Below are 72,089 nucleotides of genomic sequence, written 5' to 3'. Positions count from 1 at the left end.
TGACAACCCAGGGTCTGCAGCAGACGCCTGTGGTTGTCATGATCTTGTCGCTATGAGCGCCACCTAGTGGTCGGCGCTCATAGCACAGGACCATTTCTGCTGCATGCAGGGGACCTGCTCGTCCCCTGTATGCAGCAGAGGCGATCGGATAGTTGCTGCTTCTAGTCTCCTATGGAGACTATAGAAGCATGCAAAAAGTAAAAAAAAAAAGTTTTTAAAAATATAAAAAAAAATAAAAAAATATAAAAGTTTAAATCACCCCCCTTTCGCCCCATTCAAAATAAAATATATAAAAAAAAAAACCCACATACACATATTTGGTATCGCCGCGTTCAGAATCGCCCGATCTATCAACATAAAAAAAGAATTAATCCGATCGGTAAACGGCGTAACGAGAAAAAAATTCTAAACGCCAGAATTACGTTTTTTGGTCGCCGCAAAATTGCAATAAAATGCAATAACGGGCGATCAAAACATCGGATCTACCCCAAATGTTATCAATAAAAATTTCAGCCCGGCGCGCAAAAAATAAGCCATCAACCAGCCCCAGATCACGAAAAATGGAGACGTTACAGGTCTCTGAAAATGGCGCTATTTTTTTTTTTTTTACCAAACTTTGGAATTTTTTTTCACCACTTAAATATAAAAGAACCTATACATGTTTGGTGTCTATGAACTCGTAATGACCTGTAGAATAAGAAGGGCTGGTCAGTTTTAGCATTCAGTGAACGTGGTAAAAAAAATAAATAAAAAACAACTGTGGTATTGCACTTTTTTTGCAATTTTACCGCACTTGGAATTTTTTTCCCGTTTTCCCGTACAGGATATGGTAAAACTAGTAATGGCGTTGAAAAGTACAACTCGTCCCGCAAAAAATAAGCCCTCACATGGCCATATTGACCAAAAAATAAAAACGCTATGGCTCTGGGAACAAGGGGAGCAAAAACGAAAATGCAAAAACGAAAAATGCTCCGGGGCTTAAGGGGTTAAAGCCCATTGGAGGAAACGTGGAGGTCACAGAAGCTTAACAAGACAGTTTTAATGCCCCTTGGAAGAGAGGTGGAGGTCACAGTGGAATAAAAAGACAATATCAATGCCCCTTGGAAGAGTGGTGGAGGTCACAGTAGCTTAACAAAACAGTTTTAATGCCCCTTGGAAGAGTGGTGGAGGTCGCAGTGGAATAAAAAGACAATATGAATGCCCCTTGGAAGAGTGGTGGATGTCACAGTAGCTTTGCAAGATGGTTTTAATGCCCCTTGGAGGAGACGTGGAGGTCACAGTAGCTTAACAAGACAGTTTTAATGCCCTTGGAAGAGTGGTGGAGGTCGCAGTGGAATAAAAAGACAATATCAATGCCCCTTGGAAGAGTGGTGGATGTCACAGTAGCTTAACAAGATGGTTTTAATGCCCTTTGGAAGAGCTGTGGAGTTCAGAGTAGTTTAACAAGACGGTTTTAATGCCCCTTAGAAGAGTGGTGGAGGTCACAGTAGCTTAACAAGACAGTTTTCATGCCTCTTGGAAGAGACGTGGAGGTCACAGTAGCTTAATAAGTCAGTTATAATGACCCTTGGAAGAGACGTGGAGGTCACAGCAGCTTAACAAGACGGTTTTAATGCCCCTTGGAATAGAGACGTGGAGGTCACAGTAGCTTAACAATATGGTTTTAATGCCCCTTGGAGGAGACGTGGAGGTCACAGTAGCTTAACAAGACAGTTTTAATGCCCTTGGAAGAGTGGTGGAGGTCGCAGTGTAATAAAAAGGCAATATCAATGCCCCTTGGAAGAGTGGTGGAGGTCACAGTAGCTTAACAAGACGGTTTTAAAGCCCCTTGGAGGAGACGTGGAGGTCACAGTAGCTTAACAAGACAGTTTTAATACCCCTTGGAAGAGAAGTGGAGGTCGCAGTGGAATAAAAAGACAATATCAATGCCCCTTGGAAGAGTGGTGGAGGTCACAGTAGCTTAACAAGACGGTTTTAATGCCCCTTGGAAGAGCTGTGGAGTTCAGAGTGGTTTAACAAGATGGTTTTAATGCCGCTTGGAAGACTGGTGCAGGTCACAGTAGCTTAACAAGATGGTTTTAATTCCCCTTGGAAGAGTGGAGGAGGTTGCAGTGGAATAAAAATACAATATCAATGCCCCTTAGAAGAGTGGTGGAGGTCACAGTAGCTTAACAAGACAGTTTTAATGCCCTTTGGAAGAGTGGTGGAGGTCGCAGTGGAATAAAAAGACAATATCAATGCCCCTTGGAAGAGTGGTGGAGGTCACAGTAGCTAAACAAGACGGTTTTAATGCCCCTTGGAAGAGTGGAGGAGGTTGCAGTGGAATAAAAAGACAATATCAATGCCCCTTAGAAGAGTGGTGGAGGTCACAGTAGCTTAACAAGATGGTTTTAATGCCCCTTGGAAGAGACGTGGAGGTCACAGTAGCTTAACAATACAGTTTTAATGCCTCTTGGAAGAGTGGTGGAGGTCGCAGTGGAATAAATAGACAATATCAATGCCCCTAGGAAGAGTGGTGGAGGTCACAGTAGCTTAACATGACGGTTTTAATACCGCTTGGAAGAGTAGCGGAGGTCACAGTAGCTTAACAAGATGGTTCTAATGCCCCTTGGAAGAGTGGTGGAGGTCAAAGTTGCTTAACAAGATGGTTTTAATGCCCCTTGGAAAAGATATGGAGGTCACAGTAGCTTAACAAGACAGTTTTAATGCCTCTTTGAAGAAACGTGGAGGTCACAGTAGCTTAAGAAGTCAGTTTTAATGCCCATTGGAAGAGACGTGGAGGTCACAGTAGCTTAACAAGACGGTTTTAATGCCACTTGGAAGAGAGACGTGGAGGTCACAGTAGCTTAACAAAACAGTTTTAATGCCCCTTGGAAGAGTGCTGGAGGTCGCAGTGGAATAAAAAGACAATTTGAATGCCCCTTGGAAGAGTGGTGGAGGTCACAGTAGCTTTACAAGACGGTTTTAATGCCCCTTGGAGGAGACGTATAGGTCACAGTAGCTTAACAAGACAGTTTTAATGCCCTTGGAAGAGTGGTGGAGGTCGCAGTGGAATAAAAAGACAATATCAATGCCCATTAGAAGAGTGGTGGAGGTAACAGTAGCTTAACAAAATGGTTTTAATGCCCCTTGGAAGAGCTGTGGAGTTCAGAGTAGTTTAGCACGACGGTTTTAATGCCCCTTGGAAGAGTTGTGTAGGTCACAGTAGCTTAACAGGACAGTTTTAATGCCCCTTGGAAGAGACGTGGAGGTCATAGTAGCTTAACAATACAGTTTAAATGCCCCTTGGAAGACTGGTGGAGGTCGCAGTGGAATAAATAGACAATATAAATGCCCCTTGGAAGAGTGGTGGAGGTCACTGTAGCTTAACATGACGGTTTTAAGACCGCTTGGAAGAGTAGCGGAGGTCACAGTACCTTAACAAGATGGTTTTAATGCCCCTTGGAAGAGTGGTGGAGGTCACAGTAGCTTAACAAGACGGTTTTAATGCCCCTTGGAAGAGATATGGAGGTCACAGTAGCTTAACAAGACAGTTTTAATGCCTCTTGGAAGAGACGTGGAGGTCACAGTAGCTTAACAAGTCAGTTTTAATGCCCCTTGGAAGAGACGCGGAGGTCACAGTAGCTTAACAAGATGGTTTTAATGCCCCTTGGAAGAGAGACGTGGAGGTCACAGTAGCTTAACAAAACAGTTTTAATGCCCCTTGGAAGAGTGGTGGAGGTCGCAGTGGAATAAAAAGACAATATGAATGCCCCTTGGATGAGTGGTGGAGGTCACAGTAGCTTTAGAGGACGGTTTTAATGCCCCTTGGAGGAGACGTGGAGGTCACAGTAGCTTAACAAGACAGTTTTAATGCCCTTGGAAGAGTGGTGGAGGTCGCAGTGGAATAAAAAGACAATATCAATGCCCCTTGGAAGAGTGGTGGAGGTCACAGTAGCTTAACAAGGCAGTTTTAATGCCCTTTGGAAGAGCTGTGGAGTTCAGAGTGGTTTAGCAAGACGGTTTTAATGCCCCTTGGAAGAGTGGTGGAGGTCACAGTAGCTTAACAAGACGGTTTAAATGCCCCTTGGAAGAGACGTGGAGGTCATAGTAGCTTAACAAGACAGTTTTAATGCCCCATGGAAGAGTGGTGGAGGTCGCAGTGGAATAAAAAGACAATATCAATGCCCCTTGGAAGAGTGGTGGAGGTCACAGTAGCGTAACAAGATGGTTTTAATGCCCCTTGAAGAGATGTGGAGGTCACAGTAGCTTAACAAAACAGTTTTAATGCCCCTTGGAAGAGTGGTGGAGGTCGCAGTGGGATAAAAAGACAATATCAATGCCCCTTGGAAGAGTGGTGGAGGTCACAGTAGCTTAAGAAGATGGTGGGTTGTAATGCCACTTGGAAGAGTAGTGGAGGTCACAGTAGCTTAAAAAGATGATTTTAATGCCCCTTGGAAGAGTGGTGGAGGTCACAGTAGCTTAACAAGACAGTTTTAATGCCCCATGGAAGAGATGTGGAGGTCACAGTAGCTTAACATGAAAGTTTTCATGCCTCTTGGAAGAGATGTGGAGGTCACAGTATCTTAGCAAGTCAGTTTTAATGCCCCTTGGAAGAGACATGGAGGTCACAGCAGCTTAACAAGATGGTTTTAATGCCCCTTGGAAGAGAGACGTGGATGTCACAGTAGCTTAACAAGATGGTTTTAATGCCCCCTGGAGGAGATGTGGAGGTCACAGTAGCTTTTCAAGACAGTTTTAATGCCCTTGGAAGAGTGGTGGAGGTCGCAGTGTAATAAAAAGACAATATCAATGCCCCTTGGAAGAGTGGTGGAGGTCACAGTAGCTTAACAAGATGGTTTTAATGTCCCTTGGAAGAGCTGTGGAGTTCAGAGTAGTTTAACAAGACGGTTTTAATGCCCCTTGGAAGAGTGGTGGAGGTCACAGTAGCTTAACAAGATGGTTTTAATGCCCCTTGGAAGTGACGTGGAGGTCACAGTAGCTTAATAAGACAATTTGAATGCCCCTTGGGAGAGTGGTGGAGGTTGCCGTGGAATAAAAAGACAATATCAATGCCCCTTGGAAGAGTGGTGGAGGTCACAGTAACTTAACAAGACGGTTTTAATGCCCCTTGGAAGAGTGGTGGAGGTTGCCGTGGAATAAAAAGACAATATCAATGCCCCTTAGAAGAGTGGTGGAGGTCACAGTAGCTTAACAAGATGGTTTTATTGCCCCTTGGAAGAGTGGTGGAGGTTGCAGTGGAATAAAAAGACAATATCAATGCCCCTTAGAAGAGTGGTGGAGGTCACAGTAGCTTACCAAGATGGTTTTAATGCCCCTTGGAAGAGCTGTGGAGTTCAGAGTAGATTAACAAGACGGTTTTAATGCCCCTTGGAAGAGTGGTGGAGGTCACAGTAGCTTAATAAGATGGTTTTAATGCCCCTTGGAAGAGCTGTGGAGTTCAGAGTAGATTAACAAGACGGTTTTAATGCCCCTTGGAAGAGTGGTGGAGGTCATAGTAGCTTAATAAGATGGTTTTAATGACTCTTGGAAGAGCTGTGGAGTTCAGAGTGGTTTAACAAGACGGTTTTCATGCCCCTTACAAGAGCCATGCAGTACAGCATATTAAAAACATTATTCCCATTATTGGAGAGTGGTTCTCCCATAGTCTTTGCCTATGCCTTCCCAGGAAAAGCTGTCAAAAATGAGGACAGAGGAACTTGCAATGCTGTCAACATGGACCACGGTCACCCTGGTGGTATAGTGGTGGTGGAGGCTGAGGATAAGGAGAAGAGCAAAATACAACCGAAATGAGGAAGCATATACCCTTGTGTGGGTGTGAAGCGGTGCATGGGAATACACCTCCCGAAATAACGCAGTGGATTTGACTTTATGTTACTCTGCTGTCATTTGGTGGTGATGAGAAGTCTGGCCCAATCCAGCCCTTGTTCATTTTGATAAGGGTCAGCTTATCAGCATTGTCAGTTGACAGGGGAGTGCTCTTATCAGTTATAATTCCCCCAGCGGCACTAAAAACACGCTCCGATAACACGCTAGCGGCAGGGCAGGCCATGACCTCCAAGGCGTACAGAGCGAATCCATTCCAATTGTCCAGCTTGGATACCCAATAATTAAAAGGCACAGAGGAATCACAGAGGACGCTGGTACGGTCGGCAAGGTACTCCCTTACCATCTTTTGAAACTTTCCACTCCTTGTGAGATTACCCCGCGCCTCAGGGCCTGTAAGCTGGGCGGGTCTCAGAAAACTGTCCCAGAACGTTGACAGTGTTCCCCTGCCTCTGCTGGATTGGAGTTGCGTCTCACTCGCCTGTACACCTTGGCTGGGCAACGAACTGTGACCTCTGCCGCTAGAGTGTTCAGATGGGGATTGTTTTAACAGTTCTGCAGCAAGGGCCTTCTAGTACTGCCCCATTTTTGTAGACCTTTCCACCTCAGGAATAAGAGAGTGAAAGTTCTCCTTGTAGCGGGGGTCTAAAAGTGTCACCAACCAGTAATGACTGTCACCCAACGTTTTGACAACGCGAGGGTCACGGTTAAGGCAGCGTAACATAAAGTCAGCCATGCGTGCCAGGCTGGTAACGGGCAAGACTTCCGTGTCCTCACCAAGTTGACGACTGACCATGCTCTCCTCCTCTTCCCCCCTGTCCTCAGGCCACCCACGCTGAACCGACGGTATGACAGTTGTACAGGTACTACCGTCTATAGCGCATGATACCTGCTCCTGTTCTTCCTCCTCCTCCTCCTCTCCCTCATTGTCCCCCATTGCACGTTGGGATGAGATGAGGCTGGGCTGTGTGTAATCGCCTGATATGGCTTCTTGATCCATCTCATCATACTCTCTCAGCAATGCCTCCTCTTTAATTCTCTGCAGAGAGCGTTGCAAAAGACAGACAAGTGGGATTCTGACGCTAATGATGGCGTCATCGACACTCACCATCTTGGTGGACTCCTCAAAGTTTGTCAGGATGGTACATATGTCAGACATCCAGGTCCACTCCTGAGGTCTTATGTGTGAAGTCTGACCTGAACATCGACGGCCTTGATGCAGCTGGTACTCCACAACTGCTCTCTTCTGCTCACAAATCCTTTGCAACATGTGGAGGGTAGAGTTCCAACGTGTGGGGACATTACACACCAGTCAGTGTGCTGGAAGCTGCAAAAGATGCTGCAACACAGCAAGGGCGGCTGAAGCTGTAGCCGACTACCGAAATTGAGCTGACCGGCAACGTACTTTGACGAGCAGATCTGGCAACTTGGGGTACGATTTAAGAAACCGCTGAACCACGAGGTTAAGCACATGAGCCAGGCATGGTACGTGTGTGATCTCGCCTCGCCTCAGAGCCACCACCAGGTTACGGCCATTGTCACACACGGCCATGCCTGGATGTAGGTTCAGGGGTCTCAACCAAAGATCTGCCTGCTCTTTCACAGCTGTCCACAACTCACAAACAGTGTGAGGCTTATCACCTAAGCTTATGAGTTTCAGCACAGCCTGTTGCCGCTTGGCTGAGGCAGTACTGCAGTGCTTCCAGCTTGTAACTGATGTGGTGATATCTGAGATGGAGGCTGAACATGAGGAGGAGGATTATGCGCAGGAGCTGTACACTGTGGGGGCAACTCTGACTGACATAGGGCCCGCAATCCTCGGTGTGGGGAGGATGTGTTCCGTCCCAAGGTCCGACTGGGTCCCGGCTTCCACTATGTTTACCCAGTGTTCCGTCAGGGAGATGTACCGTCCCTGGCCACAAGCAATTGTGCACGTGTCCGTTGTCAGGTTGACTCTCCCAGTAACTGCGTTGTTGAAGGCACGGAAGATGTTTTGGGACACGTGCTTGTGTAGTGCAGGGATTGCACACCGGGCAAAATAGTGTTGGCTGGGGACCGAGTACCGAGGGACGGCCACCGCCATAAGGTTGTGGAAGGATCCCGTCTCCACGAGCCTAAAAGGCAGCATTTCCAACGCAAGCAGTCGTGAAATGTACGAATTTAGGACTGTGGCCTGTGGGGCGTTGGCTGTGAATTTGCGCTTTCGTTCAAAGCTCTGGGATATGGACAATTGAACGCTGCGGTGGGACGTGGATGTTGATGCTGTTTCTTGAGAAACTGCCATAACTAGTGAAGACTTAGAGGAGGGGGCATCTTTGCATGCGGTATGGACAGGGGATTGCCTTGCACGCACAACAGGGGGTTCTCTTACACGCACAACTGCGGAAGAAGCAGGGTGACACCCGCTGACACTGGTCGTGGACCCTGGGGTTCGCCCCACAAAGTCGGGTGCTTTGCTGACATGTGCCTGATCATGCTGGTGGGGGTCAGGCTGGTAGTTTTGTCACCCCTGCTGATGCTGGCATGGCAGGTGGTACAAATGGCCTTTTTGGGGTTATCAGCAGAGTCTTTAAAAAAATTCCAGACTCTGGAAGATCTACCGGTTGTACTGGCAACGTTCCTCGTGTTGGTGTTACGGGGAACTGTTGCCTGTCTTCTGTGTGCGGCCACCACACTGCTTCTTCCTGCCTGTTGGGGTACTCTGCCTCCCTCCCCCTGTGTGCTGCTGGCCTCGCTCTGCGTATCCTCCTGTCACGTTGGGTCAGTTACTAGATCATCCACCACCTCCTCCTCTTCCACTTGCGACCACGATCCTCCTCCTCACTTCTTGGCAATTGTGTCTCGTCATCGTCCACCTCTTGTGACAAATTGCCAGTGTCGACTTTCTGTGGCTGTGGCTGTTCAAATATTTTGGCATCACTACATGGGATCTCCTCTTCCACCACTTCAAGCGGAGCAGGCGAGGGGCACAAATATGGAAATGGACCAGTGAACAGCTCTTCAGAGTGTCCAAGTGCGGGATCAGTTTCTTGGCATGGTGGGAGGAAGGAGCATCAGGTTCAGGAGGAGTATGTGGTCGAGACTCACGGCTACTAAAACTTGACCATGTGGAAGACAGACCGGAGGTGGTGGTGCCCAGGTAACTGGAAGTATTATCTGCTATCCAATTAATAACCTGTTCACACTGATCAGTTCGCAATACTGGTGTTGTACTGTGCTTCCCTAGTAATTCGGTCAAGAAGTGGGAGCAAGAAGATGTGGCTATTGGTTGTGGCACACTTCCACCTTTGCCACGGCCCCGTCCTCTACACGCACCATCACCAGAACGTCCAGTTCCACGTCCCTTGCCACGCTCCTTGCCCATTGTAAATGAAGTAAAATAGCTTACACTCGCACTATCAATGGAAAAAGGGTAATGAAAAGGAGATTAGAACCGTGGAAGAGGAAAACCACAGTTCTATTTCTCTGGCCTACACACGAATCTTTTAAACAGATATATTTGTGTCTGAACAGTCAACGAGACACTATTACTGATTTTTTTTACGGAAAAAAGGCCAAAAGCTGTATAATACAGAGATTGGAACTGTGGAACTGCAAAACCACACTTATAGTTATGTGGTCTACACCAGAATCTTTTAAACAGATATATTGGTGTCTGAACAGTCACAGACACACTCAATATTTTTTTTTGGGGGGGGGGATACCAAAAGGTTAATAAGACGTGTATTTGTACAGTCTGACTGAGGGAGAAAAAAAATACAGGATTTAGATGAAAAAAAAAAGGATTTTTCCTGGCCCCTGAGACTGGGGGATAAGTTTAGCAATTTGACCAGCAGGAGCACACAGGACTGTAATGCACTGTTTGTTGGTATAACCACTGCGTCTCCTATACAGCCTGCCTGCCTGCCTGACTGCCTGATATCTGGGATGGATATTAGTCCTGAGAAGGACTGTTTGTTGATTTGGCAGGCTTTAGAGACCCTACACTACCTATTTCGCACTATATATCTCTCCCTAACTCAGCAGCACTGACCCTACACTGTCTGATCCCGGGCGACTGTGTCCAATATGGCGGCACCCAGTTTTAAATACTCGAGGTGACGCTGTGCGGCCAGCCAATCACTGTAATGCCCACAAACAACATGGCTGCGGCATTACAGTGACTGGCTGTCAATACTTGCATGTTCATTGGCTCTGTAAAGAGTGCCAAACGTGCAGGGCGGAGATCTGAGCTCCCGCCCGAGTAATCCGGAAATGCTCGGTGCTCGCCGAACATCCCGAGTAGTGAGATGCTCGGGCGAGTACCGAGCAGTGTCGAGCATGCTCGCTCAACACTACTATTACCCATTATAAAAATTAAAAATTTGGGGCTAAAACAACATTTTATCTGTAAAAATGTAATTATTCTTTCTTCACCGCCCAATGATATAAATGTCTGTGAGGCACATGTGTTGTCAACATGCTCACTGCACCCCTAAATGACTTTATTGAGGAGTGTAGTTTGTAAAATGATGTATCTTATGGGGGGTTTCTGATGTTCTGGCACCTCATGGGCTCTGCCAATGTGAAATGGCACCCTCAAACCATTCCAGCAAAATCTGAACTCTAATATGGTGCGCCTTCCCTTTTTCTGCCACATATGGAGTATCGGCAAAATCAGGAGAAATTGCACAACAAATTGTGCAATTTTTACTGCCACACCATTGAAAAAAAGTTGGTGCTAAAAGAACATTTTTGTAGGAAAAATATGATTTTGTGATTATCACAGCTCAACGTTATAAACTTCTGTGAAGCTCCTGGGTGCTCAAGGTGTCCACTACACATCTAGATAAGTTCCTTGTGGGGTCTCGTTTCCAAAATGGGGTCACTTGTGTGGGGTTTCCACTGTTTAGGTACATCATGGGCTCTTCAAACTCAACATGGCTCTCGATTCCAGCCAATTTTGCGTTCAAAAAGTCAAACGATGCTCCTTCCCTTCCGAGCCCTGCCATTCGCCCAAACAGTAGCTTTCCCCCAGATATGGGGTATCAGTGTATTCAGGAGAAATTGCACAACAATTTCAAAGGGGTCCATTTTTTCCTGTTACCCTTGTATATTTTTGTGAAAAAAAGTTTAAATGTTCATTTTTTCTTTCCACATTGCATTAATTCCTGTGAAGCACCTGAAAGGTTACTAAACTTCTTGAATGTGATTTTGAGCACCTTGAGGGGTGTAGTTTTTAGAAGGTTGGCAGTTTTGGGTATTTTCTGTCATATAGGCCCCTCAAAGTCACTTGAAATGTGATGTGGTCCCTAACAAAAATGTTTTTGTAAATTTAGTTGGAAAAATTAGAAATCACTGGTCAACTTGTAACCCTTCTAACTTCCTAACAGAAAAATTATGTTTCAAAAATTGTGCTGATGTAAATTAGACATGTGGGAAATGTTATTTATTAACTATTTTGTGTGACATAACTCTGGATTAAGGGCATAAAAATTTCAAGTTTGAAAATTGTAAAAGTTTAAAAATTTTCTCCAAATTTCCGATTTTGTTCACAAATCTACGCAGTCATATAGAACAATTTTACTAATATCATGAAGTACATTATGTCCCGAAGAAAGAATCTCAGAATCAGTGGGATCCATTGAAGCATTCCAGAGTTATTGCCACAAAAAGTGGCACTGGTTAGAATCGTACAATTTGGCCTGGTAATGAAGGTGAAAACAGGCTTGGAGTGAAGGGGTTAATATCTTTGGCACTAGTAAAAACTATGGTCCTGATACATCAGGACTGGCATTGTTCATCCCAGTCTTGATGAGAACATGTGCTGGAGTCAGATGTTCTTGATTCATGAAGGGGCACACGCCTCATCGTGAATCAAGAGTCCTGGATGAGTGGTTTACACCTCTATGTGCACTTCGCCACAAATCCTACCCTGTTCCTGCTGTTCATAGTGAATGCTGTCGCTCATTATGAATTTAGCAAGAGGCGACTACCATGCTCCCGTCCCTCCCTAGCTTCGCCTACTTTGTTGTAGCTGGCATGAGAACACCAAAAGCAACATCATTTTAGTGCAGCTGTCAGTTGCACCAAAAATATACGACTTTACGAAGCTTTTATGTTTGCAAAATCAAATTAACTAATTTCCCCCTGGTTAAAAATACACTCACTGAATCTGCAGAAGTCTAAAGGAAATTGTTGCCATCAGAATCTCTTATCAGACTTTTGGTCTGTGATTTTGAGTATACTGTAAAAAAATAACAACAGTTTTCCAACTTCACATTCACCTATACTGTACATACATATGCACCATATTTGTAGTGTGTTTTTTCCATCAATTCTTCCATTCTTAAAATTGACATTGTGGTCATGTGACCCACCAATACTTTTCTCTTTATTTCCTTTTACATACAGTAGTGTTCAAAATAATGGCAGTTCAATATGACTAACCAGATTAATCACTGTTTTTGGTATAAATTATACTACATGTCAAGCAATTTACCAGTTGGTGTAGTAGATTCTAGGAAAACCAACAGACTCAGCATTCATGATCTGCATGTTTTTGAGTCTGTGTATTTGAATAATTAATTGAAAGGGTTGTGTGTGACGCGCCCCCTGGGCCATGTTCAAGGGATACCCGGAGCCGGATCTGGATAGGGGTAGTAGTCCTTGTGGCGGTGACCCGGTCCGTGCCCAGGGTGGTCAAACTAAGTGTGTGGCAGTCTTGGCAGATGTTGTTTCAGTGTCGACTACGCCACCCGTTGATTTGCGGTCACAAGGCCGCCGCTGCAGAACAGTCCGCTGAGGCCGGTAGTATGTGTGCAGCAATGGTGGTATAACCCCCAACGGGAGAGGTATGGCCTCAGGGCAGCTGGTGCGGATGATGGAGGTAGTGATAGTGCAGAAAGGAGAGTCAGAGACGTGAGATGCAGTTTCAGGGTTTTTACTCACTGATGTTGCTTTAGTCACTTCGGCCGGGAGTGACCACCCGAGCCGTACTGCATTCACCAGGTGCGGGACTCGGCTAACCCCCAGGCAGTTCCGGAGCGTGGTCCTGAGCTTCCCTCTCACTCTCTTTCTCCTGGCCGTCCCCACCAGGGATCCACCTTTGTCCGGTTCCCTTGGGCCTTCTACGGTAAAACCTTCTCTGGCTTTCCTCACCCTACTCTTGGTGTACCTTCCTGGTGGATGTGGTGAGGGTCGTGGCAAAGCTTGCCCACGACCTCCGGTTCCTGGTTAAGGGTTACTTTTGCCTCCGCCAGCTTGGGATCCGGTGCCCTCTTCTGCCAACCCTTCACCCTTTTGGCTTAATTCTGGGATCTTAGGGTTCCCTCTTTTCTGCGTCTCTGGGCCTTCCTTCTTCCTCTCCACTACAAGCCTGGCCCTGGAGCTGGGCCCAGCCGGAGCCACAGCTCCTAGTCAGCCCTCCTGGCTGAACTCTCCTTCAGCTTCTCCTCAGACTGACTGACCCTGTCCTAAGATGGTGCCCACCATATATACTCCCTCTATGTGTGAGCCCAAGTGACCAGCACCCAATGGGCTCCTAGCTTTACCCAGAGTACTCCCCTATCTGCCCCTACACTACTGGGATGTTCCACCCCCCCTCCCACTCCAGCCAGGGACAGACGCTGTCGTACCTGCACATTTACTTGGTGGGAGTACCGTAGTTCTGTCCCCCGGAAATGGGATGTATGTAGTGCATGCAGCCTACTGAGCTCAGTCCCACACTCCATCCTTACCCGGGAGTGGAATACCACACCTCTGGAGTGAGGTGCAATACCCCTGTAGCAGCCGAGTCCTCAGGGTGCTACATGTGTTCAAAATAATAGTAGTGTGGAGCTCAATTAGTGAGGTCAACCATTCTGTGAAGAAACAGGTGTGAATCAGGTGGCCCTTATTTAAGGGTGAATCCAGCACATTTCTCCTTGAAAGCCTGAGGAATATGTGTCGTTCGAGACATTGTTGAGAAGAACAGCGTACTTTGATTAAAAAGTTGATTGGAGAGAGTAAAATTTATAAAGAAGTGCAGGCAATGATAGGCTGTTCAGCTAAAATAATCTCCAATGCTTTAAAATGGAAAGCAAAACCAGAGAGATGTGGAATAAAATGGAAGACTACCATTCAAATTTATCGAAGAATAGCCAGAATGGCAAAGGCTCAGCCAATGATCAGCTCCAGAATGATCAGACAGTCTCAAGTTACCTGTGAGTACTGTGACAGTTAGAAGACACTTGTGTGAAGCTAATTTCTTAGCAAGAAGTCCCCGCAAAGTCCCACTGTTATATTAAAGATCTGTACTGAAGTGGATACAATTTGCCAAAGTACACATCAACTGGCCTAAAGAGAAACAGAGAAACATTTTGTTGACTGTTGAAAGTAAAATTGTTCTTTTTGGGTCCAAGGGCCGCAGAAAGCTCATCAGACGACCCCCAAACTCTGCATTCAAGCCACAGTACACTCTGAAAACAGTGAAGCATGGTGGTGCAAACATCATGATATTGGTATATTTCTCTTACTATGGTGCTGGACCTATTTAACGCATACCAGGGATCATGGACCAGTTTGCGCATATTAAAATACATGAAGAGGTCATGTAGCTTTACACTGAAGAGTATATGCCCTTGAAATGGGTGTTTCAACAAGACAATGACCCTAAACACACCAGTAAACGAGCACAATCTTGGTTCCAGTTAAACAACAATTTAGGCTATTGCGTGGCCAGCCCCATCCCTGGACCTTAATCCGATAAAAAATTTGCGGGGTGACATCAAAAATGCAGTTTCTGAGGCAAAGCCAACAAATGCCAAAAAATTGTGGGATGTAGTCAAAGCATCCATCCTGGGCTGGAATAACAGGTGACAGGTGCCAGAAGTTGATTGATCCTATGCAACATAGATGTGGGTATACAGCTAAATATTAGGTTAGTGATTCACAGGAATGCTAAATCCTCAAAAAAAAGAGTACATATTGTGAGTTTGTAAAGACAAATGCAGACACTGCTATTTTTTAGAACAGCCCAGTGTTAATTTTTTGCTATTTTCTGTAAAGTAGTTAAAAATTATATACATTTCTCTTCATGTTTTGAATTAGAAAACAGTGGGCAATGTTCCAAATGCATGGAAATAAAAACTAGTATAAATATTTTGTGCTTAATAGTGATGAGCGAATACATTCGGCACTATACGTTACTCGCACGAATAGTACGCTATTTGGGCTATTCGTTATTCGGCAAGTAATTAGCTATTCACCTTGGTATATTTGAGTGACCCGTCCAGCATGTTTGCCGCTTTTTTTGCAGCCAATGAACATGCTGGGCTTGTTGGCCAATCACAGTAATGCCGTCGCCATCTTCATTATTGTATTACTATGATTGGCTGGCCTTGCGACGTCTTATGGGAATATTTAAGCCCTGTTGGTGCCATTTTGTGCACATTACATGCAGACACAGCGTAGTGAGAGTGTAGTGTGAGCGTAGGGAGAGTGAAATCAGCGTATAGGGAGAGTTTCTGAGTCCATAAAGCTCTTTTAAGAGCTACTTAGAGTGAAGAATACACTGCGTGCAGAATTATTAGGCAAATGCCTATTCTGATCACTTCGATACTTTTTATACATGTTGTCCTACTTCAAGCTGCATAGGCTTGAGAGCCAACTACCAATTAAGTAAATCTGGTGATGTGCATCTCTGTAATGAGGAGGGGTGTGGTCTAATGACATCAACCCCCTGTATAAGATGTGCTTAATTATTAGGCAACTTCCTTTCCTTTGGCAAAATGGGTCAGAAGAGAGATTTGACGGGCTCTGAAAAGTCCAAAATTGTGAGATGTCTTGCAGAGGGATGCAGCAGTCTTGAAATTTCCAAACTTTTGAAGCGTGATCACCGAACAATCAAGCGTTTCATGGCAAATAGCCAACAGGGTCGCAAGAAGCGTGTTGGCCAAAAAAGGCGCAAAATAACTGCCCATGAATTGAGGAAAATCAAGCGTGAAGCTGCCAAGATGCCATTCGCCACCAGTTTTGCCATATATCAAAGCTGCAACGTTACTGGAGTATCAAAAAGCACAAGGTATGCGATACTCAGGGACATGGCCAAGGTAAGGAAGGCTGAAAAACGACCACCTTTGAACAAGAAACATAAGATAAAACGTCAAGAATGGGCCAAGAAATATCTTAAGACTGAGTTTTGAAAGGTTTTATGGACTGATGAAATGAGGGTGACTCTTGATGGGCCAGATGGATGGGCCAGAGGCTGGACCAATAAAGGGCAGAGAGCTCCACTCCGACGAGGGAGAGGGAAAGGCAGGCACCTGGGTGTTAGCATTGCAAGTACATGCAGCAGATCTCTGCTAGGTTGCATTGTGTATAGCGTAGAGACAGAATGTGGGAATAGGGAGAGATGCAGAGTTTCATATCCAGTACCATAATATACAAAACAGCTCTTTTTAGAGCAAAATAATAATCCTGAATACCAGCATATACTAAACCACTTTTTTTTACAGTTAAATAATATTCCTCATTCCCAGCATATACTAAACATCTTTTTTTAGAGCTAAATAATGTTACTTTCCTATTGCGACTGGCGCAAAGCCTGCTGAGATATGCAAACGTCACTATTTACCAGCAATTTTCCTGAGTCTGCTGTTGGCGTAAGTCATAAAGGCGATATAACAAAAAAATTACTTTGATGTTGGTTAAGGAAATAGCGTATATTTATCTAGCAGTTGTGCGACTTGCGCAAAGCCTGCTGGGGTATGCAAACTGACACCAGATTGCTGTTCAAAATAGTTACCTACAGGCCAGGTATTTAAAACTGTGTTTTCTCTGTCACATGGATCACATACACGTTTTCAGAAAATACTACCATTTCTGACCTCCATTAAAAATTTGTTTCAGTGTGTCAGTGAAGCAATTGACACCAGATTGCTGTTCAAAATAGTTACCTACAGTCCAGATATTTAAAACTGTTTTCTCCATCACACGGATCACATATACGTTTTCAGAAAATACTGCCATTTTTGGCCTCCATTCAAATTTTTTTTTAATGTGTCAGCGAAGTTTTTGACACCTGTTTGCTGTTCAAAATAGTTACCTACAGGCCAGGTATTTAAAACCGTGTTTTCTCCGTCACATGGATCACATATACATTTTCAGAAAATACTGCCATTTCTGACCTCCATTAAAAATTTGTTTCAGTGTGTCAGTGAAGCAATTGACCCCAGATTGCTGTTCAAAATAGTTACCTACAGGCCAGCTATTTAAAACTGTGTTTTCTCCATCACACAGATCATATATACGTTTTCAGAAAATACTGACATTTCTGACCTCCATTAAAAATTTGTTTCAGTATGTCAGTGAAGCAATTAACTCCAGATTGCTGTTCAAAATAGTTACCTACAGGCCAGATATTTAAAACTGTGCTTTCTCCGTCACACGGATCACATATAAGTTCGCTCCAAATTCAGTCATTTGTAGTGAGCGTGGAAGATATTGTCCTCCATTTAAAATGGGCAAGGCACGTGGCAAGGGATGTGGAACTGGACGTGATGGTGCATGCAGAGGCCAAGGCCGTAGGCAAGCTGAAATTGTGCCACAACAAACACCCACATCTTCTCGCCCAAACTTCCTGTCCCAATTCCTAGGGGACTGCAGCACACCACTATTGAACACAGAGCAGTGTCAAAAGATTGTTGGTTGGATAGCGGATAATGATTCCAGTCACTTAGCCACCACCACCACCACCCTGTCTTCCACATGGTCAAGTCTCAGTAGCTGTGAGTCTGGACCGCATATTCCTCACCCTGATCCTCCTTCCTCCCACCATGCCGAGTGCCTGGAGTCAAATGATCCCACACTTGGACACTCTGAAGAGCTGTTCACTTTTCCATTTATAGATTTGGGCCTCTCGCCCGGTCCACTTGAAGCGAGGCAAGAGGAGATCGCATGTAGTGATGCCCAAATATTTGAAGAGCTACGGTCACACGAAGGCGACGGTGGGAAAGTGTCACAAGAGGTGGACGAAGATGAGACACAATTGCCAGAAAGTCAGGAGGAGGACCAGGGTGCAGAAGTGGAAGACAAAGTGATGGATGATATAGTAACTGACCAAACCTGGCAGGAGGACATGCAGAGCGAGGAGAGCAGCACACCGGGGAAGGGAGGCAGAGCACCCCAACAGGCAGGAAGAAGCAGTGTGGTGGCCGCAGACAGAAGGCAGGCAACTGTTCCCCGTAGCACCAACATGAAGGAAGTTGCCAGTACAACTGTTAGGTCTTCCTGAGTCTGGTTGTTTTTTAAAGACTCTGCCGATAACCCCAAAAAGGCCATTTGCACCACCTGCCAGGCCAGCATCAGCAGGGGTGGCAAAACGACCAGCCTGACCACCACTAGCATGAATAGGCACATGGCAGCAAAGCACCCGACTTTGTGGGCCGAGCACCAGGGTCCAGGAACAGTGTCTGCAGGTGGCACCATTGCTTCTTCCGCTGTTGTGCATGCAAGCCAATCCCATGGTGCATGCGAAGATGCCTCCTGCCCTGCACCTGTCATTGCACACTCTCAAGTAACAGCATCAGGAAGCATGGCCACGTCCTTGTCCCAACACAGCGTTCAGTTGTCTATACCCCAGTCCTTGGAACGCAAGCACAAATACGCAGCCAACGCCCCACAGGCCATACTACTAAATTCTCACATTTCACGTCAGCTTGTGCTCGAAATGTTGCCATTTAGGCTCGTGGAGACGGAAACATTCCACAACCTGATGGCGGAGGCCATCCCTCGGTACTCGGTCCCCAGCCACCACTATTTCTCCTGGTGTGCTGTCCCCGCATTACACAAGCACGTGTCCCAAAACATTACCCGTGCCCTCAACAATGCAGTTTCCGGGAAAGTCCACCTAACCACGGACAAGTGACAAGTGCTTGTGGGCTGGGACGGTACATCTCGCTGACGGCTCACTGGGTTAACCTAGTGGAAGCCGGGACCCAGTCGGACCTTGGGAGGGAAGACGTCCTCCCAACGCCAAGGATTGCGGGCCCTAGGTCAATCAGGGTTGCCCCCACGGTCTACAGCTGCTGCACCTCATCCTCCTCAGCCTCCTCCTCCTCTTCAGCCTCCATCTCCGAAATGACCACATCAATCACAAGCTGGAAGCACTACAGCACTGCTCGGCCAAGCGGTAAACAGGCTGTGCTGAAGCTAATATGCTTAGGTGACAAACCACACAATGCTGAAGAGTTGTGGACAGCTCTGATAGAGTAGGCCAATCTGTGGCTCACACCGCTGAACCTACAGTCAGGCATGGTCATGTGTGACAATGGCCGGAACCAGGTGGTGGCTCTGAGGCGAAGCGAGTTCACAAACGTACCATGCCTGGCCCATGTGCTTAACCTCGTGGTTCAGCGGTTTCTCAAATCCTACCCGGAGCTGCCGATTCTGCTTGTTAAACTATGCCGCCTGTGTGCACATTTTAGAAAGTCTCCTACAGCGTCCGCCGCCCTTGCCGTGTTTCAGCAGCGTTTGCAGCTTCTGGCTCACAGACTGGTGTGTGATGTCCCCACGCGTTGGAACTCTACACTGCAGATGTTGGGAAGGATTTGCGAGCAGAAAAGGGCAGTTGTTGAGTACCAGCATCAACAAGGCCATCGGTATGACCTCAGGAGTGGACATGGATGTCAGACATATGCACCATCCTCCTAAACTTTAAGTACTCCACCAAGATGGTGAGCAGCGATGACGCCATAATTAGCATCACCATCCCGCTTCTCTGTCTTCTGAAATGCTCTCTGCTCACAATCAAAGAGGATGCATTGCAGGCGTAGCACGATGAGATGGAGCAAGGAGCCATACAGGGTGATTACACACAGCCCAGCCTCATCTCATCCCAACGTGGACTGGGGGACAATGAGATAGAAGAGGAAGAGGAAGAACAGGAGCTAGTTTCATGCACTATAGACGTTACTACCTGCACAGCTATCTGTTCAGCGTGGATGGCCAGAGGACAGAGAGGAGGAGGAGAGCATGGTCAGTCATCCTCTTGGTGAGGACCCGGAAGTCTTGCCTGTTAGTAGTCTGGCACGCATGGCTGAGTTTATGTTACGCTGCCTTTCCCATGACCCTCGCGTTCTCAAAATTTTGGATGACAGTCATCACTGGTTGGTGACACTTCTAGACCCACGCTGCAAGGAGAACTTTATATCTCTTATTCTTGAGGCGGACAGGTCTACTAAAATGGGGCTGTACAAGAAGGCCCTTTTTGCGGAACTATTAAAAAAATTCCCATCTGAAAATGCTGGCGGCAGATGTCACACTTCGTTGGACAACCATGGAGTACAGGCGAGAGAGACACAACTTCTATCCAGCAGAGGCAAGGGAACACTGTCAAAGTTCTGGGAGAATTTTCTCAGCCCCTCCCATCGCACAAGCCCTGAGGTGCGGGGTACTCTCACAAGGAGTGTAAAGTTTGGGAAGATGCTGAGGGAGTACCTTGCCGACCGTACCAACGTCCTCCGTGATTCGTCAGTGACTTATAATTATTGGGTATCCAAGCTGGATATGTGGAATGAACTGGCTCTCTATGCCTTGGAGGTCCTGGCCTGCCCTGCCACCAGCATTTTATCAGAGCGGGTTTCTAGTGCTGCTGGTGGAATAATAACTGATAAGCGCATCTGCCTGTCAACTGAAAATGCTGACAGGCTAACTCTTATAAAATTGAACAAGGGCTGGATTGGGCCAGACTTCTCAACACCACTGAATGATAGCAGCGTAACATAAATCCAGTGTCTTTTCTTGGGAGGTGTATTCCCATGCACCTTTTCACACCCAGACACGGGTATACGCTTCCTGATTTTGGCTATTTGCTCTTGTCCTCCTCCTTCTCCTCATGCTCCACCAAAATATCACCAGGGTGACCGTGGTCCATAATGGAACACCCACATAATTTTTTTAAAGGGCATTTATGATGCCCGTAAAAAAAAAATATTATACAGCATGTTCATGTATACCCCCCAGGGGTAAATGTTTGTGAGCCCATACACTTAGCGTATGGGTATTACAAGTATAGGAGGCCCGCTCCTTTCTAATGGAAGCATTTTTTTATGGGGCCCTCCTTCACTTCTCTTCCAAGGGGCACTTCCTAATAATGGAAACATTGTTTTCAGGAGGCCCTCTGACCTCCACGTCTCTTCAAAGGGGCATTGGAGTGCATCCCTTGCATTCACTGCATAGGCAAACACAATGGAAGACCCACTTTCTAATAATGGGAACATTGTTTTCAGGAGGCCCTCTGACCTCCATGTCTCTTCCAAGGGGCATTGGAGTGCCTCTAAATTTTTGGCAACCCTTGCATTCACAACATAGGCCAACACTATGGGAGACCACACTCCTAATAATGGGAACATTTTTTCTTGAGGCCCTCTACATCTCTTCCAAGGGGCATTGGAGTGCCTCCAAATTTTGGCAGCCCTTGCATTCACTGCATAGGCCAACACTATGGGAGACCCACTTCCTAATAATGGGAATATTTTTTCAAGAGGCCCTCTACGTCTCTTCCAAGGGGCATTGGAGTGCCTCCAATTTTTTGGCAACCCTTGCATTTACTGCATAGGCAAACACAATGGGAGACCTACTTCCTAATAATGGGAACATTGCTTTCAGGAGGCCCTCTGACCTCCACATCTCTTCCAAGGGGCATTGGAGTGCCTCCAAATTTTTGGCAGCCCTTGCATTCACTGCATAGGCAAACACAATGGGAGACCCACTTCCTAATAATGGGAACATTGTGTTCAGGAGGCCCTCTGACCTACACGTCTCTTCCAAGGGGCATTGGAGTGCCTCCAAATTTTTGGCAGCCCTTGCATTCACTGCATAGGCAAACACAATGGGAGACCTACTTCCTAATAATGGGAACATTGTTTTCAGGAGGCCCTCCTCTAAGTCTCTTCAAAGGGGTATTGGGGTGCATCCAAATTTTCAAAGTTGTATTGGGGTGCGTCCAAATTTTGGACATCCCTAGCACTCACTGCATATGCAAAACAGTATAGGAGACCCACTCTTTAGTAATGGGAACAATAAAACATATCCGGCTGATGGCTCTCTAAGAATAGTGAGGGCCGACTGCTGGCCCTTTAAGAATAGTAACGGCCGCCTGATGGCCCTATAAAAATAGGCTTTGTGTCTTTCAGATTCCCTCTTTCATAAATGAAACACGATGTGTCTGATGATATCTCACACACCACATGGATAGATAAGGTTGTAAAATGTTAAAATGACAACTAGAGCATTTTTCCGGCGGCTCCCCCCGGCGGTCTGCAGAGAGCCTAAAAATTGCCCGAATCGATGGGAACAGTGCTCAAATGACATGGGAACAGAATGGGGAAAACCCCTGAAAGCATTTCTTACTCCCAGGTCACTTCTGTCAACAACGTTGTCAGAGGTATTACGCCACTTTTACGGACTCACAATAAAACATACAAAAACGAAACCAAAATGGATTTTCCTGGAAAATATGTTAAGGAACATCCTTTCCAAGGTAATTACTTGCATATAAGGCAAAATAAATAACCAAAAATAAAAATGCTCCTCCACACTTTGGGCTATGTTCACACGTAGCGTTTTTGATGCATTTTTGCACTTTTGCATTGATTTCAACCAAGACAAATGCATTCACCAGGAAATGTCATTTTAACATTTTACAATCTTATCTGGCCATGTGGTGTTTGACACATCATCAGACACATCCTGAATCATTTATAATGGAGGGACTCTGAAAGTCACAAAGACTATTTTATAGGGCCATCAGGCGGCCCTTACTATTCTTAACAGTCCAGCAATCGGCTATGCTTTGTTGTTCCCATTATTAATGAGTGGGTCTCCTATACTGTTATTGCGTATGCAGTGACTGCAACGGCTGGCAAAAATTTGGAGGAACTCCAATGCCCTTTGCAAGAGACAAAGAGGTCGGAGGACCTCCTGAAAACAATGTTCCCATTATTAGGAAGTGTGTCTCCCATTCTGTTTGTCTATGCAGTGAAGCAACCGCTGTCAAAAATTTGGAGGAACTCCAATGCTCCTTGCAAGAGACCTAGAGGTCAGAGGGCCTCCTGAAAACAATGTTCCCATTATTAGGAAGTGTGTCTCCATACTGTTTGCCTTTTGCCTATGCAGTGAATCAATGGCTGCCAAAAATTTGGAGGAACTCCAATGCCTCATGCAAGAGAAGTAGAGGTCGGAGGGCCTCCTTCAAAAGATGCTCCTATTATTAGGAAGTGTGTCTCCCATACTGTTTGCCTACGCAGGGAAGCAACGGTTGCCAAAAATTTGGAGGAACTCCAATGCTCCTTGTAAGAGACATAGAGGTCAGAGGGCCTCCTGAAAACAATGTTCCCATTATTAGGAAGTGTGTCTTCGTAACTGTTTGCCTATGCAGTAAAGCAAAGGCTGCCAAAAATTTGAGGAACTCCAATGCCCCTTGCAAGAGACGTAGAAGTCGAAGGGCCTCCTGCAAAAAATACTCCCATTATTAGGAAGTGTGTCTCCCATACTGTTTGCCTATGCAGTGAAGCAACGACTGACAAAAATTTGAGGAACTCCAATGCCCCTTGCAAGAGACGTAGAGGTCGGAGAGCATTCTGCAAAAAATGCTCCCATTATTAGGAATTGTGTCTCCCATACTGTTTGCCTATGCAGTGAAGCAATGGCTGCCAAACATTTTGAGGAACTCCAATGCCCCTTGCAAGAGACGTAGAGGTCGGAGGGCATCCTGCGAAAAATGCTCCATTAGGAAGTGTGTCTCCCATACTGTTTGCCTATGCAGTGAAGCAACAGCTGACAAAAATTTGGAGGAACTCCAATGCCTCTTGTAAGAGACGTAGAGGTCGGAGGGCCTCCTGCAAAAAATGCTCCCATTATTAGGAAGTGTGTCTCCCATACTGTTTGCCTATGCAGTGAAGCAACGGCTGACAAAAATTTGGAGGAACTCCAATGCCCCTTGCAAGAGACATAGAGGTCGGAGGGCCTCCTGAAAACAATGTTTTCATTATTAGGAAGTGTGTCTCCCATACTGTTTGCCTATACAGTGAAGCAACGGCTGCCAAAAATTTGGAGGAACACCAATGCCCCTTGCAAGAGACGTAGAGATCGGAGGGCCTCTTGAAAACAATGTTTCCATTATTAGGAGGTGTGTTTTCATACTGTTTGCCTATGCAGTGAAGCAACGGCGGCCAAAACTTTGGAGGAACTCCAATGCCCCTTGCAAGAGACGTAGAGGTCGGAGGGCATCCTGCAAAAAATGCTCCATTAGGAAGTGTGTCTCTCATACTGTTTGCCTATGCAGTGAAGCAATAGCTGCCAAAAATTTGGAGGAGCTCCAATGCCTCTTGTAAGAGACGTAGAGGTCGGGAGGGCCTCCTGAAAAAAATGTTCCCATTATTAGGAAGTGTGTCTCCGTAACTGTTTGCCTATGCAGTAAAGCAAAGGCTGCCAAAAATTTGGAGGAGATCCAATGCCCCTTTCAAGAGACGTAGAGGTCGGAGGGCCTCCTGCTAAAAATGCTCCCATTATTAGGAAATGGGTCTCCCATGCTGCTTGCCTATGCAGTGAAGCTGCAAAAGGCTGCCAAAACTTTGGAGGAAATCCAATGTCATTTGCAAGAGACGTAAATATGTTGATATGGTACATATGGTGGTGATATGGTGGTGGAGGGTGAGGATGCGGAGAAGTCGGAGGAAAAGAGCAAATAGACAAAATCAGAAAGCATATACCCATGTCTGGGTGTGAAGACAGAGGTGCATGGGAATAGAGTTAGACCTCCCAAAAAAAAGACACTGTATTTGAGTTGATGTTACGCTGCTATCATTTGGTGGTGTTGAGAATTCTGGCCCAATCCAGCCCTTGTTCATTTTTATAAGAGTCAGCCTGTCAGCATTTTCAGTTGACAGGCGGATGCACCTATCGGTTATAATTCCACCTGCGGCACTAAAAACCCGCTCTGTCAAAATGCTAGTGGCAAGGCAGGCCAGGACCTCCAAGGCATAGAGAGCCACTTCATGCCACGTGTCCAGCTTGGATACCCAATAATTATAAGGCACAGAAGAATCAAGGAGGACATTGGTACGGTCGGCAAGGTACTCCCTCAGCATCTTCCGCAACTTTTCCTGAGAGAGTACCCCGCGCATCAGGGCTTATGCGATGGGAGGGTCTAAGAAAACTATTCCAGAACTTTGACAGTGTTCCTCTGCCTCTGCTCGATTGTATTTGTGTCTCTCTCGCCTGTACTGCTTGGTTGTCCAACGAACTGCGACCTCTGCCGCCAGCGTTATCAGATGGGAATTTTTTTAATAATTCCTCAACAAGGGCCTTCTTGTACTGCACCATTTTATTAGGCTTGTCCTGTGCAGAAATAAGAGACAGAAAGTTCTCCTTGTAGCGTGGGTCTAGAAGGGTCACCATCCAATAATGACTGTCACCCAAAATTTGGACAACGCGAGGGACATGGGAAAGGCAACGTAACATAAACTCAGCCATGTGTGCCAGACAGCAAAGAACCAAGACTTCCGTGACCTCTCCAGGAGGATGACTGACCATGCTCTCCTCCTCATCCTCCTCCTCCCTGTCCTTAGTAGAGATGAGTGTTGTTCGACTCGAACTGTTCGCCAATCTCAAATTCGAGCTGTTTTGGGCGGTGTTCGAACCGTTCGGCGAACACGAACGATTTGAAAAAAATTCGGCTGTTCGAGGTTATGTTCGATAACTGTTCGTGCACCAAAATCATAACTGGATTTTTTCTCAGTAATGATGAAAATTAATGTTAATACGCAGTTTGAGTGTACAGCGGGGCGGGGGGAGGGGCAGGGGATGGATCTACGCAGGAATAATGAAGATCTCCATTTTTTTTTTCTCTTTCCCGCATTTACAGTGGGGAGGTGCAATCTGTCAGCCTATCAGCAGCGCACACACGGAGCGAAGTGCTTTTTTTCCCCCCAAGCAAGGGCATATGTCATTGGCAGTGTATGTCACATGTCCTTGCCCTATAAGACCCAGCCATTTTCCCCGTCGCCACCATTTTCTCACTGCTGCAGCTGCGTGTTAGGCGGCACCGCTGTTGCTGTGTGCGCTATACCTTGTTAATTTCAAGCCAATTTTCGCACAAATCTACAGATAGCTTGGGAGTAGGGAATAGTTGTGATTGCAGTCCTTTGAAGGACTAGGTTACAGCATTTCCTATGACTTTTATCAGGCAGGTCTGTGCTCTTAGATAGGTTGTGGGAGTAAAGACTAATTGTAATTGCAGTCCTTTTCAGGACTAAGTGACATCAGTTCCTATCAGTTTTTGCCAGGCAGGTCTGTGCCAGTGCTGTGCAAGTTTTTTTCACAGCATTTGGCTAAATCTAGCAAAGCTAATCCTTTTTGGCCTATTGCAGGGTGTGTTAGACAGTGGAGTAGCCTATCTGTGTTGTAAGCTACACCACCTGTGTATAGAATACCAATTTTTTTACTGCACCTAGTGAAGTAAAACCTTTTGGGCATAGCATCATTCTATTAGTCCATCTATACTGACCTCCATAAGGCTGCAAATTGAATATAATTTTTTTCTGCATCTAGCTCTGAAAAAATATTTGGCCTTCTAGCTGTGTGTGGGACTTGTTCTATTAGTCCATCTATACTGACCTCCATCAGGTTGCAAACTGAATACAATTTTTTTCTGCATCTAACTCTGAAAAAATATTTGGGCTTCTAGCTGTGTGTGGGACTTGTTCTATTAGTCCATCTATACTGACCTCCATCAGGCTGCAAATTGAATATAATATTTTTCTGCATCTAGTTCTGAAAAAATATTTGGCCTTCTAGCAGTGTGTGGGACTTGTTCTATTAGTCCATCTACACTGACCTCCATCAGGTTGCAAATTCAAAATAATTTTTTGTCTGCATCTAGCTCTGAAAGAATATTTGGCCTTCTAGCAGTGTGTGGGACTTGTTCTATTAGTCCATCTATACTGACCTCCATCAGGTTGCAAATTCAAAATAATTTTTATCTGCATCTAGCTCTGAAAAAATATTTGGCCTTTAGTAGTGTGTGGGACTTGTTCTATTAGTCCATCTATACTGACCTCCATCAGGTTGCAAACTGAATATAATTTTTTTCTGCATCTACCTCTGAAAAAATATTTGGCCTTCTAGCTGTGTGTGGGACTTGTTCTATTAGTCCATGTATACTGACCTCCATCAGGTTGCAAATTGAATATAATATTTTTCTGCATCTAGCTCTGAAAAAATATTTGGCCTTCTAGCAGTGTGGGGGACTTGTTCTATTAGTCCATCTATACTGACCTCCATCAGGTTGCAAACTGAATAGAATTTTTTTCTGCATCTACCTCTGAAAAAATATTTGGGCTTCTAGCTGTGTGTGGGACTTGTTCTATTAGTCCATCTATACAGACCTCCATCAGGAGGCAAATTGAATATAATATTTTTCTGCATCTAGCTCTGAAAAAATATTTGGCCTTCTAGCAGTGTGTGGGACTTGTTCTATTAGTCCATCTATACTGACCTCCATCAGGTTGCAAACTGAATATAATTTTTTTCTGCATCTACCTCTGAAAAAATATTTGGGCTTCTAGCTGTGTGTGGGACTTGTTCTATTAGTCCATGTATAATGACCTCCATCAGGTTGCAAATTGAATATAATATTTTTCTGCATCTAGCTCTGAAAAAATATTTGGCCTTCTAGCAGTGTGGGGGACTTGTTCTATTAGTCCATCTATACTGACCTCCATCAGGTTGCAAACTGAATATAATTTTTTTCTGCATCTACCTCTGAAAAAATATTTGGGCTTCTAGCTGTGTGTGGGACTTGTTCTATTAGTCCATCTATACTGACCTCCATCAGGCTGCAAATAGAATATAATATTTTTCTGCATCTAGCTCTGAAAAAATATTTGGCCTTCTAGCAGTGTGTGGGACTTGTTCTATTAGTCCACCTATACTGACCTCCATGAGGTTGCAAATTAAAAATATTTTTTATCTGCATCTAGCTCTGAAAAAATATTTGGCCTTCTAGCAGTGTGTGGGACTTGTTCTATTAGTCCATCTATATTGACCTCCATCAGATTGCAAATTAAAAATAATTTTTATCTGCATCTAGCTCAAAAAAAATATTTGGCCTTCTAGCAGTGTGTGGGACTTGTTCTATTAGTCCATCTATACTGACCTCCATCAGGTTGCAAACTGAATATAATTTTTTTCTGCATCTACCTCTGAAAAAATATTTTGGCTTCTAGCTGTGTGTGGGAATTGTTCTATTAGTCCATCTATACTGACCTCCATCAGGTTGCAAAATAAATATAATATTTTCCTGCATCTAGCTCTGAAAAAATATTTGGCCTTCTAGCAGTGTGTGGGACTTGTTCTATTAGTCCATCTATACTGACCTCCATCAGGTTGCAAATTCAAAATAATTTTTTGTCTGCATCTAGCTGTGAAAAAATATTTGGCCTTCTAGCAGTGTGTGGGACTTGTTCTATTAGTCCATCTATACTGACCTCCATCAGTTTGCAAACTGAATATAATTTTTTTCTGCATCTACCTCTGAAAAAATATTTGGGCTTCTACCTGTGTGTGGGACTTGTTCTATTAGTCCATCTATACTGACCTCCATCAGGTTGCAAATTGAATATAATATTTTTCTGCATCTAGCTCTGAAAAAATATTTGGCCTTCTAGCAGTGTGTGGGACTTGTTCTATTAGTCCATCTATACTGACCTCCATCAGGTTGCAAACTGAATATAATTTTTTTCTGCATCTACCTCTGAAAAAATATTTGGGCTTCTAGCTGTGTGTGGGACTTGTTCTATTAGTCCATGTATAATGACCTCCATCAGGTTGCAAATTGAATATAATATTTTTCTGCATCTAGCTCTGAAAAAATATTTGGCCTTCTAGCAGTGTGGGGGACTTGTTCTATTAGTCCATCTATACTGACCTCCATCAGGTTGCAAACTGAATATAATTTTTTTCTGCATCTACCTCTGAAAAAATATTTGGGCTTCTAGCTGTGTGTGGGACTTGTTCTATTAGTCCATCTATACTGACCTCCATCAGGCTGCAAATAGAATATAATATTTTTCTGCATCTAGCTCTGAAAAAATATTTGGCCTTCTAGCAGTGTGTGGGACTTGTTCTATTAGTCCACCTATACTGACCTCCATGAGGTTGCAAATTAAAAATATTTTTTATCTGCATCTAGCTCTGAAAAAATATTTGGCCTTCTAGCAGTGTGTGGGACTTGTTCTATTAGTCCATCTATATTGACCTCCATCAGATTGCAAATTAAAAATAATTTTTATCTGCATCTAGCTCAAAAAAAATATTTGGCCTTCTAGCAGTGTGTGGGACTTGTTCTATTAGTCCATCTATACTGACCTCCATCAGGTTGCAAACTGAATATAATTTTTTTCTGCATCTACCTCTGAAAAAATATTTTGGCTTCTAGCTGTGTGTGGGAATTGTTCTATTAGTCCATCTATACTGACCTCCATCAGGTTGCAAAATAAATATAATATTTTCCTGCATCTAGCTCTGAAAAAATATTTGGCCTTCTAGCAGTGTGTGGGACTTGTTCTATTAGTCCATCTATACTGACCTCCATCAGGTTGCAAATTCAAAATAATTTTTTGTCTGCATCTAGCTGTGAAAAAATATTTGGCCTTCTAGCAGTGTGTGGGACTTGTTCTATTAGTCCATCTATACTGACCTCCATCAGTTTGCAAACTGAATATAATTTTTTTCTGCATCTACCTCTGAAAAAATATTTGGGCTTCTACCTGTGTGTGGGACTTGTTCTATTAGTCCATCTATACTGACCTCCATCAGGTTGCAAATTGAATATAATATTTTTCTGCATCTAGCTCTGAAAAAATATTTGGCCTTCTAGCAGTGTGTGGGACTTGTTCTATTAGTCCATCTATACTAACCTCCATCAGGTTGCAAATTAAAAATAATTTTTATCTGCATCTACCTCTGAAAAAATATTTGGGCTTCTAGCTGTGTGTGGGACTTGTTCTATTAGTCCATGTATACTGACCTCCATCAGGCAGCAAATTGAATATAATATTTTTCTGCATCTAGCTCTGAAAAAATATTTGGCCGTCTAGCAGTGTGTGGGACTTGTTCTATTAGTCCATCTATACTGACCTCCATCAGGTTGCAAACTGAATATAATTTTTTTCTGCATCTACCTCTGAAAAAATATTTGGGCTTCTAGCTGTGTATGGGACTTGTTCTATTAGTCCATCTATACTGACCTCCATCAGGTTGCAAATTGAATATAATATTTTTCTGCATCTAGCTCTGAAAAAATATTTGGCCTTCTAGCAGTGTGTGGGACTTGTTCTATTAGTCCATCTATACTGATCTCCATCAGGTTGCAAACTGAATATAATTTTTTTCTGCATCTAGCTCTGAAAAAATATTTGGCCTTCTAGCAGTGTGTGGGACTTGTTCTATTAGTCCATCTATACTGACCTCCATCAGGTTGCAAATTCAAAATAATTTTTTGTCTACATCTAGCTCTGAAAAAATATTTGGCCTTCTAGCAGTGTGTGGGACTTGTTCTATTAGTCCATCTATACTGACCTCCATCAGGTTGCAAACTGAATATAATTTTTTTCTGCATCTACCTCTGAAAAAATATTTGGGCTTCTAGCTGTGTGTGGGACTTGTTCTATTAGTCCATCTATACTGACCTCCATCAGGTTGCAAATTGAATATAATATTTTTCTGCATCTAGTTCTGAAAAAATATTTGGCCTTCTAGCAGTGTGTGGGACTTATTCTATTAGCCATCTATACTGACCTCCATAAGGTTGCAAATTAAAAATAATTTTTATCTGCATCTAGCTCTGAAAAAATATTTGGCCTTCTAGCAGTGTGTGGGACTTGTTCTATTAGTCCATCTATATTGACCTCCATCAGATTGCAAATTAAAAATAATTTTTATCTGCATCTAGCTCAAAAAAAATATTTGGCCTTCTAGCAGTGTTTGGGACTTGTTCTATTAGTCCATCTATACTGACCTCCATCAGTTTGCAAACTGAATATAATTTTTTTCTGCATCTACCTCTGAAAAAATATTTGGGCTTCTACCTGTGTGTGGGACTTGTTCTATTAGTCCATCTATACTGACCTCCATCAGGTTGCAAATTGAATATAATATTTTTCTGCATCTAGCTCTGAAAAAATATTTGGCCTTCTAGCAGTGTGTGGGACTTGTTCTATTAGTCCATCTATACTAACCTCCATCAGGTTGCAAATTAAAAATAATTTTTATCTGCATCTACCTCTGAAAAAATATTTGGGCTTCTAGCTGTGTGTGGGACTTGTTCTATTAGTCCATGTATACTGACCTCCATCAGGCAGCAAATTGAATATAATATTTTTCTGCATCTAGCTCTGAAAAAATATTTGGCCGTCTAGCAGTGTGTGGGACTTGTTCTATTAGTCCATCTATACTGACCTCCATCAGGTTGCAAACTGAATATAATTTTTTTCTGCATCTACCTCTGAAAAAATATTTGGGCTTCTAGCTGTGTATGGGACTTGTTCTATTAGTCCATCTATACTGACCTCCATCAGGTTGCAAATTGAATATAATATTTTTCTGCATCTAGCTCTGAAAAAATATTTGGCCTTCTAGCAGTGTGTGGGACTTGTTCTATTAGTCCATCTATACTGACCTCCATCAGGTTGCAAACTGAATATAATTTTTTTCTGCATCTAGCTCTGAAAAAATATTTGGCCTTCTAGCAGTGTGTGGGACTTGTTCTATTAGTCCATCTATACTGACCTCCATCAGGTTGCAAATTCAAAATAATTTTTTGTCTACATCTAGCTCTGAAAAAATATTTGGCCTTCTAGCAGTGTGTGGGACTTGTTCTATTAGTCCATCTATACTGACCTCCATCAGGTTGCAAACTGAATATAATTTTTTTCTGCATCTACCTCTGAAAAAATATTTGGGCTTCTAGCAGTGTGTGGGACTTGTTCTATTAGTCCATCTATACTGACCTCCATCAGGTTGCAAATTGAATATAATATTTTTCTGCATCTAGTTCTGAAAAAATATTTGGCCTTCTAGCAGTGTGTGGGACTTATTCTATTAGCCATCTATACTGACCTCCATAAGGTTGCAAATTAAAAATAATTTTTATCTGCATCTACCTCTGAAAAAATATTTGGGCTTCTAGCTGTGTGTGGGACTTGTTCTATTAGTCCATGTATAATGACCTCCATCAGGTTGCAAATTGAATATAATATTTTTCTGCATCTAGCTCTGAAAAAATATTTGGCCTTCTAGCAGTGTGTGGGACTTGTTCTATTAGTCCATCTATACTGACCTGCATCAGGTTGCAAACTGAATATAATTTTTTTCTGCATCTACCTCTGAAAAAATATTTGGGCTTCTAGCTGTGTGTGGGACTTGTTCTGTTAGTCCATCTATACTGACCTCCATCAGGCAGCAAATTGAATATAATATTTTTCTGCATCTAGTTCTGAAAAAATATTTGGCCTTCTAGCAGTGTGTGGGACTTGTTCTATTAGTCCATCTATACTGACCTCCATCAGGTTGCAAATTCAAAACAATTTTTTGTCTGCATCTAGTTCTGAAAGAATATTTGGCCTTCTAGCAGTGTGTGGGACTTTTTCTATTAGTCCATCTAAACTGACCTCCATCAGCTTGCAAATTGAAAATAATTTTTATCTGCATCTAGCTCTGAAAAAATATTTGGGCTTCTAGCTGTGTGTGGGACTTGTTCTATTAGTCCATCTATACTGACCTCCATCAGGTTGCAAATTGAATATAATATTTTTCTGCATCTAGCTCTGAAAAAATATTTGTCCGTCTAGCAGTGTGTGGGACTTGTTCTATTAGTCCATCTATACTGACCTCCATCAGGTTGCAAACTGAATATAATTTTTTTCTGCATCTACCTCTGAAAAAATATTTGGGCTTCTAGCTGTGTGTGGGACTTGTTCTATTAGTCCATCTATACTGACCTCCATCAGGTTGCAAATTGAATATAATATTTTTCTGCATCTATCTCTGAAAAAATATTTGGCCTTCTAGCAGTGTGTGGGACTTGTTCTATTAGTCCATCTATACTGACCTCCATCAGGTTGCAAACTGAATATAATTTTTTTCTGCATCTACCTCTGAAAAAATATTTGGGCTTCTAGCTGTGTGTGGGACTTGTTCTATTAGTCCATCTATACAGACCTCCATCAGGTGGCAAATTGAATATTATATTTTTCTGCATCTAGCTCTGAAAAAATATTTGGCCTTCTAGCAGTGTGTGGAACTTGTTCTATTAGTCCATCTATACTGACCTCCATCAGGTTGCAAACTGAATATAATTTTTTTCTGCATCTACCTCTGAAAAAATATTTGGGCTTCTAGCTGTGTGTGGGACTTCTTCTATTAGTCCATGTATACTGACCTCCATCAGGTTGCAAATTGAATATAATATTTTTCTGCATCTAGCTCTGAAAAAATATTTGGCCTTCTAGCAGTGTGTGGGACTTGTTCTATTAGTCCACCTATACTGACCTCCATCAGGTTGCAAACTGAATATAATTTTTTTCTGCATGTACCTCTGAAAAAATATTTGGGCTTCTAGCTGTGTGTGGGACTTGTTCTATTAGTCCATCTATACTGACCTCCATCAGGTTGCAAATTGAATATAATTTTTTTCTGCATCTAGCTCTGAAAAAATATTTGGCCTTCTAGCAGTGTGTGGGACTTGTTCTATTAGTCCATCTATACTGACCTCCATCAGGTTGCAAATTAAAAATAATTTTTATCTGCATCTAGCTCTGAAAAAATATTTGGCCTTCTAGCAGTGTGTGGGACTTGTGCTATCAGTCCATCTATACTGACCTCCATCAGGTTGCAAACTGAATATAATTTTTTTCTGCATCTACCTCTGAAAAAATATTTTGGCTTCTAGCTGTGTGTGGGACTTGTTCTATTAGTACATCTATACTGACCTCCATCAGGTTGCAAACTAAATATAATATTTTTCTGCATCTAGCTCTGAAAAAATATTTGGCCTTCTAGCAGTGTGTGGGTCTTGTTCTATTAGTCCATCTATACTTACCTCCATCAGGTTGCAAATTCAAAATCATTTTTTGTCTGCATCTAGCTCTGAAAAAATATTTGGCCTTCTAGCAGTGTGTGGGACTTGTTCTATTAATCCATCTATACTGAGCTCCATCAGGTTGCCAACTGAATATAATTTTTTTCTGCATTTAGCTTTGAAAAAATATTTGGCCTTCTAGCAGTGTGTGGGACTTGTTCTATTAGTCCATCTATACTGACCTCCATCAGGTTGCAAACTGAATATAATTTTTTTCTGCATCTACCTCTGAAAAAATATTTGGGCTTCTAGCTGTGTGTGGGAGTTGTTCTATTAGTCCATCTATACTGACCTCCAACAGGTTGCAAATTGAATATAATTTTTTTCTGCATCTAGCTCTGAAAAAATATTTGGCCTTCTAGCAGTGTGTGGGACTTGTTCTATTAGTCCATCTATACTGACCTCCATCAGGTTGCAAATTAAAAATAATTTTTATCTGCATCTAGCTCTGAAAAAATATTTGGCCTTCTAGCAGTGTGTGGGACTTGGTCTATTAGTCCATCTATATTGACCTCCATCAGATTGCAAATTAAAAATAATTTTTATCTGCATCTAGCTCAAAAAAAATATTTGGCCTTCTAGCAGTGTTTGGGACTTGTTCTATTTGTCCATCTATACTGACCTCCATCAGGTTGCAAACTGAATATAATTTTTTTCTGCATCTACCTCTGAAAAAATATTTGGGCTTCTAGCTGTGTGTGGGACTTGTTCTATTAGTCCATCTATACTGACCTCCAACAGGTTGCAAATTGAATATAATTTTTTTCTGCATCTAGCTCTGAAAAAATATTTGGCCTTCTAGCAGTGTGTGGGACTTGTTCTATTAGTCCATCTATACTGACCTCCATCAGGTTGCAAATTAAAAATAATTTTTATCTGCATCTAGCTCTGAAAAAATATTTGGCCTTCTAGCAGTGTGTGGGACTTGTTCTATTAGTCCATCTATATTGACCTCCATCAGATTGCAAATTAAAAATAATTTTTATCTGCATCTAGCTCAAAAAAAATATTTGGCCTTCTAGCAGTGTGTGGGACTTGTTCTATTAGTCCATCTATACTGACCTCCATCAGTTTGCAAACTGAATATAATTTTTTTCTGCATCTACCTCTGAAAAAATATTTTGGCTTCTAGCTGTGTGTGGGACTTGTTCTATTAGTCCATCTATACTGACCTCCATCAGGTTGCAAATTGAATATAATATTTTTCTGCATCTAGCTCTGAAAAAATATTTGGCCTTCTAGCAGTGTGTGGGACTTGTTCTATTAGTCCATCTATACTGACCTCCATCAGGTTGCAAATTAAAAATAATTTTTTGTCTGCATCTAGCTCTGAAAAAATATTTGGCCTTCTAGCAGTGTGTGGGACTTGTTCTATTAGTCCATCTATACTGACCTCCATCAGGTTGCAAACTGATTATAATTTTTTTCTGCATCTACCTCTGAAAAAATATTTGGGCTTCTAGCTGTGTGTGGGACTTGTTCTATTAGTCCATCTATACTGACCTCCATCAGGTTGCAAATTGAATATAATATTTTTCTGCATCTAGCTCTGAAAAAATATTTGGCCTTCTAGCAGTGTGTGGGACTTGTTCTATTAGTCCATCTATACTGACCTCCGTCAGGTTGCAAATTAAAAATAATTTTTATCTGCATCTAGCTCTGAAAAAATATTTGGCCATCTACCAGTGTGTGGGACTTGTTCTATTAGTCCATCTATACTGACCTCCATCAGGTTGCAAATTAAAAATAATTTTTTTCTGCATCTAGCTCTGAAAAAATATTTGGCCTTCTAGCAGTGTGTGGGACTTGTTCTATTATTTCATATATACTGACCTCCATCAGGTTGCAAACTGAATATAATTTTTTTCTGCATCTACCTCTGAAAAAAGATTTGGCCTTCTAGCAGTGTGTGGGACTCATTGTATTAGGCCATCTATACCAGGCTCCACCAGCTTTTAAATTAATAATAATTTTTAGCTGCATCTAGCCCTGAAAATAATTTTTCTTCCCAATAGTGGTAGCAATAGAAATATGGGGCGCGCTCCTGGCTTACAAAGATATACGCTTCATAACAAAAAACACCAGCCTAGCGCACTGCATTAATAAGATGGCATCATCGTCTCTCCCAGTGCTAGGCCTACTACCCAGGCTAGCATTCCTGTGCCTAAAACACAATGTATGGGTCCGCGCTAGCCACTTTGCTGAGTGGTCTAAAGCTGCTGCTAACGCTTTATAACAATTCAATTGGCAGATTTTCACAGAGCTCTTCCACAACGCCCTCCCATCGGGCAACAGTTGCCCACCTTCCCTATGGGAACTAGTGGCGAATACTTGATGCCATTAATCAGAGCGTCAGTTGCCCCGTCGATGTGGCAAGCATACGGTAAGGCATGGGAAGAGTGGACACGACTAGTAGCAGGCAGACCGGTTGGCCAATGTGAACAAGCCAGATCACAAGTCACCATAGAATTTCTCCACCAGCTAATGATGAGGGGCATATCAGGGGCGTCAGCGCAGCGGTGTCTGACTGGAGTAGCATTTCACTTCCAACTACTGAATTGGGGAGATGTGACAAAGATTCATCATCAGACAATCCATAAAAGGGTGGAAAAGGGGTCAGCCAAGTCAGGAGTGTAGACGTCCCGTCCCGTGTCACTAAAACTGATTTCTCACATCATATCCCTAACACCATTAACATGACACTCACAATTTGAAGCAACACTACTGTCTACTGCATTTGTGATCGCCTTCTTCGGGGCGCTATGCATAAGCGAATTAGTCCCTCAATCCAAAATTACCACCAGTGGAGGCTTATTACACCCGGACGTAGTCATAGCCAATAATGCAATACGTCTACGCATACACAAATCGAAAACGGTTCCAGCGGACAGGGGCACTTGGGTACTTCTACAACCCACAAACGGTACACTGAGTCGGGTAACAATAGTAAAAACATATCTAACCATCAGATCACAAAGTAATTTCTTCCTATCACACATTGATGGAACGCCATTATCAAGATACCAGTTCCAAGCTATATTTAATAAATGCATAACATCGGCAGGGAACCACCCCAAAGATTACGGGACACACTCATTCCGCATAGGCGCGGCCACGGAAGCAGCAAGAGCAGGACTGTCAGAAACGGAAGTTCAGAGGATAGGGAGATGGCGATCCACGTGTTTGGCAAGATACATAAGACTGGACTTGTGATCCTAACGTGGTTTGTTTCTTTTACAGGTGACGCTAAGCCCACAGTGTGGGTGATATGCCACTCGTATATATATTGGGCAGAAAAAAGTGCGAAAGTCCGCCCAAGCGGGAGGAAATTAGAGTTTCATAACACATATTTCAACTGGAGAGGTATTAGAGGCCTGCTATGGCCACAGGTACTAATGGAGGTAATCAAGGTAGGGAGAGAGGCAAGATGTCCGGTCATCTTAGTTATACAGGCCGGGGGAAACAACCTAGTTCATCACAACAGCGCATAACTAATGGCAATAATGAAACTAGACACTGAGCGCTTCAGAGAATTTTTCACAAAACTAGCTATAGTATGGTCAGAGATTGTGCCGATAGCGGTATGGCAAGGTGCGCGAGACATCACGGCCATCGAACGGACAAGGCGGGTAATAAATATTCGGATGGCAAAATTTAGAAGAGACAGAGGCGGTGTAGTGGTACGACACCGACAACTGGAAGGAGATAAAGCAGGCCTCATACGGCCCGACGGTGTTCACTTAATGGATATTGGACTGGACATATTCCTGTCAGGACTCCAGGACGGAGTGGAACAAGCGTTAAGAGTGATGGGTGGGGGTCAGAGTCCTGCATACGAGTACGCAGGATCCTCCGTGGCCTGGAAATAGAAAGGACATGTTGGAGAGTTACACTTGTTGGCCAAGTTGCCGGTGTGGAGACCCAGGGCATGCTGCAACAAGCTGAATTATTTTAGAAATAAAATGCCTTTCTAATGGAATGAGTATAAAGAGTTAATAAAGCTGTGACCGATCCTCACCCATCCAGTTGTAAGAGTTACATTATTGTATTGTCAAGGAAAGGGGGGCGGTAGGGGGGCTGAGCATCTGGGTTTGGTTGGGGGCCCCCACAGTCTGCCTAGGCTAGATGCATTTAAAAATTCTTATTAGATACACAGGCGGTGCAGCTTGCTTCGCAGCTGGGCTACTACGCCCAAAGTATTGCCTAGGCTAGATGCAGTAAAAAATTCTACGCTGACTAGCAGACTCTGAAGATTTGGAGCATTTTTTTCCCAAAATTGTGGCACAGACACCACTTAACCCTAGAACGCATACCTGGGGCCTCGCAGTCCCGCCCTGTTAATTGTTTTCTATTTTCTGCAAGATTACTTTAGTTAGAATTTTGAAACTCTAGGTATTCTTCATGTATATAGTTGTTTGTCATTTGAGTTTGAGTTATTCCATGTTATTTGCACACGGGCCTAAAAGGCCCCAGGTATATGAAAGTGGATATTTTTATGGTCATGCGTTCTAGGGTTAAGTGGCATCAATTGCCCCACAGTTGCTTAAAACGGTTGGTGAGGTGATATTACCAAATCCTCAAGCTTTTAGTCTCCAAAGGATAACACAGGGTTAGAAAAGTCCTTGCGAATCCATGATTTGCTCATCTTTATGAACGTGAGTCTGTCTACATTCTCAGTGGACAGCCGCGTGCGCTTATCTGTCAGCACACCATCAGCAGCGCTGAACACATGTTCAGAGAGAACACTGGCTGCAGGGCATGACAAGATCTCCAAGGCGTGAGTGGCGAGCTCCGGCCATTTTTCCAGATTGGAATACCAAAATGAGCAAGGGTCCAGTGACACAGTCATGGCTTCACTGTTCACTTGGAGATACTCCTGCACCATCCTCTCTAGGCATTGACTATGTGTCAGACTTCTTGTCTCCTGTGGCCTTGCAAAGGATGGTCTAAAAAAGTGGTGAAACGATTCCACAAAATTGCTGTTACCAGCAGATACTGTGTTACTGTTACGGTTTGAGTGATGAAAACTCGACAATCCCACGGTTGGCAAGTTAGAACTGTGAGATTCACTTCGTGCACCACTGGTGTTTTGTGGAAAAGCACATGTAAGATTCTGCAACAGCGTCTGCAGATACTCCTGCATGCGTCAATCCCTTTTTATGGCAGGAATTATTTCGGCAAATTTACTTTTGTACGGGGGATCTAAGAGTGTGGCAACCCAGTAGTCGGGATTACTTCGAATTCTGCAACCTGAGGGTCATGTTGCAGGTAGTGCAGCAAGAAGGCACTCATGTGTCTTGCGCAAACAGGAGGACCAAGTCCTTGTTGTGTTGGTAGCGAGGTAAGAATCATGCTTCCTTCCTCTGCCCTCTCCCCCCAACCTCGCACAACAGAAATGTGATCAAGGTCTCCCTCATCTGATGAGTCTTCCATGCCCATCGCCAGTTCATCCTCCACTTCTTCCTCGGCTCCTGCACCTTCTTCAACAGTTTGGCTGCTACCATGCGCCCTGGTTAATCCCTCTCCCCCACCCTCCCATGCCTGCCGCCTTGGTGCGGCCAACCGTCTGGACCTTGGAGATGTTATCCCTTCCGCATACGACTCCTCCTCTACTTCCTCCACCTCCTCTTGTCCCACCACCTGACTCTGAATTCTGTTTAATGTGTGCTCCAGCATGTAAATCACCGGAATAGTCATGCTGATAATGGCATCGTCGTCAGCACTAAACATCTTCGTCGCCATTTCAAAACTGTGCAGAAGGGTGTGTGGCGCCCCTGAGGGTTCAGTCACCACAGAGTTACTGCATCTCACCCAGAGGTGTGGTATCTCACCCTCAGGTAAGGAAGGCGTATGGCTCGGGACCCTAACACCTGCATCCAACACATACCCGCAGTGGGGGTAGGGCGAGATTGCTCCTAAGGGAGAGCACAGTCCCAGGTCCCTAGCTGGTGGGAGGGTCCTATGTAGTGGGTGCTTAGGGGAGCAGCTTAGGGGAGCACATGACAGGGAGAGTATAAATAGGAAGCCATCTTAGAAAGAGCAAGCCAGTCAGAGGAGGAAAAGTGACAGGAGCAGAGGCTCGGCATGAGCTCTGCTCCGGAAGCGGGCCTAGCCTGGGAGGCCCAGGACTGAAGGAGAGAAGAGAGGAGTGGGAGCAGGAAGGCTCCAGGAACCGAAGGGACCCTAGGGCTACGGGCCGTGCAGAAGGCCACCGGTACTCCCGCTGCTACCAGGAGGTAGAGGGATCAGGCCAGATAAGGGGAACCGGTCCCTCAACTAGAGGAGAAACAGCAAGGCTCAACTAGAAACTGGAGGCTGCAGCATTTCATGTACTGCAGGCAAAAGTCCACACCAGTCTCACTAAGAAGGTAGCCACATAGGACCCAGGGGACGGAACACAAGTCGCCCACCAAGGCCCGAGGATACCGGAAAGAAGTGTCACTGGCTGTGAGGTACAGGGAGAAGGCCAGAGAAAGGACACACAGAAGGGGGTCCTGCTAAGTACTCCGGAGCTATCTGGGGGTGGACTGAGCCCCTCACTGAGTACGCACAGCACGACGGGTGAGATTGCTCTGGTACCTGTAATCTGGACTGCAACAACTGTGAGTAAAGATCTTGGGACTGCATCACACGGACTCTGTGTTCATTACTGACTCCCTGCACTACAACCACCATCATCCACCCACACTGCCCTGAAGCTACACTCTTCCTGTGGTGAGTAATAATACCATTGCTGCAAAACCACCAGCTTCAGAGGACTGTTCCGAAGCGGCGGCCCCTTTGGCCACACTCCACAGGTGGCGCAGTCGGACATTATAAAATCCATATATACAAATAACCGTTGGATTGACCGCCCTGGGTCATGGACCGGGTCACCGCCACAGTGACTACAACCCCCAGCGTCTACTGGCCCAGCTCAGGGTACCCCACGGCCCAGGGGGCGCGTCAACTTCATAGGTCCCTGATCTGAGACCACTCCTGCAGCGTGATTTTCCCCACCTCTGGATCTTGTTGGCCCAGGCTATACATCAGAACGTATGGCACCAGGGCTTGTCGGTGCTGCCACAGTCGCTGCAACATGTGCAGAGTTGAATTCCACCATGTCGGCACATCGCATTTCAGCCGGTGAACTGGCAGGCCCAACGACTTCTGTAGAGATGTAAGTCGTTGAGCTGCGGGATGCGAACGGCGGAAGTGAGTACACAGCGACCATGCCCTCTGCAGAAGGCCATCTAGTCTGGGATAGTGGGCTAAAAATTTATGGACAACCAGGTTCAACACGTGAGCCATACAAGGCACGTGTGTGACATTGCCCCGGCGAAGGGCCGCACCCAGGTTTGCAGCATTGTCGCACACGGCCTTCCCTGGTTGCAGGTCCAGTGGAGACAACCATTCATGAAACTGGGTCTCCAGAGCTGACCACAAGTCCTCAGCTGTGTGACTCACATTTCCCAGACATTTCAAAGTAAACACTGATGCCGTTGAGCCCTGCTGCCAGCATAGTAAGGAAGTGTGCAGGATTCCTTCTGCGCAGTTAGAAAGCAGGTGGCATTACCAGACAGGCTTTGGGTGCAGGTGGAGGACCGAGAGAAGGTTGAGGAGGCAGAAGCAGTGGAGGAACTTCGAGATAAAGAGGATTGACGCAAAACTCGTGGGGACGGTAAGACTTGGACAGCAGCCCCTTGTCCTGCTGTCACCATAGTTACCCAGTGCCCAGTCAGCGACATGTAACGCCCCTGTCCATGCCTACTCGTCCAAGTGTCTGTGGTGAAATGCACCCTGTCACACACAGAGTTTCTCAAAGAGGCGGTGATGTTGTGTGCGACATGCTGGTGGAGCGCAGGCACACCTTTCTTTGAGAAGTAGTGCCGACAGAGCATCTGGTACTGAGGCACTGCGACGGACATAAGGTCTCGAAAATCCGCTGTGTCCTCCAGGCGGAAAGGCAGCATTTCTGTAGCCAACAGCTTGCAGATGGTGAAATTAAACCTCTTAGCTTTCTCATGGCTAGGAGGAAATGGTCTTTTACTTTTCCACATCTGAGGGACCAAGGGCTGGCTGTTGTGCTTTGACGGGGTTGAGTAGGGTGTCCCCGGCAAACTGCCAGTCTGTGAGGAAGATGCAGGCGGACATGTTAGGTTGCCTTTATCCAAAGGTGGTGCTCTCGATGTCAGAGAGTGCTCAACACCAGCAGGTGTTTCCACTTCCCAATGAACTGACGACCTGCCAATCACACTGGCTGTTGCAGGTAAAGAGGTGGCAGGTCTGCGTCCAAAAACATGTGTGACTGCTGTCCCCCCAGTCACAGAGGATGAAGAGGCCGCGGATGCACAAGATTGGGCAGACGGTGGTTGGCCCAGCCTGCTAGGCCGCATTGTAGCACAGTGAGCTTCCCACTGCAACTTATGCTTCATATCCATGTGACGGTACATGCATGAAGTACTCAAACTATGGATTTTTTGGCCTCTACTTAGCTTTTGGTGACAAATATTACAGATAACACGAGTTGGGTCATCCTTATCGATCTGAATAAATGCCCAGGCTATGCAAGGCTTAGAGCCCATGTGACCTGAAGAGCCACTACGACTTGTGGTCAGAGGCAGAGTTGTAGTTGAAGATGCAGTTGTTGACTTGCTTCCAGTACTCCGTCTCTGTCCAGGAAGGCGCAACCTAACCTCGTCGTCAATAGCATCTGTGACGCCCCTCTGTGCTTGGTATCACAGATCCTAGAAGAGTGTATTGCTGGAATCCTCCACAAGAGGCCCCCATAAACATTCACACATCTCCACCTTCCACCTCAGACCAGCAGAGGGAGCCCGTTAGGGATATAAATAGGGAAGGTGGAGCTAGGCAGTTCAGTTCCTCTGAAGAGTTCCTGCAGTAGAGAAGCCTAAGAGAGGTCAGTCTGCAGTGGAGCTCAGTCTAGTCTAGAGAACTCAGTTAATAGTTCAGCAGTGGAGCACGAGGCTCCTGCTAGCTAGATTCTGGGAGCCCAGATAGAGCTTAAGGTGTGCCGGCGCCATAAGATCGGTAAAGCGCGGCAAGCTGCCGTTAGTGTGTATAGCCTAGTGAGGGCCCGAGTAGGCCGAAGGCAAGTGGCGAGATAGTACATAAGGGGCAGAGGAGCTTAACCAGCTCACCCCAAAGCATTTACCGGACACCGGATCCGAGCTTACCGGGATCTCTATGTCCCAGTAAGGCATAACCGGAATCCCTGGAGAACTACAAGTCCCAGGATCGCTAAGGTGCTGATATTTAACAGAGCCAGGAGATGCTTAGGCCCCGCATACTGGGAGCGTGAACTCCAAGAGAAGGCCCTACCACAAGGTCAGCCAGCGCAGGACAGAGACAAAGTTAGGCCTAGCTCCTGGCAGGTCAGAAACTTACTACGCAGAGGCAAGAAACAGGAGGCCCTACACCCACTCATTGGGGAGGATCCTGATATGCACCCTTCACCCTACAGTGCTCCGGGATGTGCCTGAATTTCCTCCAGTGAATGGTACTGAAATGACTACCGTGTCCGTTCCCGTTCTTGCTCTGACCCAGCTGGGTCTCGCCTGTCCTGCATTCCCCCTGCATACGCTGCCCTGAGACCTAGCGCCACCTGTGGGGAGCTATACCATCGAACTGCCTTATCACGGGCCTCAGTGGACTGCTGCAGCGCTGGTGCTTCTCACCAGATACCACAGGTGGCGTCACGAACTCTTATAAAATTAACAATTATCCACCCTTTTAAAGAGTGACCCCAGGGTACGGGCCAGGGAGCCGACCACCGCGACATCCCCAAGGCCAGGCAAAGGCCCGGGTGACCTCATCGACTGGCTGACTGTGGGTTGACAGTAAGTGGGATCTCCAACCTTGTCATCATCACCCTGTGTTTTATCACACCCGTCGTCCTCAAAGCCAACCTCTTCCTGCCCTGACCGAAAAGTCAAGTTGTCGCTCCAATCAGGTATTTGAGTCTCATCATCGTCTTCTTCATTGTCTCCACCAACAGGAGTTACAGTTTGGGAACGAGGGTCTACATTATGCTCAGAACCTTCTTCATCTGGTCCTGGATCCGACTTATAAAGATTCTGGGCATCAGTGCAGATCATTTCCTCATCTCAATTAACAGAAGCTCTGGAGCAGACCTCCGTTTCCCTGGCTATAGCATGAGTAAACAGCTGTGCAGACTCAACCATCTGTGTTACCCCATACTCAGACGGGCAGCAGGAGACTTGGGAGCTGTGAGGAAGCAAGTGCGATAGGGGTGACACCTCTGAGGACTGGAGTATTTGTGATGTTGAAATTGAGGTGGAGGAGAGCCCACTTGAAGGAGCACTTGATATCCGCTGAAGCACCTGCTGTTTTTGTGCCTCATCTGGAATTTGTAGCGATGGGCGTATCCGTAACAAAGGGATCGTATCACATTGTCCACGAAAAGAATTTGACATGTTAGTTTGGCTGGAAGATGGTCTTTCTTCTGCAGATGTTACTCCTCCCCCACCGCGGGGGGGCTCGACCCACCAGCAGACAGGCACCAGTATTGGGAGAGGGGGGCTGGCCGTCAGGGTCCACCGCGGCTCTGGCACAAACCTGGCGACACGGAGGTGGCACGGGCAGGAACGGACTGGCCGTGTCGGCTTCTCACTTTTTGGATTTTAGAAGGGCATGACATGCCTATATCTGTGTCTCCCCCTCCTTTTACTCCTCCACCTCTTTTCTTTTCACATGACTATATGTACTTGTCACTTTTCCATGTGTTAGTTATGTCTTCTGAGCAGTTTGTCAGCTTTTGCACACCTTTGAAGGTGTTATCTATGTGTTTCTATGTGTTTTTATTTGCCTGCCATTGGTTTTAACGGTGTTCGAAGGTGTTCGACGAACAGTTCGACGAACAGTTCGGCGAACACACCGGTGTTCGACGAACCGAACCGAACTCGAACACTACGGGGGTGGCTCAACACTAGTCCTTAGGCCATTCACGCTGAACAGACGGTATGACAGTTGTGCAGGTAGTACCATCTATAGCACTGGAAACTAGCTCCTGTTCATCCTCCTCTTCCTCCTCCTCTTCCTCACTGTCACCCAATCCACGTTGGAATGAGATGAGACTTGGCTGTGTGTAATCACCCTTTATGGTTCCCTGTTCCATCTCATCGTACTCCGCCTGCAATGCATCCACTTTAATTGTGAGCAGAGAGCGTTTCAGAAGAAGCGGGATGGTGACGCTAATTATGGCGTCATCGCCGCTCACCATCTTGGTGGAGTCCTCAAAGTTTTGGAGGATGGTACATATGTCTGACATCCATGTCCACTCCTGAGGTTTTATGTGTGGAGTCTGACATGAATACCGACGGCCTTGTCGATGCTGGTACTCAACAACTGCCCTCTTCTGCTCACAAATCCTTCCCAACATCTGCAATGTAGAATTCCAACGCGTGGGGACCTCACAGATCAGCCGGTGAGCTGGAAGCTGCAAACGCTGATGAAGCACGGCAAGGACGTCGGAAGCTGTAGCTGACTTTCTAAAATGGGCACACGGGCGGCGTACTTTAACAAGCATATACAACAGATCCGGGTAGGTTATGAGAAACCGCTGCACCACGAGGTTAAGCACATGGGCCAGGCATGGTACGTGTGTGAGCTCGCCTCAGAGCCATCACCAGGTTCTGGCCATTGTCACACACGACCATGCCTGGCTATGGGTTCAGCAGTGCCAGCCACAAGTCTAAATGCTCTTTTAGAGCTGTCCATAACTTTTCAGCGTTGTGCGGTTTGTCACCTAAGCATATTAGCTTCAGCACAGCCTGTTGCCGCTTGGCCGAGGCAGTGCTGCTGTGCTTCCAGCTTGCGACTAATGTGGTCATTTTAGAAATGGAGGCTGAAGAGGAGGAGGAGGTGCAGGAGCTGTAGAATTTGGGGGCAACCCTGATTGACCCAGGGCCCACAATCCTCGGCGTCAGGAGGATGTGTTCCGTCCCAAGGTCCGACTGGGTCCCGGCTTCCATTATATTAACTCAGTGTGCCATCAGTGAGATGTACCGTGCCTGCCCACAAGCACTTGTCCACATGTCCGAGGTTAGGTGGACTTTCCCTGCAACTGCGTTGTTGAGGGCATGGCTAATGTTGTGGGACACGTGCTCGTGTAATGCGGGTAAGGCACACTGGGAGAAATGGTGGCAGCTGGTGACCAAGCACCGAGGGATGGCCGCCGCCATCAGCTTGCGGAAAGCTTCTGTCTCCATGAGCCTAAAAGGCAACATTTCGAGTGCAAGCATTCGCGAAATTTGTGAATTTAGGAGTGTGGCCTGTTGGGCGTTGGCTGCGTATTTGCGCTTCCGTTCCAAGGACTGGGGTAGGGACAACTGAACGCTGCGCTGGGACAAGGACGTGAACGTGCTTGCTGATGGTGCTAGTTGAGAGTGTGCAATGACAGGTGCAGGGCGGGAGGCATCTTGGCATGCGCCATGGACAGGGGATTGGCATGCATGCACAACAGCGGAACAAGCAGCATTGCCACCCGCAGACACTGTGGCTGGATGCTGGGGTTTGGCCCTCTTAGTCGGATGCTTTGCTGCCTTGTGCCTGATCATGCTGGTGGTGGTCAGGCTGCTAGTTTTGCTACCCCTGCTGATGCTAGCCTGGCAGGTGGTGCAAATGGCTTTTTTGGGGTTATCTGCAGAGTTTTTAAAAAATAAAAATACTCGCGAAGACCTATCAGTTGTACTTGCAACTTCCGTTGTGTTGGCGTTACGAGGAACGCTTTCCCGCCTTATGTCTGAGGCCAGTACGCTGCTTCTTCCTGCCTGTTGTGTTGCTACACCTCCCTCCCCCTGTGTGCTGCTGTCCTCGCTCTGTATGTCCCCCTGCCAGGTTGGGTCAGTTACTATATCATCAACCACCTCGTCTTCCACTTCCGCACACTGGTCCTCCTCCTGACTTTCTGGCAATTGTGTCTCATCATCATCATCCACCTCTTGTAATTGCACTGTCCCACCATTGCCTTAGTGTGACCGTGGCTGCTCCAATATTTGGGCATCGCTACACATGTTCTCCTCTTGATTCGATTGAAGGTGGCCAGGCGAGAGGCCTGAATCTACAAATGGAAAAGTGAACAGCTTTTCTGTGTGTCGAAGTGTGGGATCAGTTGTCTCCGGGCACTCAGCTTCATGGGAGGAAGGAGGATCAGGGTGAGGAATATGCGGACCAGACTCACGGCTACTGAGACTTGACTGTGTGGAAGACAGGGTGGTGGTGGTGGTGGCTAAGTGACTGTAAGCATTATCTGTTATCCAACCAATAACCTTTTGACACTGCTCTGTGTTCAATAGTGGTGTTCTGTAGTCCCCTTGTAATTGGGACAGGAACGTCGAGTGCCAAGATGTGGGTGTTTGTTGTGGCACAATTTCAGCTTGCCCATGGCCTCTTCATCACAATCAGGTCCACTTCCCTGTCCTTTGCCACGCACCTTGCCCATTTTTAATGGAGGACAATATTTTCCACGAGAAATGGCTGATTTTGGAATGCAGTTATGTGATACATCTAACAGAGAACCACAATGTTAAATAGCAGGCTTGTAATTTGCTAATACTATCCTTCATAGGCACCTAGCGTGAATAGCTTGACCGACACACTGCAACGGAATGAAAATGGTAGAAATGTCTGATTTTGGAACACTCTTATAGGTGTCATGTCTGACATAGAACCACAGGTTTAAATAGCAGGCCTGTTATTTGCTAATATTATCCTTCACAGACACCTAGTGTGAATAGCTTGACCGACACACTGCAACAGAATGGAAAGGAGGCCAATATTTTCCACGTTCAGTTTAAATTTTTGTTTTTTTATTGCTGAAATATGGAACAGATCTGGCTTTATTCTGCAGTGAGAACAAGCAAATGGAGCAGAAAAAGCGTGAACTCTGGATTGCTTTTTAAGCAAATAACCAGGATTAAGATAAAAAAAAATTTGCCCTGGCCCCTGATATCTGGGGCTATATCTACAAATATCTGTAAGAACAGCAGCAGCAGGAACGTTCAATGGACCCTCTTGCACTATATGCACTGCAGTCTGCCACATACACTGCCTGCCTGCCTAATTCCTGTTATCACCACTGAATATATGCAGCTGGATTAGTCCTCAGAAGGACTGTTAGTTCCAATGGATATACATATATATATATATATATATATATATGTTCTGGAATACCTATACTAACAGGATGTTCAATGGACCCTCTTGTGCTGTATCATGCACTGCAGTCTGCCACATACACTGCCTGCCTAACTCCTGCTATCACCACTGAATATATGCAGCTGGATTAGTCCTCAGAAAGACTGTTAGTTCAGTTGGATATATATATAGTACAGACCAAAAGGTTGGACACACCTTCTCATTTAAAGATTTTTCTTTATTTTCATGACTGTGAAAATTGTACATTCACACTGAAGGCATCAAAACTATGAATTAACACATATGGAATTATATGCTTAACAAAAAAGTGTGAAACAACTGAAAATATGTCTTATATTCTAGGTTCTTCAAAGTAGCCACCTTTTGCTTTGATGACTGCTTTGCACACTCTTGGCATTCTCTTGATGAGCTTCAAGAGGTAGTCACCGGAAATGGTCTTCCAACAATCTTGAAGGAGTTCCCAGAGATGCTTAGCACTTGTTGGCCCTTTTTCCTTTACTCTGTGGTCCAGCTCACCCCAAACCATCTCGATTGGGTTCAGGTCTGGTGACTGTGGAGGCCAGGTCATCTTCCGTAGCACCCCATCACTCTCTTTCTTGGTCAAATAGCCCTTACACAGTCTGGAGATGTGTTTGGGGTCATTGTCCTGTTGAAAAATAAATGATGGTCCAACTAAACGCAAACCAGATGGAATAGCATGCCGCTGCAAGATACTGTGGTAGCCATGCTGGTTCAGTATGCCTTCAATTTTGAATAAATCCCCAACAGTGTCACCAGCAAAGCACCCCCACAACATCACACCTCCTCCTCCATGCTTCACGGTGGGAACCAGGCATGTAGAGTCCATCCGTTCACCTTTTCTGCGTCGCACAAAGACACGGTGGTTGGAACCAAAGATCTCAAATTTGGACCCCTCAGACCAAAGCACAGATTTCCACTGGTCTAATGTCCATTCCTTGTGTTCTTTAGCCCGAACAAGTCTCTTCTGCTTGTTGCTTGTCCTTAGCAGTGGTTTCCTAGCAGCTATTTTACCATGAAGGCCTGCTGCACAAAGTCTCCTCTTAACAGTTGTTGAAGAGATGTGTCTGCTGCTAGAACTCTGTGTGGCATTGACCTAGTATCTAATCTGAGCTGCTGTTAACCTGTGATTTCTGAGGCTGGTGACTCGGATAAACTTATCCTCAGAAGCAGAGGTGACTCTTGGTCTTCCTTTCCTGGAGCGGTCTTCATGTGAGCCAGTTTCTTTGTAGCACTTGATGGTTTTTGCAACTGCACTTGGGGACACTTTCAAAGTTTTCCCAATTTTTCGCACTGACTGACCTTCATTTCTTAAAGTAATGATGGCCACTCGTTTTTCGTTACGTAGCTGCTTTTTTCTTGCCATAATACAAATTCTAACAGTCTATTCAGTAGGACTATCAGCTGTGTATCCACCAGACTTCTGCACAACACAACTGATGGTCCCAACCCCATTTAAAAGGCAAGAAATCCCACTTATTAAGCCTGACAGGGCACACCCTGTGAAGTGAAAACCATTTCCGGTGACTACCTCTTGAAGCTCATCAAGAGAATGCCAAGAGTGTACAAAGCAGTCATCAAAGCAAAAGGTGGCTACTTTGAAGAACCTAGAATATAAGACATATTTTCAGTTGTTTAACACTTTTTTGTTAAGTATATAATTCCACATGTGTTAATTCATAGTTTTGATGCCTTCTGTGTGAATGTACAATTTTCACAGTCATGAAAATACAGAAAAATCTTTAAATGAGAAGGTGTGTCCAAACTTTTGGTCTGTACTGTAAGTTGGCAAGGCTTAGTGAGCAGCAAAGGGCAGTGGCTGAATTCCAGATTCTCAATGCCCATCAGAGTAACACTCAGCTCCCACACATAACAACTGCCGAGTGGGTGTGGATTGCTGACATATGTGAGGTTCTTTAAAAATTTGAGTACTGCACCAAGATGGTGAGCGCTGATGATGCTATTATCAGCGTAACCATCCCTCTGCACTGTCTATTAAAACGTTTGCTGCAGAATCTCAAAGAGGAAGCTTTGAATGCCAAACAGCTGGCTATGTAGCAAGATTTTACAGTGGCTGATACCACACAGCCTAGCCTCATACAATATTCACAGGCCACATTGGGTGATGACGAGGAACAGGAGAAGGAGGAGAATGAGGAGGAACAGGAGAATTTGGTCTGTGCTACAGAGGGGACTCCCAATCCCAGTGTAACGATCGGAATGCCGGTCGAATGTGTATGAGGGATACGGCGCTGCTATGAATGACTCCGACCTCGTATAGTGGCAATAACTTTCTTTATACTGATCACACAAGTTACAGGGTTAAACGATTCTACAAAATATGGGCCACAACAGCCACTAACACAAATTACAAGTTATGCAGCCCAAGAGAGCCCAAGTGCCAATCTCGCGGGAAGGAGCCAAACTACCCCTGGGCTATGCCACTCCCACTCTTATTCAGAACAGGGCCTACCCAGGATGTTACCGCGGACGTGGCATGTGGTCCTCCCAGGAATATAACCTTACACCCCCCTCCCACACTAATACAATGGGATCTGGGTACCCTTGTTTTCCCTTTAGAGAACACTCATATACGTATATATATTTAGCCAACACGTTACCTATACAGTATACAGTTTCTTTTCTTACAAAAGCAAAGATAAATCTCTCAGGCTTAATACATATACAAACAGTTAACAAACTAAACCTTTTATTAGACCCTGATCTCTGGCCACAGGGTTTGATCAGCTTCTCCTTCTCACCAAGCTCTCCAGCACATTCAGGTGTAAGCAGGAATTAGAATCAATCTCAGTCTCAAAGTGTAGTTCACAACAGGGCTCCTTTGTAGTATCCACGTACACAGTCTTAGTATACCAGATCCTTCACAATCTCTAGATCAAGCCTGATCAGTCCATCAGCAGTGATATACACCAGGCAGTTCTCAGCACTACTGGAATCACTAACTAGCTTTCCCTAACTGACTGCACAGTTGGTGACCGATCACATATCTCAGTTACTCACAAGGCACAGCTTCTTCTTGGTCACACAGTCTGGCTGCAGTCTGTACAAGCTCCCAAACGTCCCCTAGGAATCAGTCACGTCTCGTCTTCTTGGAGGACTTCCTGGTTCTGTGTTTCCCTGGCTTTTTTACAGATCCCCGGGCTTTTCCTTTACTTGTTTCTTGCTGACCCCTAATGGCCGGACTAAGTAATTGCAGGAGAAATTTATACTGTCAGTAATATGAACTCATTACTAAAAATACATGTCAACATGTTACACCAGCTTCATGCCTGTCCAGCATGGATGACCTGAAGAGGAGGAGGAGGAGAGGATGGTTAGTGTTCATCCTGGTGGGGACACTGAATGTTTGACTCTTTGTAGTCTGCCACACATGGCACAGCTCATGTCCAGATGCCTTTCCCAAGACCCTCGTGTGAAAGACATTTTGTCCACCATGAAATACTGGCTGGGCACCTTTCTTGACCCATGGTATGAGTAGAAATTTCCTTCTCTCATGTCGGAGGCAGATGTGTCATTTTCAGTGCATGCATGCCAGAGGGCCATTGTTGAAGAGTTGCTGAAAAGATTACCCTCAGACAACGCGGCTGGCAGAGGTACCAGATCTTTTCACCCACAAGGATTACAGGGGAGGGACAGGCACACCAGGTGCAACTCAGGATGGGGGTGGGGTGGTCCACCAACTTGGCCATTTTCATGAACCCATCACATCAGCAAGGGCTATCTGTGGTGTAACTATGACAAGGAGGGAGAAGTTGACCAAGATGGTGAAGGAGTACTTAAGTGACCATAGCAGCTTCCTTCCTGATTCTTCAGTGCCCTTTAACTATTGGTTGTTCAAGCTGCACACTTGGTCCGACCTCTCCTTGTACGCCTTGGAGGTGCTGCCATGCCCTGCTGCAAGTGTGTTGTCTGAGCGGGTTTTTAGTTCGACCAGTGCAATCATAACGGATAGGCGCACACGCCTGTCAACTGAAAATGCAGACAGGCTGACTCTTTTAAAATTGAACAAGGGCTGAATTTCCTTCGACTTTGTAAGCCCTACAGATGACAGCAACCCAACATAAATGCAGCCCAAATGTTCTTTTTTGGAAGTTGTCTGAACGTCCATCCCTTACCATCCAAGCCCATTTTGTTCTGGAAATCACGTCCTACACCTCCTGCTTCTGCAACAAGTACTTAGTGGTCATATATGTATACCCCACATGGGTAATGTTTTTAAATTTGTAAACCTTTGTACATTGTGCAATGGTGAAACTTGTGCTCCCTATCTCTAGCAATTATAATAACTGTAAAATTTATTGTGAGGTCCCCATCATGGTCTCTTTCAGTGTGTGATACAGATCCCTTGGGTAATTTTTGGAAACCTTTGTACATTGTGCAATGGTGAAACTTGTACTCCCTATCTCTAGCAATTATAATAACTGCTAAATTTATTGTGAGGTCCCCATCACGGTCTCTTTCAATGTGTATAATACAGACCCCTTGGGAACTTTTTGGAAACCTTTGTACATTGTGCAATGGTCAAATTTCTACTCTCAATATCGATATATTCTATTATTATAATTTTTTTATAGTATTGCCATTCTCATGGTCTCTTTCAGCGTGTATCTGGGAGCCTGATGTTGATTTTTGGGTCTGCACTTGGACATTGTGAAACATCAATGCATTAATATGCTCCACACACTTCTTCAGGTTTCAGCCTTACACAGAATAATAATTTGAGTAATGAAACATGCCCTATGTATATGTTGTTAATTCAAAAATCTTACCCACACATCCCTTTATAAAGGGAAATTCGACATAATACCTCTGTTAGCATGCGCCATATACTATACGCAGCACCCCAGCAGGTGAGAGGAACGCCTGGGTACAAAATCTGTGTCTGAGGGTGAAACCACTGGCCCTTCCCCTGTGCTACGTCTTTCCCAATCTGCTGTCCAGGAAGCAGGCGCTGATGCCTCTTGCCTACAACCTGCAGTTGCACATACAGTAAGAACATTCAGAAATCACATCCTCTTTTGGTCCCAGCGCAATGTTCAGTTTTCCCTTGTCAGCATATATGTCTCTTCTTAAATTGTTAGTTAGATAAAGCATACATATTCATTAGCACTTTACATTGTCCGGTGCTGGACAAAGACCATTCCTGGCTTTTCCAGGCTCCTAAATGAGACTTGTGTCTCTTTATTAAACTGTTGCTTCCCTTAAATTTTCTAAATTTGTGATATTTCAGTTTTTCTTTTTTAATAAATTTGCAAAAATTTCTACATTTCTTTTTTTTCAGTCAAGATGAGTGCAGAGTGTACTTTAATGAGAAAAAAATTTACTTTTTAGAATTTACCAAATGGCTGCAATGAAACAAAGAGTGAAACATTTAAAGGGGTCTGAATGCTTTTCGTACCCACTGTATGTATTCCACTATCTAGCTAACAATTTTGAATAAGGGAGGGACCTCTCAAATGTAGGAGTGAGAGCTCTCCCAAATGTATGATACAGGGCCGCCTGAGGGCCCTTCCAAAACTCAGGTTTCATGTCACCTGCTGGCCTTCTGAAAATGTAAAGCGAGGGTCGCATAATGACATGGCGTTGGACGAGATGGTGGTGGCGGACAAAGCCCAAAATTCAAATGGGCATGTTTTAGCTGGCATGGTAAAGTGCTGGGGAATATATATTCCACTATCTAGCTAACAATTTTGAATGAGGGAGGGACCTCCCAAATGTAGGAGTGAGAGCTCTCATAAATGTAAAAGGAAAAACTAAAGTCAAAACGCTACGTGTGAACATATGCTAAAGGGGAGGTATAATTTTTTTGTTATTATTTTTTTTTTAATTTTGCTTTATATACAAGTAATTATGAAGGAAAACATGTTTCTTAGCATTTTTCACTTTAAAATAAATTTGGTTTGGTTTGGTAGGTCTTCTTATAAATCCATAAAACCAGAGCAATACATAGTAACATGGTAACATAGTTTTTAAGGTTGAAGGAAGACTAAGTCCATCTAGTTCAACCCATATCCTAACTTGTTGATCCAGAAGAAGGCAAAAAAAAAACCATGTGGCAAACACTAAGCTCCACATTGGGGAAAAAAATTCCTTCCCGACTCCATACGACAATCAGACTAGTACCCTGGATCAAGGCCCTATCAAGGAATCTAGTATTTATAACCTGTAATATTATACTTTTCAAGAAAGGCATCCATGCCCTTCTTAAATTTTAACAGTGAATCACTCATTACAACATCATGCGGCAGAGAGTTCCATAGTCTCGCTGCTCTTACAGTAAAGAATCCCCGTCTGTGATTATGATTAAACCTTCTTTCCTCCAGACGTAGAAGATGCCCCCTTGTCCCCGTCTCAGGCCTCAGAGTAAAAAGATCAGTAGAAAGGTCTTTGTACTGTCCCCTCATATACTTGTACATAGTAATAAGATAACCCCTAAGCCTTCTTTTTTCCACAGTAAATAACCCCAAGTGTAATAACCTGTCTTGGTATTGCAGACCCCCCAGTCCTCTAATAACCTTGGTCGCTCTTCTCTGCACCCGCTCTAGTTCAGCTATGTCTTTCTTATACACCGGAGACCAGAACTGTACACAGTATTCTAAGTGTGGTCACACTAATGACTTGTATAGAGGTAAAATTATGTTCTCCTCATGAGCATCTATGCCTCTTTTAATGCATCCCATTATTTTATTTGCCTTTGCAGCAGCAGCAGCCTGACACTGGCCACTAAACGAGAGCTTGTCGTCCACCAATACACCCAGGTCTTTTTCAGTTACAGTTTTGCTCAGTGTTTTACAATTAAGCATATAGTTATACATTTTATTTCCTCTGCCCAAGTGCATTACCTTACATTTATCCCCATTAAAGCTCATTTGCCATTTATCAGCCCAAGCTTCTAGTTTACATAGATCCTCCTGTAATATAAAATTGTCCTCCTCTGTATTGATTACCCTGCAGAGTTTAGTGTTATCTGCAAATATTGAAATATTACTCTGTATGCCCCCTACAAGGTCATTAATAAATATGTTAAAAAGAAGGGGGCCCAATACTGACCCCTGTGGTACCCCACTGTTAACTGAGACCCAGTCTGAGTGTTTTCCATTAATAACCACCCTTTGTTTCCTATCACTGAGGCAATTCTTAACCCACATACATATTTTTTCCCCTATCCCCATTGTTCTCATTTTATGTATCAACATTTTGTGTGGAACCGTATCAAAAGCTTTTGAAAAGTCCATATACACAACATCCACTGCATTTCCTTGGTCCAGTCCAGAACTTGCCTCCTCATAAAAACTGATCAGATTAGTTTGACTGGAACGGTCCCTTGTAAACCCATGTTGATATTGGGTCATGAGGTTATTCTTCTTCAGATACTCTATCATAGCATCTCTTAGGAAACCCTCCAGGATTTTACCCACAGTAGAGGTTAAGCTTACCGGCCTATAATTTCCAAGTTCAGTTTTTGTCCCCTTTTTGAATATTGGCACCACATTTGCTATACGCCAGTCCTGTGGTACAGACCCTGTTATTATGGAATCTTTAATGATTAAAAATAATGGTCTATCTATGACATTACTTAATTCCTGCAGTACTCGCGGGTGTATCCCATCCGGGCCCGGGGATTTGTCAACTTTAGTGATTTTTAGACGCCGCCGTACTTCCTGCTGGGTTAAGCAAGTGACATTTACTGGAGAATTTTTGTTATCACAAATCATGTTTTCTGCCATGCGATTTTCTTGTGTAAATACGGTTGAAAAAAAATCATTTAGCATATTGGCTTTTTCCTCATCCTCATCCACCATTTCACCCAGACTATTTTTAAGGGGGCCAACACAATTTTTTAGTTTTTTACTATTTATGTAGTTAAAGAATATTTTGGGGTTATTTTTACTTTCTCTGGCAATGATTCTCTCTGCCTCAATCTTTGCTGCCTTGATTTGGCTTTTACATAATTTATTTAATTTTCTATATTTATTTAATGCCTCATCACTACCTACTTGCTTTAGTTCTCTAAATGCTTTCTTTTTGTCACTTATTGCGCCCCTTACAGCTCTATTTAGCCATAGTGGTTTCCTCCTATCTCTAGCATGTTTATTCCCAAGGGGTATATATTGTGCACAGTTCCTATTCAGGATGTTAATAAATGTCTCCCATTTGCTTTGTGTAGCTTTATGTCTCAGGATATTATCCCAGTTTATTGCACTAAGATCATCTCTTAACCATTGGAAATTTGCCTTCCTGAAGTTTGTGTCCTTGTAACCCCTCTACTACACATCTTATTAAAGGTTACATGAAAACGTATTATTTTGTGATCACTATTACCCAAGTGACCCCCAACTCGTATATTTGATATGCGGTCTGGCCTATTGGTTAATATTAGGTCTAGCAGTGTCCCCCTTCTTGTTGGGTCCTGAACCAGTTGTGAAAGGTAATTGTCTCTCATAGTAGTCAAAAACCTATTTCCTTTGCTTGAACTACATGTTTCTGTCCCCCAATGTATTTCAGGGTAGTTGAAGTCTCCCATAATAATGACTTCTCCTTGAGTCGCTGCTTCATCTATTTGCTTTACGAGGATATTCTCCGCTACTTCCATTATTTTTGGAGACTTATAACAAACCCCTATCAGTAATTTATTATTTTTTCCCCCTCCCCTTATCTCCACCCACAGGGACTCTACATTTTCATTAGATTCACATATATCCTCCCGCAAGACAGGTTTTAAGGATGATTTTACATATAAACACACACCCCCCCCCCTCGCTTGTTTGTACGGTCATTTCTGAACAGACTATAGCCCTGTAAATTAACTGCCCAGTCATGGCTCTCGTCCAGCCACGTCTCAGATATCCCTACCATATCATAATTATTCTCCAACAAAATTAATTCTAATTCCTCCATTTTGTTGGTGAGGCTTCTGGCATTAGTGTACATGCATTTTATGTATCTCTCTGTACCTCTATTCCTTCTTACTTTATTGACTGTTCTAACCCCACCCCCAATTTCTTTATTTGTGCCCAGGTCACTATCTGCACTATCTTCCCCACCTATAAAATGAATACCCTCCCCCCCAATCCCTAGTTTAAACACTCCTCCAACCTTCTAGCCATTTTTTCCCCCAGCACAGCTGCACCCTCCCAATTAAGGTGCAGCCGATCCCTAGCGTAGAGTCTGTAGCCAACTGAGAAGTCGGCCCAGTTCTCCAGAAACCCAAATCCCTCCTTCCTACACCAGTTCTTGAGCCACTTATTTATCTCCCTAATCTCCCGTTGCCTCTCTGGCATGGCACGTGGTACCGGTAGTATTTCAGAGAATACCACCTTGGAGGTCCTTGCTTTCAGCTTGCAGCCTAATTCCCTGAAATCATCATTAAGGATCTTCCACCTACCTCTAACTTTGTCATTTGTGCCAATGTGCACCATGACCGCTGGGTCCTCACCAGCCCCTCCCAGTAATCTGTCAACCCGATCAGCGATGTGCCGGACTCGAGCGCCAGGTAGGCAGCACACTGTTTGATGATCCCTGTCTTTGTGACAGATTGCCCTATCTGTTCCCCTAATAATTGAGTCCCCCACTACCAGCACCTGCCTGGCCTGCCCTACTCTCCTATTTCCCTCTTTACTGGAGCTGACACTCCTCCGGCTTTCAGGGGACATGCTTTGCTGCAGTAGTGCTACCACTGTACCCTCACTCCCCTCATCTGCCAACTTTGCAAACTTATTGGGGTGTGCCAGATCAGGACTAGCCTCCCTGGCACTCTTCCCTCTACCACCCCTTCTAACTGTCACCCAACTAGCGACCTCACTGTCCTGCAGCTCCCGACTACCACGCTCCCCCACATCTACCCCAGTGAGCTGCTGCTCAGTGAGCAGCAGACTCCTTTCCATGTTGACAAAGGATCTCAGTGTTGCCAGCTGCTCATTTCGATCCAGTATCTGGGCTTCCAAACGCACAATGTGCACACATCTCGCGCAGCAGTAAGCAACCTCGACCGGCTGTTCAAGGAATACATACATGTGGCAAGATGTACACTGGATAGCATTGTCAATAATGGAGCTCATTTCCTAAATGGGATTGCAATATACAGAATGTTATGTAAAAATAAAAGTAAAGAATTAATGAAATACAGTCAACAATTCAGTCTGAAGTCCTCCCTTCCAAACTCTCTGAATACAAAGTCACTGAAAAACAAGTCACACACTTACTTTCGTTCGCACTTACACTCCGGACACACGCAGCTCGTTCACACTCGCAAACTAAGAGATTTAAAGAGTTTTTTCTTTTTTTCCCTTTTCCAGCAATGCACCCTTCACCTCAATGCACTTCCAAAGGACTGGATGCCCAACCAGCTGCCCCTTATAAACCCTTAATTATGACCCCTTCCCCTTAATTAACCCCTTGTGAGTAAAGCTACACCTCATGATTTTAGTGCAATGTAGTTAACCCTTAAATACACAGGTAGTAAACTAAGAAACTAAAACTGTAGTGAGAAAATAGATTTTAAAAAGCCCAATAAATCTAAACAGGTAGAAAAGCACTCAGCAGGTCACAATGCAGCACTCACCGCAATATTTTCTGCAGGATTCCCAATACCTCTTCACTGAAAAACAAGTCACACACTTACTTTCGTTCGCACTTACGCTCCGGACACACGCAGCTCGTTCACACTCGCAACTAAGAGATTTAAAGAGTTTTTTTTTTTCCCCTTTTCCAGCAATGCACCCTTCACCTCAATGCACTTCCAATAGTCTGACAACATTATTCCCAGATACCATATGTGAGTCAGAAAGACATGCAGGTATTTTCTCCATGCTGTTCTCATTTAGTTTTAGCACTTTCCTGTCCATTTCAGCTTTTTTCTCAGGCCCCCAGACCAGTTTGTTGGGTCCAGCCGAAAAATATTCGGCTTTCCCATTGACTTGCATTGGATTCTTTCTTCGGTACGAATACGCGAATATTAGAAATTATTCGGACCAATTTTCCCGAATCCGAATATTTCACTATTCGATCATCACTAATGCTTAACTCATGTTTTTGAACACACTGCTATTATTTTGAACACTACTGTAGTAAATGCTTACAATTGAGCATCACATTAACATTGGCATTAGCATCAGGGCTGCATGTAACCGAAAGAGCTCAGTGATCTCTTGTGCATACAACCATTGGGAAAGAGAGATGATTTCATTTAAAGAGGGTGGCCAGAGCAGAGAGATTTAATTACATTGTTGCTGAGCACCTAGTGCAAATATTCAAAGAGAATATACCAAAGAGATAACTGGTAGGGTCTGTTACAGTTTTTGGATCTAGACCCAGGAGCTTCAAGTTATGGAATTGCTCCTTACTCATATGTTAGTTGGCATGTGTAAAAGTAATGTGTCATTTATGCTCTTTGAATGCTCATGAATTTTCAATCACAGAACTGGCAAATCCTAATGAATAGAGATGAGTGGATGTTTTAAAATTCGATTTCACAGACTTCAACACATTTTCCCCCAAAAATTGATTTGCGGTGAATAAATTTGTGTGAATCTCAATACTAAAAAGCTTATAATTGCTCAGAAAATGCATATAGAGGAGAGGAGAGGGAGAGAGCCATAAGAGCCATAAGAGCCTACACATTATAGGCAAGAGAGTGAAAAGCCCTCTTACCATAGAAGCTTACACTCTACAGGAGAGAGAGGACCCAGCTGACGATAAGAGCTTACAGTCTACAGATGAGAAAGACTTACCTAGTGACTCTGGAGATGGGAAACGACTCTGCTATACAAACTGTGCTCCACATCCATAAGATGTCATAACTGCAGGGCATTGGAGAGGTCCACGCGGCAACGCAAAATTACATTAGTCCACTTTCTGATGCTTCAGCAGTGTGGGAAATGGTGCCAGGCAACTTTTCTTTTTGGGAGCCACAAATCAAATCTAAAAATGTTCAAATTTGCATGAAATAGCGATTTTCAGAAAATTTTTATATTTGCCAATATCGAAATACTCAATATTTTGCAGATTGATATATTCATCTCTACAAATGGACGTCGTTGACTTTAAAAACCAAAACCATTGGGCACCAGAATGTACCCTATTAAAGTAAATGTGAACAAATAATAATAAAATAAAGATAATCTATTTATACATGTTTATATTTTTTTTTAGCCCAGTCACTGTAACTCTATAGACATCATTCAGGAGTGAGTTATCAATTAAAACATACATATTACCTTTGCTACAATTCATGAAATCACTTTTTTCAATTTTTCTTTCTTATTGTGGAGTTTTGTCAAAGATATATAGATGTTTGCAAACAATTAATGATTTTGTGGTCTCCCATTATGATTTTCCTATTATCAACACAAATCATTCATTAGCAAATTACAGAAATGATGGGCAATAATGGGCTTCCAGTGGAAGAATATATTAGAGAACATTTGAAAGAATAAGCTTTACTCTGGTTTGTCATATTGTACTGAAAGCATTGTCAGACAAGTAATGACAGATTAAGACCTGTCTGGTAGGGGAAAACTAAATAACAAGGACTTTTATTAAGGCATAAATAAACCTATTAAATATTATCTGGATTAGCAATTAGTAGAAGGAGCACTGACAATTTTATTTATCAACATTAAACACAATTATTAATTACAGACCTGACAAATCTAGCAGTAAGTAGGACGCGTTGGGTGTTCTGGGGCCGTAAGTCTATTATATGAAGGATGATTAGGGAAATCCTGCTGGGATATAAGTAATTGTAGTTGTAGAATTTTAATTGCCTCGGAATAGGGTAAATTATATTCTCTTGTCTTGGAGTATAAACAGTGGCATTGTGCTACTGAGGCTCAGCGGTTTTGACTGGAGAGTGCAGGAGACATAACGTAGCTAGAATTTGCTGCAGCTTGTGTTACAGGTCAAGGAATTAACATGGGAGTTCAGAAACGCTGTACTTCTTGTGTGTTTGTTTATTCAGCTTGATATTGCAGATTTTAATGTGAATTAATGCTTGTTTTATAATTTGTAGAGACTTAACATGTTTAATACTCAACATGCTGGAGTTATATAAACTAAATAAGAAGGTCTTGAGAAAATAATGCTGCCCTGTGGTTTGATGTATTTTAAATCTGGTCAATCTATCATAAGAGAAGAATTGCTTGGTTACAGTCACAGTCCAAGAATGTTTTCTGCATGATATCTTTCAAAATGTAAAAAAAATATTTTGGTACAATTTATGTTAATATTAAAATATAAGGAGTATTATCCACCCCAAAACAAACAAATAGGGGGTAGAATTATATTTCGTCTATAGATTTCTTGTAAAGGGATTATACATTTTTGTGTTTTAATGTTCCATTTTATTAATTATGATGAAAGCAAGAATAGAGAACAACCTTGACACAAGTGTGAAGTGTTATTTTCGCCAGAGGGAGAAGCATATAAATATAAATAGTGACTAAAAAAGAAGTACAGTAAATGTATCCCTGCAATAAATCCCTGTGAGTGTAGCATCAAGATTGAGGGCCACTACATTAGATAGGTGTCAGCTGAATGATCAGCTGAGAGTTATCGCTTCCAATTTACCCATTGTAAGGTGGCTAACGGTCGCATAGTCGATGGGAGGTATGTCTCACAGAGATGGCTGTCCTCTGTGATGTAACCCGGAGTGTTGCTCTAGTGCACGTAAGCACTAAGATGACTGATTGGTGCACCTGAGACCGGGTTATGGGTAGTTTGGAGAGTTGAGCGGGTCCAGCTACCCACATACCTCACCTTTGGGTGTGGTTAACAACATATAAAATGGAGGCCATTGTTTGGCACATGTTCTGTGTGTTTGGAGGGCGAATGCCTCCTGTGTGTTGTTGTCTCCAGACCGAGCCAGAATACTTGGCGCTACCCAGCCTGTGTGCCTACAGGACTGGTTAAGCAGAGACTGGCATAAAGGACACTTTACTTTGTTTGCCTGAACAAAAGGCTGTTTGTATTGCTTTTTGGTTTATGAAGCAATAAACCGACATGGACTTTTAAAAGAACTTGCTTTCTGTTTGCCTCCCATCGCACCCAAGTGAGTAAAAACCTTACAAGTGTTAGAAGTGCAGGCAGTGTTCCCAGCAGACACGTGTGACTGCTACAAGATAGACTGCATGTCCTGTGTGAAGTATTCCACAAGCCAGCAAGTGACGCCAGACAAAATGGAGGACCTGCTTAAGCATCTGTTGCAGGCCACAGGCGCAGCAAGCACAGCTGTAAGCACAGCACCAGCAGATGTTACAGCAACAACAAATGGCACAACAAGAGAAAACTAAGTTGCTGATGCAGCAGATACAGCTACAGGAACAGCAGCAACAGGATCAGCATTGTCAACAGCAGCAGCAGATCGAGTTGCTTGCAGAGGCGATCCGTGGCACGGCGACAGCCCCAACAAGGTCAGAGTGCGACTTTTCCATCCAGGAGGCGGTAAGGGGAGCCCTGCGGGGGATGATATAGAGGCCTTTCTGACTGTGTTTGAAAGGGTCGCTGAGAGAGAGAGACTTCGCCAGAGCAATGGGCAGAGATATTGGCACTATACCTGATGGGGGAACCTCAGAAGGCTTACTATGATTTAGCTTTGCAGGAAGCTTAAGAGTATGGCAAGCTAAAAACAGAGATTCTGGCGCGCTTGGGGGTGACGAAGTCTGTCAGGGCACAGCAGATCCATCGCTGGGTATATCCCCGGGACAAACCCCCTTTCTCCCAAATGTTTGACCTTTTGCACCTGGTCCAGAAGTGGCTGCAGCCGGAGTCCTCTACACCTGCGCAGATGGTAGAGCGAGTGGTGATGGACCGGTATGTGCATTCCCTTCCAAGGCCCATACAAGCTTGGGGTGCCCAGGGTGATCCCCAGAATGCCAATGAACTTATTGGACTGGTCGAGAGATACCAGGGGGTTGAAGGTTCCTTGGGAAGGCAGCCCACTCCATACTGGGGATCCCTACAGAGAGCGGAGGCACAAAGGGAGTGGGGCATCCAAGGTCCAAAGGGGCGGGGGAGGTAATTCCTAAGATCCCTATGGGTGATGTCATTTGCTGGAGGTGCCACGGTCCAGGTCACATAGCCGCCCTTTGTCCCCTGACCCCCGAGCAGATGGACTGCAGCATAGGACGCCGCTGTTCGTATTATGCGTATCTGGCCTGCAATGTGAACTAGCCACCCAGTGAGGGGCCACAAGCATGTCCTGTAAAGGTAAATGGTTGGCAAGTAGTAACACTGCTAGACTCCTGTTCACACCTATTTCTTGTTTTGGACGTGCTGTCAGTTTTTTCTGTTTCTCTGTTTAAGCTTTGACTGAGCACTCCACCTCTATGCCACATGTGGTTTTAATTGCAATAGGATCTTACTTTCTCACACATAAGCAGCTAGATATCCCTTAGAGAGGTATTCACATTGGTAGGGTCCTGGCATTTTGAGAGACGCCTTAACGTGGCTACCAGGTGCACATGAATTGGCCAATTTATGCGCTAGGATTTAAAGATTTCTCATTTATTTCTATTTCCTACAGCAGTAATACTATTCAAATTTCATATATTTCATGTTCGCATACTTAGCGTTACAGTGTGCTGCTTTGTTTGTTATTTGTATATGGAGGTAGCTGCTCCTAGCAAGTACCTGCTCACACCTATTTCTTGTTTTGAAAGTGCCGGCAGTTTTTTCTGCTTCTCTGTTTAAGCTTTGACTGAGCACTCCACCTCTATGCCACAGGTGGTTTTAATTGCAATAGGATCTTACTTTCCCACACATAAGCAGACGGATATTCCTTAGAGAGGTATTCACATTGGTAGGGTCCTGGTTTTTTGAGAAACACCTTATCGCGGCTACCAGGTACACATGAATTGGCCAATTTATGCTCTAAGATTTCTCATTTATTTCTATTTTCTACAGCAGTAATGCTATTTAAATTTCATATATTTCATGTTCGCATACTTAGCGTTACAGTGTGCTGCTTTGTTTGTTATTCGGATAAGAAACCAGTTAACCCTGAAGAGGCATCACCACACCCAGAGTCAGACGGGTTTCCCTTTTATGTCCTTGTGGGGGATGAGGAGGTAGTGTCCCCTGAGTCTGACATTCCGGAGTTAGGGGTGACAAGCGAGAATTTTGGGTCTGCCCAACATAGGGACCTAACTCTGAGGGAAGCCTTTAATAATTTCACGGTCATAAATGGGATCGCACAGGAGCCTGGGGCTGACACAAGATTTCCCTACTTTATGTTGAGTGGGGAGTTGTTGTACCGTGTTACAAAAGTGAGGAAGTGAGGGAGGAGCTTGTGGAACAGTTGTTGGTGCCGGGGCCCTATAGATGGAGGGTTTTGGACATGGCCCATTCACACATCTTGGGGGGGACATCTGGGAGTGGAAAAAACGCAGGAACGGATCGTGCAGAGGTTCTATTGGCCGGATGTCGCTGGGAAATATTAAGGTATTGCAGGTCCTGTCCTACATGTCAGGTAACCGCCCCCATCTCACTTTCGAAGTCCCCTCGTGCCATTGCCCATCATTGAAGTATCGTTCGAGAGAACTGCTATGGACTTGGTCAGTCCCTTAGTTAAGTCTGCTCGTGGGTATCAATATACAGTACAGACCAAAAGTTTGGACACACCTTCTCATTTAAAGATTTTTCTGCATTTTCATGACTATGAAAATTGTACATTCACACTGAAGGCATCAAAACTATGAATTGACACATGTGGAATTATATACTTAACAAAAAAGTGTGAAACAACTGAAAATATGTCTTATATTCCAGGTTTCTCAAAGTAGCCACCTTTTGCTTTGATGACTGCTTTGCACACTCTTGGCATTCTCTTGATGAGCTTCAAGAGGTATGTACAATTTTCAAAGTCATGAAAATACAGAAAAATCTTTAAATGAAAAGGTGTGTCCAAACTTTTGGTCTGTACTGTACATTGGTCATCTTGGACTATGCCACCTGCTATCCTGAAGTGATCCCTCTGAGAAACTCCTCTGCCAAGAGTATAGCTTGCGAGTTGGTCCAAGTTTTTTAACGGACCGGGTTGCCAAAGGAGATCCTGACCGACCAGGGAACACCCTTTATGAGTAAGGCGATGAGGGAATTGTGCAAGGTCTTGCAAATCTCCAACTGAGAACATCAATATCCCATCCTCAGACAGATGGCCTCATGGATAGGTTCAACAAAACTCTGAAGAGTATGCTGAGGAAGGCCATAGAAAAGGACGGAAGATACTGGGACTGTCTCCTGCTGTATCTGCTGTTCTCTGTCAGAGAGGTCCCACAGGCCTTTACTGGGTCCTTGCCATTTGAGCTCCTGTATGGCCGACATCCGCGGGGTCTCCTGGACATAGCAAAGGGAACCTGGGAAACTGAGGTCACGGCCCACAGGAGTGTGATAGAGCACGTCGCCCTGATGCAGGAGAGGATTGCGAAGGTGATGCCCATCATAAAGGAACATCTCCTCCAGGCACAGGAGGCGCAGGCCAGGGTCTACAACTGGTCAGCCAGAGTGCGGCAGTTCAATCCCGGTGACAGAGTCCTCGTGTTGATTCCTACCATGAAAAGTAAGTTCTTGTCCAAGGGGCAAGGGCCGCATGAAGTGGTGGAAAAGGTTGGTGAAGTGAATTACAAGATTGATCAACCAGGACGACGTAAGCCATACCAGATATACCACGTCAACCTCATCAAGCCGTGACAGGACAGAGAGGCTGTTGAAGCTCCATGCTTGCTGGTCAAACCAGAAAGTGAGGTTGGAGGAGTTGCAATAGCAGAGACGCTAACGAAGGCCCAAAAACAGCAGTGTCAGGAGTTGTTGCAGAAGAACAGGGATCTGTTCTCGGAATTGCCAGGTTGCACAAGGGTCATAGAACACGAGGTTCTGACGGAGCCACATGTGCGGGTGAATTTGAAGCCTTATCGGATACCTGAGGCCCGACGAGAGTTGATCTCCAAAGAAGTAGGTCGTATGCTGAAACTCGAGGTCATTAAAGAATCCAAAAGCAGCTGGTCGAGCCCGATTGTCTTGGTCCCAAAGCCCGATGGTAAATGGAGATTCTGTAATGACTATTGGAAGTTGAATGAGGTCTCCAAATTCAATGCAAATCCCATGCCACGTGTCAATGAGCTGATCGAGAGACTTGGGCCAGCAAGGTACATAACCACCTTGGATTTGACAAAGGGATATTGGCACATCCCCATGACACAGGGATCCAAGGAGAAGACTGAATTTTCTACGCCTGATGGATGCTTCCAGTATGTCCGGATGCCGTTTGGACTGCAGGGGACCCCTGCCACCTTCCAGAGAGCCATGGATCATATCCTCTCACCCCATAAGAAATACGCCATGGCATACCTGGACAATATTGTTATCTTCAGCCTAGACTGGGAAAGTCATCTGGTAAAGGTCCAGGTGGTGTTTGATGCTCTAAGGAAGGTGGGGTTTTCAATAAACCCGAAGAAATGTGCCATGGGGAAAGAAGAAGCTAAATACCTGGGATATGTAGTGGCTAGAGGCGAGATCAAACCCCAGATCAGTAAAGTGGAGGCAATCCAGACCTGACTGAGACCGCTGTCAAAGAAGCAAGTTAGAGCCTTCCTAGGGATCATGGGATACTACAGGAGGTTCATCCCAAACTTCACCATGATGTCCGCACTCCTTACTGACCTCCTTAAGGGGACAAAATCAGCTATGGCCAAGTGGACTGCAGAGGCAGAGACGGCCTTTCAAGAAATGAAAGTGGCTCTGTGTAGGCAACCGGTTCTGGTTGCCCCCGACTTTAAGAAAGAATTTATACTCCAAATAGACTCCTCAGATGTCGGTTTAGGAGCAGTCCTTTCCCAAGAGATACACAGGGAGGAGCACCCTATTCTCTACCTGAGTACGAAGCTGGCCTCATGCGATAGGAATTATTTGGTCTTCCAGAAGGAGTGCTTGGCCATAAAGTGGGTGGTGGACACATTACGGCACTATCTGTTAGGAAGAGAGTTTAGATTGGTATCCGATCATGCCCCACTCATTTGGATGAGGGAAACAAAGGTGAAAAATGCTAGGGTCAATCGCTGGTTCTTAGCCCTACAAGATTTCAACTTCCATGTAGAACATAGAGCAGGGAAGCTACATGGTAATGCCGATGCCCTCTCGAGAATTCCTTGTCTTTTAGTAGAAGGTGCCAAGCCCCACGGCTTTAGGCAGAGGGGGAGGTCTGTAAGGTGGTTAACGGTTGCATAGTCAATGGGAGGTATGTTTCACAGAGATGGCTGTCCTCTGTGATGTAACCCGGAGTGTTGCTCTAGTGCATATAAGCAGTAAGAGGACTGATTGGTGCACCTGGGACCAGGTTATGGGTAGTTTGGAGAGCTGAGCGGGTCCAGCTACCCACATACCTCACCTCTGGGTGTGGTTAACAACCTATAAAATGGAGGCCGTTGTTTGGCACATGTTCTGTGTGTTTGGAGGGAGAAGGCTTCCTGTGAATTGTTGTCTCCAGACCAAGCCAGGATACTGGACGCTACCCAGCCTGTGTACCCACAGGACTGGTTAAGCAGAGACTGGCTTAAAGGATACTTAACTCTGTTTGCCTGAACAAAAGGCTGTTTGTATTCCTTTTTGCTTTTTGGTTTATGAAGCAATAAACCGACATGGACTTTTAACACTAGGACTACCGGACTGGTCACCCCCCCTAGAACTAGCGAATGGAGTCATTTTGACTCCTGGCTTGTTTTCGTTTATTTTTAGAGTTTCATTTGTGGTTTTTAATAATAATTATATTTTTTCTTATGTGTTTTTATTGGGAGATCCAACAGTAGTGCTTTGGAATGTTTTTTTCTGATTTTCATATTTTTCTACAGAAAATAACAAAAGTAAACTAAGTAAAACAATAATAATAGACGTTTATTATTAATTTTGTAAGATCAAATGCATACACAACATGTTGAAAATTAAACTACACATAAGAGAAGATGGAATACATTGTTAGTTTTTGCATTGAATTGACTTTTGAATTGCAACTTGGCTGACAAAAGCAATCATCGTGATAATTGCAATTGTATTTGCTTGAAAAAATCTGATTTCAAACTGAGAATTGACTTATTTTGTTCGTTTCGCAAGTACACACATAGAAACAACAACAAACTTTTGAAGGTGAGTTGACATAAAATGCAGTGAGTACAAACATGTCAATTCAAAAGAGACAGTAAAATTCTTACTAAAAAGTACGTAAGAATTGACATACTAAACATTTGTCTAAGTTGTTTCACAGTTCAGGCATCGTCGTTCATTTACGGCGGTACATTGCCCACACAAGGATTTACGGCAAGTCATACAACTTCCAACTGATCTATAATTTTTGTATTTTTGATTTATCTGGCAAAATTTTGTTTGCAGCGTCCCATCAGAAGAATTTGTGACTTCGGACACGCCACGCTTTCTCCTAGATCTAACCTAAGGACCACCCAACTCTGTAACGAGCTTTTGCAAAAACGCCTTGCGTGAAATGTTTTCGGAGGTTGTCTCCTTGTACACTATCCAAGCATTTATACCTGCTAAGTTGAGGGTATTTTCAAATGAGTGAACAGGCCATCTCCGAGTACATGTTCTTGTGGTGTATTTGCATGCCATTTGATCTACGACATCTACTCCGTATTTAGTTTCATTATAAAACTTTACAGTTTCAGGAGTTTTATTGAGCAGATTCTGAAGCAACGCTGACATCGGGATGGATGGAACTCAAAATTATAACATTCTTGCTTGGTTTACCTTGATATACGGTAAGTGTAAAATCATCTTCGTTTATAAAATCTTTAGTGTTGTACAAGTTTTCCTTCATTGATTTGATCTCTTTAGGCACTTCTCATCTTTTCTTATTTATCGTTCCCACGATGGTCGTTCCCTGGCTTTTTAGTTGTTTAGCAAGTTTGACTGACGTAAAATAGTTATCTGTGGTAACATTTCTTCCTTTTTCCAAAAACGGCTGCATTAGTTTCATGACTACGTGGCCGACTAAACGGTCATCAGCACGGCGTGAATCATCTTTTCCAAGATAAGGGAAGCCATTTGCAAGATATTTGCTATCCTTGTCAACAGCTAGCCAATATTTATAGCCGTATTTGTCCGGCTTTGAAGAAATATACTGAGTGAAAGGACACCCAGTTTTGCTGGGGAAAAGTTGTTCATCAACAGTAATGTACGGGCCAGGTTTGTAAAAAGCAATGCAATTATCAATGAATCTATCCCACACTATAGAAAAGAGAGCAAACTTGTCGGTTTTGAGTCGCTGCGATCGATTGGACTTCTCATCAAATCTTAGGTAATGCAAAATTTGCACAAAACGGTTCCTAGACATCGTCGTTTTACAAAATGGTATTCCCCAGTCATTTGACAAAATACTGGCAATAGAGTGATGGCTCATGCCTGATATTCCGCGAGCATAAAATATGGCAATAAATGCCTCTAGCTCTTCATCGGAAAGAGTAAAATCTTCATCATTGTTCCTGCGTGCTTCTGCAATTGTACAGCTCTTCATGTGAGTCAAGATGAGCGAATCGAAAAATAACCGCCATGCACTCAAACGACTATCTCTAATTACATTCCTTCTTGTGTATCCTGTAGGGCCAGACGCTTCTCTAAGTATGTTTTGGTTTGCACGCCTACCAGGTAAGTGTTCTCCAATCTTGAGAGGTTTCCATCGAATTCCATCGGCTGAAACAAGTATTCCTGGAGATTCATCATTGCCTTCTGTGGTGTTGGTTGCTACATCGCCTTCGCCGCCGACGTTATCTGTTGAGGAAACATTTTTGCGATGTTTTGCAGATTGTTTCTGTCCACGACCTGGAGGATGGTCGCGAGGCAACAACGCCGCACGAGCGTGATCCCCAGTTGATGAGCTTGCAACATCTGGAATAAAGTTGTTGAATATTTTCTATTTTTGTTTTGTAACTCAGTGTATGAGTGTATGGAAGAACAAATAAATATACATAACTACTTACCTTCCGGATTTGTTCCTTCTGAATCTTCAGATTCACTAGAAACGTTTTGAGGATTGAAATCTTCGTCAATGTCAGCATCAAATTGATTTTCCTCAGATTCGCATTCCGATTCATCCTCCGGTATAGAATGGAAAATAGCAAGAATATCGTCAGGCTTTAGCGCACGTCTTCTAGCCATATTAGCAATTAGCAAAACTACAGGCCGTATTCTTCAGAAATTATGTAGTCCACTCAAGAGTTCACTGACGGAAAATGAAAATGAAATTAAAACTAAAAGAAATAACATTTAGCGACAAAGACTAGAAAAATATAGTAGGGAGTTAAAATGACTCCCTTTGGTAATTAAAGGTAAATTTTGAAAAAAAGGTACTCTTTTTTTTTCAAAATTATTTATTGTCAAAAAAATCTTTTTTCGCATCCTAAATGAGTAAAAGTCACCGAGTCTCAAGCCGGAATTCGGAAAAATGTAGTCACAGAAGAGACAAAGAAATTGCGAGGAGTCAAAGTGACTCCATTGGTAGTTCTAGTGTTAAAGGAACCTGCTTTCTGTTTGCCTCCCATCGCACCCAAGTGAGTGAAAACACTACACCATATACAGGAATATTCAGCTTGGCAAAACTTGGAAGAAAAAAGGGGAGAGTATAGACAGCTCTAGCAGTGGCTTATCTTCTGTAGAACAAAAGATTGGGTGATAAAATTCTAATTGTCCAACTCTTAACCTCTCTGACACGATCTGTCATGGAAGAGTCATAGGCCATCATTGATATTAGACTGTTGGCCTATCCCACCAATATTGGCAGTTTTGACAGTCTGTGTTTGGAGGCCTTAAAGGAGTTATCCTAGACTTTTATTATTTTCTTATGGACCTAAGAATTTATTGACCTAAGAACTTGTTCCGCCCGATGTAAATTTCTACTGGCTCAGAGTTGTCACAGACTGGACCTGTTGGCGATTCTGCATCTTTTCTTCTGCTCTGCTCTGTTGACCAGGCATGACTGCCGATGTCATGCTGATTGACAGCAGGCTCCCCGCTACCTAACAGCATGACTTCGGATGTCACGCCCCATCAACAGAGCAACCCAGAAAAGGAAGAGTTGCTCTGTTGACATGATGTCAAATGAAGAAGCAGAATCGCCGACAGGAGCGGTCCATGACTGCTCTGAGTCAGAGCAAGGCAGAACAGGCAGGTAATTAGAAACTACCTGCCTGTCAGTTCTTAGTCCCATAAGAAAAAAATGAAAATAGACCCAGATAACCCCTTTAAGGTCCAATGCACCTTGCAACAATTATGGTCTAGACAGAGGCTAGTAAAGATACTTGATTTAAAGAAAACCTGTCACCAGAAAAAACACTAATACCCTGCAGATATGAGGTCAATCTGCAGGTTAATAGCATTACCAATATGCCCGATGCCTGCATGTAGTTGTACACTGTCGGGAGAAAATGGACTTAATTCTCCCTGGCAGGATTCAGTTACAGTCACATGTGCAGCACTAGTTCAGTCATCGCTCTGAGAATATAGATTGGCAACTGTAATCGCGCCCCGACTGACAGCCAGCTATAGTGCAGAGCCAGTGTCTGTCATGGCCAGGGGTGAAGTTACAGCCAACCCTCTGTATTCACAAAGCGGTGACTTAACCATCGCCTGTGCCGCCCCCATGACAGAAAACGAATGCTGCCGAGGAGGAATAAAGTTCATTTTCTCTCTGCAGCATTCGGCTACGTGCAGGTGCCGGGCAAGTTAGTAATGCTATTAACCAGCAAATTAACCCCATAGTTGCAGGTTAAAGGTATTTTTTCTTGTGACAGGTTCCCTTTAACTCTATGTAAGGCAATAAAGCCGAGTGATTGATCTAACTAGAGCAGCCTGGAATGAAGGCCTGTCCTGGGAACATTTTTCCCATGTGCTACTG

Source organism: Phyllobates terribilis, unplaced genomic scaffold, assembly GCF_046119375.1.
Source record: "Phyllobates terribilis strain yellow unplaced genomic scaffold, ASM4611937v1 Scaffold_1__5_contigs__length_1240528914, whole genome shotgun sequence".
Lineage (NCBI taxonomy): Eukaryota > Metazoa > Chordata > Amphibia > Anura > Dendrobatidae > Phyllobates > Phyllobates terribilis.
The sequence above is the reverse complement of the archived record's forward strand: the minus strand, read 5'-3'. Positions refer to the sequence as shown.